This window comes from Metopolophium dirhodum, chromosome 4 (genome assembly GCF_019925205.1).
Source record: "Metopolophium dirhodum isolate CAU chromosome 4, ASM1992520v1, whole genome shotgun sequence".
NCBI lineage: Eukaryota > Metazoa > Arthropoda > Insecta > Hemiptera > Aphididae > Metopolophium > Metopolophium dirhodum.
Window position 1 is genome coordinate 890,720 of NC_083563.1, and position 66,945 is coordinate 957,664.

Genomic DNA, 66,945 nt, shown 5'->3' on the forward strand with positions numbered 1-66,945 from the left:
ACAATAATAATTTATTCTGTTTGTCATTTTTACAATTGAAACAAATACGTTAATGAAATAATTGGTTGAACAAAAGTAATAATATGTCACCATGGGGTTCACCTATCCATGACCAAGGCATTACAAAAAGTTTTCTTATAGCGGAAAATTTGCCATTCTCTAATTTGCACAATCTCTAGAAAAATAAATACCTACCTTGCATCATTGAGCATCAAATACATTAGGTATTAAAAGAAATACTTTAAGAAAATATTTAAAATTGTCTTATCTCATTGATATATAATGGATTTACTCTTCAATCTTCTCTAAATTGAGAGCCTGTACAGAAATATCAATTATATACAACTTCCATGTCTTATTAATTATTATATAATAAATTATTATGTGTTCAAAAATAATTAATTAATGTTTATTCTTTAACAAAATATGTATGCTGCTCGAGCATAAAAATTGTTGAGGATGGCTGGTATAGACTTATTGCTTAACGTCTAGTATTATTTCTAATGAAAAACCTAAATTTATATACCTTACAAATGACTTAGATTAACCATTTTTTATTCATTTATTTAAAATGAAAATAATAAGAATACAATTTGGCATCAATTAAAAAGTCTAAAATATTAAACTAAATTATTATTGAAATAAAATATAAAGTTTACCAGCTAGAAAAGATTATTTTGGTTAAGGTTTATTCGTACCTTGCACTCATAGACATCAAATACGAAATGTGCTCTGAAACTCAATCACACTGAAATTATAAATTTTTAATTTTAAAACATTTTATATTCATGCACAGAATAAATATGTATAAAATATTATATTATTGAAGTATAGAAAAATATGCACCACTATGCATATAAATTACCTAATATTAATGTTCATAATATCAAAAATACTGAAGTTCCCCAAAATACTTTTATCTCGTAAGTTATAATAATGTAAAAAGTTAAATTGTAAGTGTCAATGTCTGTTTTCTCCCACCATGATGCCGTTCCCACTATTTGACAACGTGCTGATGCGCAGCGACAGATGCGTTTTTACGTATGGACTCTCGTGGGCCGGAGTATAGTTTAAATAATTTGGTTTTGAGTGCCTAGTTAATTATATTTTTCTCTTGGGCATCTATTGATAAACTTGACTGATTTTAATGATATTAAATTGGTACTACTGTTCTGTTGAATGATTGCATTCTATAAGAAATTGTTTTACTAATAACTAATAAGACGATACGTCCTATGGTATAGGAGAATTTTTCTGTATGTAACAGAAAGTCTTCATTCTTAAGCAACCAAAGGAATCAATGAAATAGCCAAGTAAGTGTTTTAGCGTTGAAATTACCCTCATCCATACTTACGCAAAAAATAAATTTACTAAGTGCTTCAGATATAAAAATATGGTTCATATTTGATAAAATTATTATGAAGAATGATGACTACAACGGAAAGCGTGTGAACCTCCACAAGTCATATTTAAATTTAAAACAACCCTCCTAAAAACAATCCTGGCTATTGATGGGTATTCTCTTAACCTCAGAATAGTTTTTTTGCATCAAATTTTCTTAACAAGTTATGGTTAACATACGACTGATGGTTTTTTTTTGTTCTATAACAATTATTTATTTATTAAAAATTTGAAAATTATGAAAACAATTACTATAGGAATTTTTTCATAATTTCAAATAAAGTATGTTATATTTGAAATTATATTATCAGTCGTTGATTACAAAATAATGTTTATGTAATAATCATTCCACTTGATATTGTATTTACATCAGTTTTAAAATAAAAAATATGAATACATTTGTAACTTAAAACAATTTTTGTTGAGAAATCATAACATTCACTTATCTTTAACAAACATTCCACTCTATGATAAAGGTTAAAATTACTAATCTAAACTGTTACTCGTTAAAAAAAAAAAATATATTAGGAATTGGAAAACTGATTAGAAATAACTCAAAGAATATAAAATATGATTCATTCTTGAGTTTGTACAATAAGCATAATGCTCCCCTGCGAGTTATCACATTCCACTTGATGATTGTTCCAGTCTTTACTTTGACAAAACGTAGAGCAATATGGCGTACGTCGACACAATGAACATTCTGCAAATGCATCTCTATTGCAATTAGCACACTATAGAAAGAAAAAAAAATGTATTGCAAAGAATAATATTCAACCAAGTATGTGTGTTTTACCTTTTTAACATCTGGTATATCATCATTACTTGGCTGTAATCCTGCTGCCACACTTGAAATTGTCTCCACGTCAAAATCATTCCTTTGAGAAATAAAATAACACTAGTTTATAAAATCAACGTGACAAACATTATAAATTAGTAATTACCTATTTTCTATAGAATTCTCTTTGGCCCTCTTAAGTTCTGCTAACAACTCCTGTTTTTCCGTACTCCATTTGTACTTAGCAACACGCATAGAGTTACGAAAATGGTGAACCATTTTAATCATTCTCGATGACATCTTAATTACAAACGAAATATTAATATTAATGATACTAATTAATAATTTTATTATACATTAGTACATAAATGATTTAGAAAGGAACAGATTTTTATTAGGAAAGATTAAATGTTTTACTAATTCAAAAAAGCACTAAAAAAATATACATGTATACACATAAAACCATAATTTTCATAGGGTAAACAATTTTAAAACTTTAATTGATATTATTTAACAGATATTTTCTCTTAATTTATTGCCCAGAAGAGAAAAAACATGATGAAGCTTGACCTCTATAGTAAGAATGAATGAACGAAAATTATAACATTTACATACACATTTTCTTTACATTTGTATTTGTATTTTTAGTTTTTAGTAATTTTTAATTTTTAACTAATAAAATGAATCCAAAAAATTATATGTATGATAACACAATAATAACTGAAACTATTTTAATAGCCCCACAGGATTATGTTTTTTGTATGAATTTTAAAGAAATATTTTTTTTTTTTACTCTATAAGAATATTTATTTAAATAATAATCTGTTCCCCTAATCATGAGTTAATTGAAATATAATTGTAAAAAACTTACATTTTCTAACTTTTTAAACATATCTTCTATTGAATCATTTGATTGAACAATTTCAGCTTGAGAAATATCACCCGTCTGTAGAAGTATTGGTTCTTCATCTTTTATATCGATATCAACATTGTCTAATGATATACCAACACTGCTATCACAACTATCTTCGTCATTACTAAGAGTTGTACCATCTTCAATCTTTTTCTTTTTTGAATGACTAGACGAATGTTTTTTGGTGCGTATTCGTTTGTATGGAGTAAACAGTCGTACAGGGCCAGTCTAAAACAACATATATTAACATCATAAACATCTCACAAAAAATACCAATGACCAAGAATAATATTGTACTTACAGCAGATTCGTCATCACAACAGGCTGCACATGTACAACTCATAGCATGTGGTAATAAAACTCCATCGTATATTAATGTTTGCAAACTACGACCACCAAATCGTATACTTCTTTTCCAGTCCTTACTAGAAGCCCTCCCACAAAGGGCTTCAAACTCACTAGGTGTGTACCATTGGTTTCCAAACTTAATACACTTGCCTCGACAGCCAGAACCAAATTTTTTTTTATGCAGCTCTGCGTTGGTAGTCTACAGACGTTGGACATGATGAAAAATTATGACAATAACTCTAGTATTCATTTAAGGTACATTAAAATATATCCTTACTTTGCATCGGACTGGTAATACTGGCAACCTGGCAGCTTCGGTATATGAATAACAAGGTGCTGTATTTGGGGATGATACACCTTGATCAGTCTCTTCTTCGTGAACATTATTAGAGGTCGAGTTATCTGGTCTAAGTACAATATGAGCAGTTTTGAAAGTGCCATCCTTAATAGATTAAATTTTATTAGTAAATGTTTAGTTGAAATACCAAGGAGTTTTAAAATTTAAATTACTTCGGCTCGAACTACAGTTCGCCAGGTATCACCATCAACTTGAGTGCGTGTATCACAATTTAAACAACTGTTATCCACGCACAATAGAGGTTTGAAATCATTTGATTCCGAAAGCTGAAATCAAAAATACAAGTTTAATAACTTAAGTCATGATTAATACAATTTTACTACAACAATCACTATAATAGAGACAATATTTAAAAGAAGTTTAACATAATATTTATAAGTTTAAACACGTACATGTATATTATTATGATAAATTGCCTAAATTGAGACAAGTTCCTGAGTTCAGATAGAACCAGCAAGTTTCAGAGTTTACGCCACTGGGCCGGACTATATTTTGGTAAATCTTATATACAACTTACTTGTTCTAACCAATTTTAATAGGTTTTGGACTAGTAAAAGTTCTAAGACTTAGTGACTTGATAATTAGCCTATCCAAACTTTAAAGGTAATAATCCCCTATAAAGGTTATTTAGAATAATGTGATCATAAAAAAAGTAATTTTATCACGGATTATATTCATATAACAATCTGTGATTTTATAGTAATTAATTTTTTTATAATAAGTATGTTTATTTTATCAATTAGTCGATGGGGGAAAACTGTAGGGTTACCATACGTCCCGGTTTTTCCTGGGACAGTACTGGTTTTCAGTATGACATCCCAGTGTCCCAATAATGTATTTCAGGACAGCCAATTGTCCCGGAATGAGACTTCAATATTTTATGTTTGTCTTTTATTAAATACGTTTGGTTGAAATAGTTCGGCTAAGTACCAAACAACTCAGACTAATCTGCCGATCATCGGACACAGATTAATAATTTCATATTTAAAAAAAATGTTTTTCCCAGCATTGTCAAATAAAATATGTTAACCCTCAAAAAAGGTTCAAAAATTATTGTGTCTCGACTGTATTGCTAGCTACCACAACAGTACAGAGTATTACAAAATATTCTCAAAACTTATGAAAGTTGAATACTCTTAATGCAATTGAAACCTGTGCAATAATATATGCCTAAAAACAGTTTAGTGATAGATTTGGGTCCAAATGAAACATTATTATCAGTGACACAACGCATAGTTAAGTTCTGTGAGTCCAAAGACTTGTAGTTTTTTTTATAATAGGTGGGTAAGTTGTGGATGACCTACGTTAAAGAGAAAGAGGTACTTGAAGTAGATTTTATTGTTTTAAATGTGTTAGCAAAAGAAGTTGGGTACATCAGATTTCATATATTTAATAATAAAAATCTAATCTACCTATTATAAGAAAGAGGGGTATTTTATATCAATAAATGGTGGGTGGGTCAAACAATTGTTTGTTGTCTCGCAGTCCGCGGATAATGTATGTTGACGCTGCCGCTGAATATCATAATACGTAATCGGGATGGGTGACCAAACCAAAGAGCATCCGAGGGATAAAATTCCACTCGCGGCAATATTAAAATCCAATGGTCAAATATTTATGTATTATAATGACCAAATTGGCCACCCCCCCCCCACGGGCGCCCTTGAACTGAACCTTTTAACGATAAATAATGATTACCTACATAGCGGGAAAAAAATGGAGAAAATATTATATACAACGATCGCGTCACGTCGTGACGGTACAAAAGTTATACGAAATCCAAAACGTTGACGGCGGTACGTCAGAGTCCGCCCCCGTCAACGTTGTCGATCACATACCTGCAACGAGTCGGCGGTAATAACGTTAAACGTGCCAGCGCCCGACACGTTAATGAGCTGCCCGACGGGTATGGAGGACACTTGTACTTGAGACGACGCTACGTGTTCGGCTGCGGCCGTGGCGTACGTGGCGGCCGACACGGAGACGTCCGACGACGACGACGACGACGGCGGCGGTCCGTTGCGGTTTTCTTTCACCGCGTCGGCGGCGGTGACGACTACGACGTCGGTGGCCCTCGTACCGGTCTCGGCCATGTCCGTCTGTTCGGCGACATTTTCCGAATGACGCTGCCGGCCACCACCGCCGCCACGTTCGTCCACCGTCGCCGCTTGCAGTCGTTGTTGTTGTTGTTGTTGTTGTTGCTGCTGCTGGTGGTGGTGTTGGTGCCGACGGTGCTGTTGCTGCTGATGCTGTTGTTGTCGATGCTGCTGCTGCTGCTGTTGGAGTTGTTGCTGATGTTGTTGGTCGTCCGCGTAACCGCCGCCGTCGATCACTGACATAGTATTATAATAAAATATATTTCCCGATCTGTGACAACGCCAGATGAAAGTCGCGTGATATCTATCGTTTAACTGCCAATCCGGTAACGAATGGTCGTTCGTTTTTTCGCGTCCGGTTCGTAGAACACGTACTACGTACTACGGAGCTTCCGGTCCGATCGCAGCGCGTGCAAAACCGGACGCTGAGGTCGATGAGAAACACCCGCGACGACGACGAGGATTCCGCTCGACGCCCCGTGTTCACGTTATCGATGTGACCGCGTATCCGTCGCACTATCTACATAATATTATTGTACCGAAATACCGATTACGGTAGTCCTTGAGCGTGGAGATACAGCCGCGACTTTTTGGGCAGGGCGAGGACGCTGCAAATCATGTAATTGATAGCGTTGGCAGTTTTTTTTTTTTTATTTTAGTTATTGTTTACTCACTGAATAATTAAAAAATGGCGTTTTGTTATTATTTCATATTTTTTATTGATAAGGGTATCGGGAATAATGCGCATTGATAGTTGATACGACTACGTGGGAATGCGGGATACGCTTGCGCTAATGGTTTTTCCATAAAAATCATAATATCAAATGTATTTAATTAATCAATTAATGGTTAATCACATCTGTGTATTCAATTGTGATAATTCCAAATTCTTACCATAGAAGTGACGCATACAAAGTTGTATAATATTATTGACTAACTAATCAACCACATATACTAATGCTATAATATTATGGGAATTATCACATCCCATCCGCATAATAATATTATTAATATGTTTTCTCCTTCTTACAAACGTTGAAAGTTTGAAACGTACAACATACCAAATAAACTTTGTGTAGTACCTACCTACTTAATTTTAAATGTTTAATAATTATTGAGTAATTACTCAATATAACTATATTTGAATTGACCTATTATCAAACTTGAGGTGAGGTAATTTTCTGTGCTTTCACCCTAAGTTTGACACCATCCAGATTCTAGGAGTTAGAACGCAGAAGTTTAGAAATTCATCATGGGGCCCAACGTTACATCTTTAATGAGGGGGGCCTTGCACCCTCCCAAAATTCCTCAACCACATACTGAAATACCTAGGAGTTCGATTTAATACAATGCATAATAGATAACTGTTTTGAATGTTTCGATGTTCATATTAATTTATTTTTAGTAGACCGGTATCATAATAATTATTTATCAAAATTTAATACGGTTATTATAGCTGTCCGCCTTTCACGCCCACCGTTGCCCGTGCCAAAATTTGTTTTTTTGTTATAATAAAATATATATCAGTACCTAAATGCCGCATATTTCCAGTCATATTAAGTAGGTATTCAAATACTTTCAAAATACTTTTTCTTTGTATTTATTCCAGAATACTAAACACTTTTTTCGTTTTACCATCCGTATTTCAACGATCTCAAATTTCATTAACACAAAACCTAAAATTCATGTCTACCTTGGTGAATTTTAACTAGACATTATAATAGCTATGTATAACCTACCTATATATGACATCTGAAATTATTGAACCAATTAAATAATGTATTTATTAATAAAATATAATTATACATTTATGATAAACGTATAAACATTTTAACATGCTACAAAAAAAGTACTTGTAAAGTATTTTGAATACTTTTAAAATGTATTTGTATTAATATCCAAGTACAAATGACACCAAGTATTCAAATATGTATTCTGAATACATTTGAACGTATACATAACAAGACCGCATATTATTTTTAATAATATTATAATAGTAATATAATATGTAACCAACGTCAACGGTTTAAAAAAATAATTGAAGAGACTGATCGTTTTCCAGCGTGCGTCTCGCTCCTTAGATGTCTTAGCAGAACTCCTGTCTGGCAGAGGCAACTTGCTAGTTAATAATATCCAGTACTAAAGTGTTTGTTCAGTTTGTTGACAGATAAGGTGTCCAAAGATAGTTAAGTTGTGTGTAAGTGTGTGACATTCGATGTGTCTGCAGTGATCACCTTTTGGAGAAGTAAAAATGCTTCGATTTTCTACATCAACATCTTTTCTGATAGGGAACTAGCAAGTAGCGAAATTAATATAGTTGATACTTTGGGGGAGCCAAAAATAAAAACAATAGTTTTCAAATGCGTCTAGAAAAAAAAATTAAGGAATAACGGAGAATGTCCGTAAACAGCTCAAAAACAGTCAAATTATTTTCAAAATTATATAATGTATAAAAAATGAAAATATAAACATTCAGTAAAATTTTCATGTATCTACAGTTATTCGTTTTTGAATAACAACAAAATAGCAAAATCGTTACATGAGAAATCGAGTGAATATCAAATGTAAAAATATGAATTTCAAACGTTCATAAAAATTTAAATTGACATTTTTTTTTTTTGATAAAGGTAGACAAACTTATGCATAATCTTGTATTACATTTTCAAATCTTAGATTTAAAAAGAAAAATTTTTATGAATTCTCAACACATAATAATTTGCAAATTTTCGTCATTTTTACGTATTTTGTCAAATTTGAACTTAAATGCTTAAAAACTGTGACTAAGGATTTTAATTTTTTTCATCTGCCATTGAAACAACAACCTAGGAGCCTTCTATTAAATTTTCAAGCTTTTTTAACAAACAAATAAAATTTTATTTATATTTATAGAAAAAAAAACTAAAAAAAATGGAAACCTAAAATGTCCGTAAATAGCTCAAAATAAGACAAAATATATGGAAAATGTTATCGTGTATAGAAAATGCTAATATAAACATTCAGTAAAAATTTCATGTACCTACGGTCATTTGTTTAAGAGTTACACCAAAAACCAAAATCGATTTTCTTTAAAACAGATTTTGCGTAAAAATTCCCGTTTTTCTTAATTTTTCTTTTGTTTTTCACGTCACTTTTAAAAACTACTGGGAAATGTTTGCTTTTGACTGGATTTCTACTGGAAGAAATGCTTCGATTTCAACATAGAGTACCTTATCTTTTAGCAAATTGGATCAAGATGGTACTTTGGAGAGGTCATTTTTCGATTTTATCAATAGTTATCAGTGTTATCACCGTATAGCAACGAATAAAAAAATAATAATATTATAATATTAATTCAACTTAAAGGCTATAATAAATATTATAACAAAAGAAAAATTAAGGAAAAACGGTAATTTTTACTCAAAATCTGTTTTTGAGAAAATCTTGGTTTTTGGTGCAACTTAAAGGGTCTGTATACAATATAGTTAAACTAAGGTTAAACCGTGGAATTCGGCCGGTAAAATGAGTAGGTTAAGCGTAACCGAGGTTTAAACTATAATTGTAAAACAGGCCCTAAAACAACTGACCATAGGTACATGCAATTTTGACTGAAAGTTTATATTAACATTTTCTATACACCCTTTGGAAAATGTTATATTTTCCAAATAATTTGAATTATTTTGAGCTGTTTACGTACATTTTCAGTTTCCATTTTTTTTATAAATATCAATAAAATTGTATTTGTTGGTTAAAAAAGCTTGAAAATTTAATAGAAGGATCCTAATATGTTGTTTCATAGGCATATGAAAAAAATTAAATTCCATAGTCACAATTTTTTTTTATAAGCACACAAAATTCAAATATTGATAAAATACGTAAAAATGACGAAAATTTGTAAATTATTTTAAGTTAGAAATTCATAAAAAAATTTCCTTTTAAATCTAAGATTTGAAAATGTAATACAAGATTCCTCATAAGTTTGTCTACCTTTATCAAAAAAAAAATGTCAACAACTTACAAGAAAGTCAAATTAAATTTTTATAAGCGTTTGAAATTCATATTTTAGATTCTGAGCGAAGCGATGAATGTATTGATTTTACAATGATGTGTGTTTTTAATTTTTTTTAATTATTTTTATTTTTGTGTCCGTCATAACCTTTTAGGACAGTAAAAGTGCTTGGATTTTCTTCAGTAACTTGTCTGATAGGAAAGTGAATCTAATTGGTACTGATTGGGAGGTCAAAAGTAAAAATTTCCCAGTAGTTTTCACAAGCGACGTGAAAAACAAAAGAAAAATTAAGGAAAAACGGGAATTTTTACGCAAAATCTGTTTTCGAGAAAATCGATTTTGGTTTTTGGTGTAACTCTAAAACAAATGACCGTAGGGACATGACATTTTGACTGAATGTTTATAATTGCATTTCCTATACACCATAACATTTTCCAAATATTTTAACTTATTTTGAGCTGTTTACGGACATTGTCAATTTCCATTTTTTATTTTTTTTTTCTATAAATATCAATACAATTTTACCTGTTTAGTAAAAAAACTTGAAAATTTAATAGAAGGCTCCTAGGTTATTGTTTCAAACGCAGATGAAAAAAATTAAAAATCCTTATTCACAGTTTTTATCTATAAGCATTTAAAGTTCAAATTTTGACAAAATACGGAAAAATCACGAAAATTAGCAAATTATTTTGAGTTGAGAATTCATAAAAATTTTTCTTTTTAAATCTAAGATTTGAAAATGTATTATAAGATTACTCATAAGTTTGTCTACCTTTATCAAAAAAAAAAATGTCTACAAGAAACTTAAATTAAATTTTTATGAGCGTCTGAAATTTATATTTTTACAACATATTTGATATTCACTCGATTTCTCATGTAACAATTTTCTTATTTTATTGTAATTAAAAAACGAATGACTGTAGATACTTGAAAATTTCACTGAATGTTTATATTAGCATTTTCTATACACAATAAAATTTTGAAAATATTTTGACTCTTTTTGAGCTGTTTGCGGACATTGTCAGTTAAATTTTTTTAGTTTTTTTTTCTTTAAATATCAATTAAATTTTATTTGTTGGGTAAAAAAGCGTGAAAATTTAAAATAAGGCTCCTGATATATCTATCTAATAGCAGTTGAAAAATATTAAAAATACATAGGTATGCACAATTTTTTTTTTATAAGCATTTAAAGTTCAAATTTTGACAACATTTATCAAATTTATAATTTATTAATTATTTTGTAGTTAAAAATGTATAAAATGTTCAACTTTTATGGCTAACTGGCTAAGGATTGAAAATTTAAAACAAGGCTCCACGTAAATAGGTTATATATAAATTACTTTATTCACAATAATATCATCAAATATACTTGGTAATATCATAGGCTGACTGACCGTTTTCGCTCAGAATCGTTTTTCTTATACAATGATATTATATTATTGAATTTAAATTTAACACCATCAATTACAGTGACCCACTTGTAACCTACTGTACAGCAGAGTGACATTCACCTTTTTATGATAGAAGTTCAAAATTTTAAATATACATATTATGAACGTTTGTTTTTTAAGCATTTAATGTTCAAATGTTTGCAAAAATTTGCAAATTATTTTTTAATTAAAATATTTTTTTTTTCATGAAGATATGGTTATTGGTTAATTACTTATATATTATCGTTTTTGTATTTAATTTTTTAGACTTTTTTAATTTTTCTCTCCGTAAGAACCATTCTCGTACTTCAAGGAATATTATAAAAAAAGAATCAGCGAAGAAATCGGTGCAGGCGTGCAGCTGCTCTCGAGATTTGCGCTTATAGCAATACATTCAACGATTCATTTTTATATTATAGATATTATTATTTGCATTGTACTTAGATTAAACTTATATAGGTAATAATATAATATAATATACATTTCACTGTAATACATACTACCTAATATTATACTATATTAAGCTGCTGTATTAATTGGTAACGATCGCGCCGATCACCATCACGTAATAGATTGCACCTGTTAGTTGGTACACGAAATACGAATGCCATAAAAGCGTAAAACCAATAGGTTACCTCAGGGGCGGACTTACCATTTTTCTGCCCCTAGGCATTACAACACCAGCGCCCAATTGGCTTGTTCCCATGTTTAATCTTTAATATTATAATTGATGTTTTCTTATAGGTAGCCACTAGCCAGGTAGGTACTGATTTAAGTGGTGAGCACTCTCGTCTCTATAATCGTAATAGATTGGCAGATTTCCGAGCAGTATATGCACTATGCAAGTGACGGGCCGCAGTGCCAGTGTCGCACGTCGTCGCAATGTTTAATGTTTATTGTTATTAATTACTTTATCAAGACATCTGATTTCCAGAATTAATTCCAGTATTCTAAGAACAGACTATTCTGATTTCTGGTGGTGGCCGCGTGCCCGCGCAGCACATTTATTGTGGTGCCGGCTGCGGGGTGAGGCGGGTCATTCCAGTTAATATCAAATAATTTACTTGCCAAGCACTGTGCGAGCTGTCCCCCACTTAGCTAGTAGAGCGGCTATAAACAATGTACCCGGCGGCCCGAGGCAGTATATTTGACTGCCTTGGCTGGCGTTTTGCGCATGCGCCATTCACAATATTGTATGTGTTTACGTCGCACACCCGTTTACCACCTCCCATGCATTAACATAGGCAACGCCGGCAGCTGCCTCGTCGAGTGTCGATGTCGAACCTTTAGCGGTGGCAGCTCGGCACAGCGCGCGCTGGTCGTAGGATTAAACTCAAACGGCAAGGTTATTATAGCTTATAAATTAAAACGTTACTGAGACGTGACTACGTCAGACATTCTCCAGTTTCATGCAAGTTGTATACAAAATAAAATTAATATAAAATATTAATTTAGGTAAATATAATTATGAAATTATGAAAAAGTAAAAATTAACTAAAAAATTGCGCCCTAGGCACGTGTCTTGGTGGCCTATGGGTAAATTCACCCCTGGGTTACCTACTTTAATACAGTACACATTCATCACTCCGCTCTGCAGAATCTGAAAACTAATTTTTTAAATATAATATATAATAGGTACCTATGGCTATATCATATTATGATCTTTTTACTATGAATGTGAGGTATTTTTAAAATAATAAGTTGCCTCCTGCCTATAAAAGGAGGTTCTTCAATCTTCAGTTCTTCTCCTACCTAACCACAAATATAAGCATCTATGATTATCATTATACCTAAGGATAAAAATTCAGGAACATTTGGGAAAAAAATAGTTTTTTTCCCAGAGCCTTGGAAAACTTGGAAAATATTAAAATAAAACTTTACCGAAAAAATTTTAAAAAAAATCCGAATTTTAGGAAAATTAAAAAATTGTAAAAATTAAAATAATTAATGTGAAAAAAACCATTTTAAAAAAGGTGGATAAGTGGATGTCGCTCTGCTGTACGGTAGGTTACAAGTGGGTCACTGTAATGGATGGTGTTAAATTTGAATTCAATGATATAATATCATTGTATAAGAAAAACGATTCTGAGCGAAAACGGTCAGTCAGCCTATGATTTTACCAAGTATATTTGATGATATTATTGTGAATAAAGTAATTTATATATAACCTATTTACGTGGAGCCTTGTTTTAAATTTTCAATCCTTAGCCATAAAAGTAATTAATACAAAATAATTAATAAATTATAAATTTGATAAATGTTGTCAAAATTTGAACTTTAAATGCTTATAAAAAAAAATTGTTCCTATGTATTTTTAATATTTTTCAACTGCTATTAGAACGATATATCAGGAGCCTTATATTAAATTTTCACGCTTTTTTACCCAACAAATAAAAATTTATTGATATTTATAGAAAAAAAACTAAAAAAATTGAAAACTGACAATGTCCGTAAACAGCTCAAGAAGAGTCAAAATATTTTCAACATTTTATGGTGTATAGAAAATGCTAATATAAACATTCAGTGAAATTTTCAATTTAATTTAAGTTTCTTCTAGACATTTTTTTTTTGATAAAGGTAGACAAACTTATGAGTAATCTTATATTACATTTTCAAATCTTAGATTTAAAAAGAAAAATTTTTATGAATTCTCATCAAAATAATTTGCTATTTTTCGTGATTTTTCCGTATTTTGTCAAAATTTGAACTTTAAATGCTTATAATTAAAAACTGTGACTAAGGATTTTTAATTTTTTTCATCTGCCTTTGAAACAATAACCTGGGAGCCTTCTATTAAATTTTCAAGCTTTTTTACTCAACAGATAACATTTAATTGATATTTATAGAAAAAAAAACTAAATAAATTGAAAACTGACAATGGCCGTAAACAGCTCAAAAAGAGTCAAAATATTTTGTAAATTTTATGGTGTATAGAAAATGCTAATATAAACATTCAGTCAAAATTTCATGTCCCTACGGTCATTTGTTTTAGAATTACACCAAAAACCAAAATCGATTTTCTCGAAAACAGATTTTGCGTAAAAATTCCCGTTTTTCCTTAATTTTTCTTTTGTTTTTCACGTCGCTTGTGAAAACTACTTGGAAATTTTTACTTTTGACCCCCCAAAGTACCAACTAGATTAACTTTCCTATCAGAAAAGTTACTATTGAAGAAAATCCAAGCACTTTTACTGTCCTAAAAGGTGATGACAGACACAAAAATAAAAAAAAAATAAAAAAAAAAACACACATCATTGTAGAATCAATACATTCATCGCTTCGCTCAGAATCTAAAATAAATAAGGAAACCTGTTATTGTCATTTCATATTTGCCAATACGGTTATCAATGTATAATGTATTATTGTATTAAAATTTAAAATTATACTATTAAAAATATTAATACGGATATTTCAATATTTGTTCTAAAAACAACATATCAAATTGGTATTTATGTGGGAGAGTGTGTTTCCCCGAAAATAAATCACCTGTATTTTTAAATGTTATATAATTAATATTACTTGTAAGTTGTAGATAAATATAGACAGCGCTCGATTGACAAATAAGTAATGACAATATTAATTAATAATTATTAGGAAAATACGTAACAACAAAACATCATTGGCGGGAATGCGGGATACATTAATATATTTTTGTATTATTATAAATTATTGGTTTCCACTAAGCATTACTTTTTCAGTTATTTAGAAAAAAAAAACCATTTTGTCATGAAATATTTTCAATTTTTCATGAAAAAAACAGTTTATTTTATCAAAACCATTTTTCCGGGAATTTTAAATGAAACCAAATTTTTCGAAATAAACGGAAATAACCTAACCTTTTTTTTTCGGAAATTTTGATCCCTAATTATACCTATCTATACAAATATAATATAATAGGGGCCTGGTGCCTGTTGTGGCTCAGTAGTTGACCTCAGTCGACAGTCACTAATGTATTCTGAGGTCAAGCATCCGAGCATCGGCTGACGTCGCTAGTTCCCGGATGGGTGGCCACCCGGGGTTTTAGTGACAAATCCTCGCCCCTCATACATACATGAATACTAATATCTCAGATCCAGGAAATCTATTTAAAATTAAGTTTTTTTTTTTATAAAACTATAAAACTTAAACCTTTATATAAAATACAATTAAAAATAGTCTAATATGCAAAATATGAAACTAAAAATTTTGAATATCAACTCGTATTACCATGAAACTTTTTTTATTTTACTTAGCTATGTTTTCAATGATTATTAAAAAATATGCAAACTAACCTAGAAGTCCCTAGCCCTAATAATAACAAATAAATAAATATAATATAATACATCGCGCCCTATTATGAAACTATTATGTGCTGTCGGGCTGGTGATAAATGCAGTGTTATAGTTTTACAACTATATTACTACTAAATAAATTGTATAACTACCTACCAATATTATAATGTTAAATACTTAAATGTGAGTATATTAAACCTAAGTAAGTATTTTATCAACTTTTATCAGCTAATACCTATATTATTATGCAAGGCTGGGCAAGTTAACGATTTTTTTTAACTCGTTAAGTTAAGTTAATACAAAAAAAAGTAAGTTAAGTTAAGTTAAAAGTTAACTAATGTTTTTTTCATAACTTCGTTAAGTTAAAAATTCATGGATAAAAAAAATTAACTAAGTTAAAATTAACTTAATTAAAAATTTAATTATTTTCAAATAATTTCACAATAATTTCGTTTTTGGTAGGCAAAGGACACATTTGAACACAAAATTTCCACTGACATCCGAAATATCCGCAGGTAGCTGTTTAAAATAATTATTTAAATGCGGCCATTTTGACTCTAGGTCTCTTGACTCGGTCATCATTAATTAATATTATATACAAATAATAACAAAAAACACCACAGTGGAATTAAAACAAATAAATGACTCGAAATCGACGAAATGTCAATCGAACTGCAGTACCGCTCTGCGCACGTCAATGGTCAATGAAGCAATAAGCAGCAAAATAACAATACCGTAATTAAAACTATAAATCGTGGAGTATAAATATTTTCAATATTGAATCAGATATTCAAAAATAATTTTTCCCCATGAGGCATGAGTTATTTTAATAATTTCAAGTAATAATGTATTTCTCGGAATCAGACAGGATGTGTGGTGTATGCGCTAAAATGTCACTATACTAGGTAATGAGTTATGGTTTACAAGAAAACTAATTAAGTACATGAACGTCGAGACCCGTATACAATTATATGAGTACATATAAATATAAATTTATATTAATATTTAATATATAATTTAAATATATAATAATAGTTCAATGTTCTTTTTCATTATATAATATTATGACAATGATAAACATAATATATGATCAAATATTTATATCCAATATGGCTCGTATTCACTATTCGTAATATGTATAATGTATAAAGTATATAGTTATAGTATATACTGTATGTATATTGTATATTTGTATATACATCAATAGACAATAATCACAAATTTATAAATATTAATTATTAGTTATTATTACATGCGGGTGGGCATTACTAGTATTACACTGGATACAGGCTAATAGGCTATTTACAAAATTGAAAATACCTATATTATGTCTATTGTGTATATATCAAACTCAATCGGTAATAATTATTATTTATTAACCATAGGTACGTCATTTTCCCATTTATTTTCTATGATATCTAATAATTCTCAAGCCAACAAAATTATAAATCAATGGGTCAAATTTAAAATGTAACTTAATTTTAAGAAATCTGTATAAAATTAACTTGAAGTTAACACGTTAAATATGATAAAAAATTAACTTATTAAGTTAAAATTAAGTTTCCAAAAAAAAGTAACGAGTTACTTAATTTAGTTAATATTAACTTAACGTTTTAACTTAATTTTAATTTTTAACTCGTTAATGCCCAGCCTTGTTATTATGCTGTTTACACCATTGAAAATAAATTTATGCGAATAATGATGAATATTTAGCTAGGTACCTAAATAATACGATTTACCTACACTACGGCAATTGGTAGGACAGGTACGTACAATAGCCATATAAAGCTTATTAGTTATTAGTTATTACCTATCTTCCATATGGTACATCATTCAATCATTGTATTTAATTTAATAGGTAGGTATACCTAACTAAATGTCGGTAATAGTTATATGAACGAGTTATTTCTTATTAGAATAACTGTGGATGAGTTATAAATAAAAAAAATCCCAACTTAACCTAAGTATTCGGCAAGTATCTATATCAGGTATTCAGGTCTATACGTGTAGTAGCCAGTAGGTAACTACTGTGCCCATATGTAGGTAGGTAGGTACCTTAGACTTCTGATGTATTTTGTTGCTTATTAGTTTATAACGTAATAACTTATTAGTACCGTCTGTACTTGTACCTATAATTAGGTATTTGGTATTCACTAAATAGGTACCTGTATATTTGTACCCATTCAAGCGTTATTTTAAAGATAGTTTAACGTTTTGTAATATAATTGCATGGTCATAGTAGAACCTACCTGTAGGTATATGCTAATTTTACAATGTAAGTACACCACTGATAGCAAAGTTACATAATAATAATTTTAAGTAGGTAGGTAATACCTACTATAATATACAACAGTAAAGATAATATTATATTTGAACTGAAATTACTGAAGAAGGCTGAAGAGTGAAGGGCATTCAAAACAGATATTCTTGAAGGTAAATTTAAATTCTACTCAATTACTCTCATTTCTCTCTACTTATTTAACAATCCAAATTAGAACGTTTGGAGTTCATAAGTTTCGTGGTTTTCTCCTAAAGCAGTTCTTATGTTTTTAAAATTAAATTTATAATCATCTTGAGAATAAATATGATGTGGCGTTTAACATTATGTTTGGTAAGAGTACCTAATAACCAATAATTTTCTATTTTAGGTTTTATCATGCTTATTATGAAGTTTAGAACCAAATTGAATTTTAACTAGATTATAAAATCAATGATTCTATATAGGTTATGCTAAGCGTATCTGCATGCAAGTACAATGTCAAACAAGCTATGGAAAAAAAATTAATCGTACCGGATGTCATTCGTATTGCTCCAAAGGAAATGTTACAAGTAAATATAAAACATATCAAATATTCAAATACCGAATTTAAACCCTAAGACCTGGTAATATAAAAATATTATAGGTATATTATCCAAGTGGCTTGAAAGCAGAACTCGGTAATGAACTAACACCCACTCAGGTGAAAGACCAGCCATCAGTTAGATGGAATGCCGAACCTTACTCATTTTACACATTATGCTTAACTGGTGTGTATATTGCCAAGCTAATAGCTATACATAAAAGTGTTGATAATTTTTTTTATTATCTACTCAGATCCGGATGCTGGAAAATTAAAGGAATTTCACCATTGGTCGGTAGGAAACATACCAGGTGCAGATGTGAGTATGGGGGAGACCCTAACTGCGTATGTTGGTTCTGCAACTCCACCAAAAACAGGTAACTACTTAATAAATATTTTATACAATAGGGATATTTATTAAAATTTAAAGGTTTACCTATACAAATCACATCTCAATATTTTTAGGACTTCATCGTTACGTGTTTTTAGTATACAAGCAACCATCAAAATTGGTATTTGATGAGCAGCATATAAGCAATAAGTAATATATATGTTTACCACACCTTTACCATCACTAATTGTGTTACTGCAATATACTATTTTTTACGCTTACAAACTTTAACATCAAACATAATATATATTTTTAGAACTGCTGAAAACCGTTTTAAGTTTTCAATTCATAACTTTTCAAAGAAGTACAAATTAGGAACACCTGTTGCTGGTAATTTCTATCTGGCACAATATGATGATTATGTTCCAATTTTACTTCATCAACTCGGAGTTCAGTAATTGATTATTAATATTGAAACCTAATTTTAAGTTACTTGAGTATTTACGAGTATGTCTACACTAACATGTAACATTTTTTTTTTATATACAATCAAGGTTTTTACCCTTATTACAACTTTTCAAAAATATTATTGTATTAATTATGATTTTTAAAATTTTTTTTATTTTAATATGCTTGTTAAGCTAAAAAAAATACTGTCTCATAATCATAAGTTGTTATAAAAGTTACACCACAACTCTCTCAAACATTTTTTTGTTCTATTCAGCATAAGATTAATATATAAATGCGTTTGAATGTAAAAATATTGCTATTATACCAGCCAAACTATTTAATTGAGGAATGTGGATTTGTTAAATATAGTCGAGTTAAATAATGTAATACTTTTTTTAACTTTTATTTTTGATCAGTATAATAAATAAGTTATGATTTAGAAATGTTGTCTTTAAGATGACCATCTGCTATTGGTGATGATGTTGGATAGAACTGTAGACTGCGAGGGCTATCTGTATCAATTGGACTTGGAGTATTTATATAAGAACTAGTACCTATAATAATAACATGAAATCAATATTTAACATTTACACAAGGTAATAATCATTTAATTATGACATACTACTGTTACAACCAGATGGCGTTATTTCTTGATATGGCGAGTAAGAATGAACTGAAGAACCATACAATGTACTTGGTGACTGTCCATAAGAAGTATCAGAACCCAATGGATATTCTAAATCTTCATCAGTTACTCTGGCAAAAGGATACCCAGAAGCTGGATCCCAAGCGTGGGTGGGTGTTTTTGAACCATCGTGTGAAGGAGTAGTACTTCCAAAGTTTGGTGTACGGTTACCAATTTCATAGTTAGGTGTTATTGAACCTTGCACAGGAGGCAAACTTCCCTCACGATAACCAGGAGTTGTTAAAGCGTTAACTGGTGTTCTTGAGTACGATGATGTTAATCTTCCATCCTTAGATTTTTGTAGAACAATTGTTATATTTCTTCGATCCACCGATATTGTTTGACAAGAAGAATGAAGTTCAACTCTGGCTGTACATTCTGTTGCATCTTTTACAATGCCAACATCACCTTTGTAAGGGCCGACAATAATTCTAATTGTCTGACCAATTAACCCTACATCTCTTTGAACACCACCAAATCTACCTCCAGTTCCTACAAAAGTTTCTTTTCCTATACCTACACCTTCTTTAACACCCAGTTGACCAAAAGTACTACGCCATGGAGACATCGATTGTGGAGATGAAAATCCATTTTGTGTTAAAATCTTAGTTTGCTAAATTGTTAAAAACCAATGATATTAAAATTAATTTACAAATAAATATTCTAATATACGCTATATTACTCGGTTCTTTGAATTTCCAGCAATGGCAATATGTCTTAAACGACAAACAAAAATTCCACCATTATCTGTCATTAAACGGGAATACAAAAAAGCAAAGTGTCGATATAAATGTTTGATTACACCATGCAGACCCTAGATTATAGAAATATATTAGCCGAATACTATAGTAATAATAGTAGATAGTAACTATAATTGCAGATTTAAAATATACATTCTACAATAAATATTAGAGAAAAGTACCGTGTGTGGGCCATCAATAACTTTCACAATTTCATTTCTTTGTACTGAACTTCCCAAACCATCAACTCCAACTGTATTTCTATGCTGTTTTTTTTTATTTAAAGATTGTGGTTTAGCTTCAACCAATTTTCCTGCCATATTTAAAATTTGCATTTTTTCACGCTCTATTCTCACTATTACTCCAACATTTTGTGGGCTATCAAAAAAAAAATAAATATAAATTGTGTCAAATCAGTATTACAAATTACAATACTTACTCTATTTGAACAAGGTCTCCCCATTGGAATTGTCCAAGAGAATCAACTCCAGAAGCCGTATCTGTACACAATTGTAAATCACGAGGCAAAACTTCAAGTTCGTGCATGGTGACATCAGAAAATAACACAACTCGATTTTGTTCTACTCGAACAATGAGTCCTGTATCACCCTCATAACGTCCTCCTACTACTTTTACATGGTCACCTTGTTTAAAATACTTGCGCAATTCGTTAAACATGAATTCTAATGGCATCTAAAATAATAAATTATAATTATATTTACACAACTATAAAAATTTGAACATGCTACAGTATGGTCATTTTAGATTCTAAGCGGAGTATGAATGTATTGGGTTTACAATGGTCAATGTTGTGTTTTTCTTAAATTTTTTTTTTGTGTCTTTAGTCATTACCTTTTGGAGCAGTAAAAATGGTTCAAATTTTCTCTTCAGTATCTTGTTTGATGGGAAAGTGAATCTAGTCGGTGCATAGAACGGGTAGGAGGGGGCGGTCAAAATTTAAAACTCCCAGTAGTTTTCAAAAGCGCCGTGAAAAAAAAATATTTTATTTTATTGCTAAGGATTGAAAATTTAAAAATTTAGCATTTTGAGTTACTATGTGTGTTTATTTTTGTTTATTATAAACAAAATCACTTTAATTAACAAATAAAATAAATAAATAAATTTCCATAGCATCAAATAACTACCGGGTTGTAATGTTATGACATATAATAATGTTATATGTTATAATATATTGTTGTCTCCGTCTTACAATAAGTGTGTAACATATCAAATTGTATGCTGAGCAGATCACGTTTAACTCGGTTAGTTTAAAAATTAGAGTAAATTTACCTATAATAAAATTTAAACATAAGATTATTATATAATACATCTCATAGGCTATTTGTTATATTTCAATTTTAAAGCGAGATATGAGTATTTTAAGATATACAAACTATTTACAATTTTAAAATACTCAGATATCGCTTTAAAATTAAAATATAACAAAAAGCGTATGAGATACCCTAGATAACAATCTTACCTTTAAATTTTATAAGAGGTAAATTCACTCTGATTTTTAGACTAACAGAGTTAAATGTGATCTGCGAATTGCAAAATTTTCACCCTTAATACCTAATACAATAATATATTCCAACTGTTACTCACATTAAGATTTTCATGTTTTGGCATAATCAAAACTGTGTCACCATCAGTAGATAATACTTTTCCCTGTAAATTAATTAACTCTCCAGCACATACTTCTACATTATCACCAGAACATAAGATCTGACTGTTTGCTAAATTGTCTTTATTCGATAATGTTAATTCTATGTTCAAGCCTTCAGGAACATCTTCAAATTTTTCAAGTTCTAACAGTGTAGGTTTGACTCCTTCGGTCATTATTGCATTCATGTAAAAGTTTTTGTATAAAAATCCTTTATGGCTGTATCGATTTCCTTCAAATATTAAAAAATCACCATCACTGGTAACTTCACCGCCAATAGCTTTAATAGCTTCTAGATCAAACGGTTTAGCTGATACACGCCTCTTTTTCTTTCTTTTCAAAGCTTCTGGATCCTAGTAATTATATATTAAATAATAACAATTATAAGAATTATAAACTGCTTACCATCGATACTCTGAGAGCGCCACGTAGTCTAGTATAATCAATCCTTGGTAATAATTTCAAATGTACTTGATTTTGTGCCAAGTCCACATAATCTATTTGAGCAATATCATCTTTGTATAAACCTTCAAAAATACAGTTTTAGATATTTTCAAATTATTTAAAATACAATAATAGGTATTGAAAAAATTAACCTTTTTTTAATCGAACCCATTGTTTAGATTTCAAACCTGTTTGTACTTTAACGACTTTTAAAACATCAGTCATTTCTTTGATAGGAACCATTTGTTGTTTCCAAAATCCATATTTAAGACTGCTTACATTTTCAATGGCTGATTTCACATGAGTTTGTTTATACGATTCAACGTATATATACCCCTTAACACCTTCAGGAGAAATAATAGATTTGATTTTCAATGGATCGTCGGTAAACTGGTATGCAATAAATTTTCGCATTAAAAGTATAGCAGTATTTTTTTCATCACCAATACGACATTTGACCATCCATAAATTTGGGTCCCTTTAATCAGAAGTTGGAAAAATATGTTAAATTCTAAGCTCAATGCATCAATGTAATGATTTTTTTCGCTATGTCCCAGCCATCACAGACATTTAATGAATGTCGTACAGCATATTTATTGTAATTTCAAAAAAAGTCGCTCAATCATTATTTGGAAGTTATGGCCAAAAAACTTCAAAATGCTTGATTTTTATAAAAATTGTGTTTTTGAGTTTAGTATTTTTATGCTAAATATTTTGGTGAAATCAGAATTTATCTATCGTAATTACTTTTTATGTTATGAATAATAAATCACCTAAAACTTAAGAGGACGTCACACTCACATGTGTTGTCTCTGTCTTACAAAATGTACTACATAGCAAAAACTGTTTTGCATTGGACAACTTTTCTCGCATCATATTTTCACCTAACATCTGCATATTAAAGTAACCCAAAATTGACCTTTTGGCCTTATTTTTATCATTTGGTGTGTAATAACATTAATAAGTTTTTGGTAAAAACAGAACTAACTAATATTGGAACAATTCTAGAAATATTATAGTTCCCAAGCAAAAATTTCAAAAATTTATTTTTCCACAACATGTGTTTTAACATCTTTTTTTTGCGTTTTTAATGCCACATTATGGATAGTTAAAACTTTAAAAGTTTAACTACGTAATTTATAAAATAATAACAATTATAAATCTGTATACCCATTTGGAAAAAAAAAAATATTTATTTAAAATAAAATAAATTAATTATTAGTTAAACTATTGTCATAAACATAAAATATATGGTGGTAATCTTATTAAAGCAAAAGATATTAGTCTTGGAATAGCAAATAACCCTCTTAGTACGACCCAACTGAATATCCAATGAAAAACTTACGTACTTATTTGTTATAACTTAAAACAATGGTTATTGCTTTATGATATCCATGTAAAATCAAAATAGAAATAGTATGGTACTGTAGAAAAAAAATCTCAATATTTTGAGTGTAACTAGAATATATTTTTAGGGATATATTTGGATGATTTGGAGTCATCAATTTCATTAACCACGACCCCTCATAAATATAACATATTAAGTAATGCCGGCCATGAGTATAGTATAAATCTTACTTTACACCAGGTAAAAGAGTTTGTTGCATAATTTCATCTGATAGTTCATCTCCAGCATCTCCAAATTGTTTTATTGTAGTTGAAGAATCTGCATATCTATTACGCAAGTATTCTTCAATTTCCTCTTCATCTTGAGTGCTAAAAAATATATAAGAATGATTAGATATTTATGATGTGCACAGTGGTCCTTGAATAAACCTATTCTAATCAAAAAATATTCATAATTATTATGTACTAAGTCTTACTCCCAAAGGTTAGTTCCACGTCTGCGTCCTTCAATTTCTCTTGCAGTTGGTCCTAATTCATCAATCTCATTAGCAACAATGCCATATTCGCCCGCTCCATCTTCCCAATCATCATCTTCTTCTATTTCATCATCCACATCAGCTTCATCAATGATAAAACCACCAAAGCGTTCATTTTTCTTTTTTTTTTTGGACGGACGGTCATCTTCTTCATCATACTCCTTACAAACAACAGTAATAATCACACCAAACCATTACATCAGAGTTAAGAACTTACATCATCAGAATTTCCATTCTCGCCTTCTGGTTCTTGTTCATCAGCAACTTCTTCCCTGTAACATTAATCAACATTTGCATTTAATATTGACTGTGCTTTCCGCAACATTTTCGTTATTACTGATTATTTTCTTCAGCCTCAGATCCACATGGCGAATGGCTTCTACTTGAACTGTGACTTCTATCACGATATCGTCGATTTCCCTAAAAGCAAACGCCACAAGACAGTAGCAATAGGATATTCAGTATTTACTAACGTATTTTTTTCAAGCATCTATTAGTATTATTACTTCGTGATCACTCCCCGAATCGCTTTCTGACATTTCTGAAGTAGGCGATCGCTCTCACAAATAACACGATTATAAATTATAAACTTATAGCAGTAAGCGCTAAGCACAACAAAATATAACGATAGACTCGAAACAGCGAAACAACAACAAACTAACAAAATATACCTATAGGTTAATAATAACGATTTGTATTTTTCAGAAATACTCAAATGCGTTGTATAGCATCAGCCTGGTTGGGCATATTGAAATAGATGTCACGTGATCACTGCCCACGGGTACCCGTTTATTTTGTCATTTTGACAGGTGTGTTGGTTAGCGGTTATTTCGCCAAAGCCGGCAGCAGTCGGACTCGGTGGCCGGACGTGCTATACAACAATATTGTGCTACTGCGGTTGTGTCTTGTGGAGTGTGAGTGTGTGACGCGGTACGTCCATAATGATCATCGTAAATCGTCATCATTCTTCGGAAACTCATCGACATATTAATTATTGTCCGAATAGCATTTATAATACATTAATATGTAATATTATGTATACAAACTTTTAAGTGTCCCGCACAGTACAATCAAATAATCGATGGGATTTGTGACAGGACTTTAGGTTTGCCGGATATAACGTATTGTCGAATGGGTACACACTGGGAAATGGGAATACATAGAAAGTCTATTTTAGTGTGAAAAGAATAAAGATTAGAGAACCGCGGCTTTCCATTATGAATTTATTGTAATAAAATATTATCCATCAGTCGTAGTGATTAAAGTGGTTATCGTCATAGGTTGTGATATTATTATATCCTGTGGTTATATAGGTATAAAACATGAGTATTGACTTAGTAATGACTAGGAAGTTTCCGTTATTCGTCTAATCTGTATTCCGTGCGTCGATCCGCGATCGGACGAAAACTAAAATGTCCAATTCTCTAATACTCTGTACATTTGTCTAATACTTCCACCAGAAGATTGAAGATCAATTGTTTATAGATATTTTTATAATGTATGAACAACATGACGTCTTACATCAATATCTTTATTGGTTTTTCAGAGCGCCAACGAATGTAAAGTAGGTACCTATGTAGATTACATTTATCCATTATGATGACAAGATATATTGTCATGGATCATTAAATCATTTATTAATTAATTAATTTACAAATTGACAAATTATTAACTAACCTACCTATATAGTTCAAATTCAATTTTAAAATTGTAATTGTTGCCCATAGCTATAATATATATAATTACGTAAGTTAGGTATTACTTATTATATGTATCTGTGATGGTGCCTACCTCATATTATGATTATAATCGATTTGAATTGATAAAATATAATGTGATATACCTATAATATTATAATTGATTCCATAAACTTCAATGAATATTGAAATTTATAATTGGCCATATTTTGTTTTATAATAAAATTTAAAATAATATTGTTGAATTCTATAAAAAAAGTCCAAATCAATTATTTGGAGAAAAAAAGTTCAGAAAAAGTTCAATCTATCTAGTTAGGCACCAATGCTGAAAAAAGTCTATTAATGGAAGACTTGTAATATTATAATATTACGTTGGTTCTAAATTAAAATCTTATATAGGTATTATAGGTAGGTTACTTGGAGTAATAATTTATTTTAATTACATCTCAAAATATTTTTGTTCTTGAAACTTATTAAAAACTTCAACTTAGATACCAGTACCTATTTTATTTATTTTTGATAGGAGAATTTTATAAAATTATAATTTTGAATTGTTGCAGGACATTAATAATATAATACAGTATTATACACAACCTCCCACTGACGTATTCATCGAACAAGAAAATGGCTGCTGGGCTACCACATGATTTAGATGGTTTTATTCCTCTATTATCGACTTCTGATATTCGAATGAAGGTAACTGTTGGTTGTAAATTATTTACTTATTTAGAAGAACCTAGTAATTCAATTGAATGCTCAGATATTGGAATGTTTATTGATGGTATTATTCAATGGTTACTAAATAGCAATCCCAAAGTTACTTTGTATGGGATTGAAATAATCACATTATTGATAAACAGAATGAAATTAGATTTTAGACCTTATATTTCTACCATACTACCCCTAGCTGTTGATCGAATTGGTGATAGTAAAGAACCAATTAAAGTTAAAACACTTTTTCTTATAATGAAATTAATGGAATGTAATACTATAAGCCCTCAGGCATTATTTGACAAAATATCGGTAAATGCTTTTTATCACAAAAATAGTAATGTTAAAGAAGGATCTATGAAATTATTATTGTTAACTATTGAAGAATTTGGTGCAAATTGTATTTCAGTATCAAAAATTATACCTATGATTATAAAACTTTTAAGTGATCCTAATGTTCAAGTGAGACAAAAAGCATTTGAAACCCTAGTTGATTTGTATAAACATGTCGGGGAAAAGTTACGTGTTGATATTCAAAAAAAATATGTAATTCCTCAAAGCAAAATGACAGACTTAATGAATAAATTTGATGAAGCTAAAGCAACGGGAAGTTTATTACCAACTGCTTTTGTTGGGCTTAGCTTAACTAACGACGATGAGACAGATCGTGCTTGCACATTTGCACCAAAATATGTCATTGGTAGTATTAAAAGACCAAGTTTATTTTTACCTACAAAATCAAATTTTACAACACCATTACAACAGGTTGATTCTGTACGAAAACCTACATCTTCATCAACAATATCTGCTTCACAAGCCGGTGGAGTTGATGAAGATACTTTTATTCGGGCGTTTGAAGACGTTCCTACATTACAAATTTATAGTGTACGAGATTTAGATGATACTATGAAAAAAATACATGGGTCTATTCAAGATAGTAATGAACAATGGAATAAACGTGTGGAGTCATTAAAGAAGATTAGATCACTTGTATTAATTGGAGCAACAAAATATGAAGAGTTTTATAATAATTTGAGGTACTTAGAACATTCTTTTCAAATATCTATCAAAGATTTGCGATCCCAGGTTATTAGAGAAACGTGTATCACTATAGCATTTTTAGCCCAACGTTTGGGAATGAAATTTAATCACTTTTCAGAGTCTATTTTTGGAAATTTAATTGATCTTATACAAAATTCAGCAAAAGTCACTGCTTCATCTGGATTAGTTGCTATAAGATTTATTCTAGAATATACACATGCTCCTCGTATTATACCTATTCTTTCAAATAGTTTGGGATCAAAGTCAAAAGATATTCGTCGTGCATGTTGTGAATTTTTTGATCAAATTCTGCGTACATGGCCAACTCAAGCAATAGAAAGACACTTAACAATACTACAGGATTGCATTAAAAAGGGTATTGCAGATGCTGATTCAAATGCTCGGGCGTTGTCTCGAAAAGCTTATTGGGGGTTTTGTGAAATTTTTCCTGAACATGGAGAAATATTATTAAATAAGTTAGAGCCAGCATATCGTAAAATATTGCTTACTAATTCTGGATCCAACTTGTGTTTATCAAAATCTGTAATAGCTGAAAGCACGAAGTTGTCTTCTCATCGTCTTGTCTCTTCACACAGTAATATTTCTGTAAGATCAAGAAGTGCCATAGACTTGCAAGCTGCTAAAAGGTCAAATGCTCGTACTGAATATGCTTCACTTTCTAGACAAAAGTTCAACCCTATTCAATCTGTTACCAAGAAGACTAAAGAAGATATACACCAAACAGACACAGATAGAAGATCAAGAGTTCGAGTATCATTATCTCAACCGGCTAGTCGTTCTGGATCACCATCTTCAAAATTAAATTTTGCCCAAACAAAATCTAATAGAGCTGCTTCTGGTATACCCAGATCTCGAGATACTAGTAGAGAAGTTAGTCCTAATAGGCTTAATATTAATGGAATGCATATTATGAATAGTAAAGAATCACCTACTTTGTTTACACCTAGACCAATAAGGACACAAACAATATCAACACAGAGTCAAGAATCTAAGTCTGCTATTATTGATGCTTTGAGTAACAAAAATTATTATAAGTCTCCGAGAAAAGTATTGGGAGGATTATTTAATGATTATAGTGATGAAAGCGAGACATCTATTGTTGATTCTCACAAACGATTTTCAGATTCATTTTACTTAAATGGTTCAGTATGTGGCCTACATAAAGAAATTTGGAAAAACTCAAGTTTAAAATGTTTGAATATTGAAGATATAATATCAAACTGTGAAAGTTCATACTGGAATAATCGCAAGGAAGGCTTGATAAGCTTACTAAAATATTTTCAACAAGGAAATATTTTGGATGAATTATTACTAATGAAGGTAACAGAGTTATTTACTAAAATATTTATGGATTCTCAAACAAAAGTCATAACTCTCTTTTTGGATGTACTTAATGAGTTAATTGTTACCCATAGTCAATATTTAGAATATTGGCTATATACACTTTTAGTAAAGTTATTCATTAAAGGTGGCTCTGATATACTTGGTTCTGTACACTCAAAAATAATGAAAACATTGGAAATTATAAGATTATCTTTTCCTTTTGATCTTCAGCTAACTGCTGTGTTTAAATTTCTCACAGACCCTACACAGACACCTAATGTTAAAATTAAAATATTTGCCATGAGTTACATTTCACAATTAGCTGTTAGTGCAGACTCAGGGTCAATCTTTATTTCTGTTGTAAATGGTAAAAAAGATTATGCTACTTTAGCATTGATAAAAATGATTGGGTGGACTATGTGTAATAATAATATAAAACAAGGCGCTGAATTAAGACGTGCATCTCAGGAAGCTATACTAGCTTTGTATAGTTTAAATGCATCTCAAATCACATTGCGGTTATCCCAGTTACCAGAAGAGTATCAAGAAGTATTTTCTAGACTCTTGAAAATTAGAGTAAGAAGAAGTAGTGTTGATCAATTAATGTCTCTTAATTATCACAACAGTCGGGTACCAACAAATCTTGCTTCGCCACCTTTACAACCTGACACCATTGATACTTTTAATTTGGCAAAAATACATAAGTCATTTGAACAATCTTCTGATAAAGTTCAAAAGTGTCGTTTAAGATGTCATTATCCTGAGGAGATAAATGCTGCTTCTAGTGAATCTAGAACAAATCAATTATCTATACATACTGAAACTAATAGTCAAAATTTAAATGGTTTCGATAATGGTCATACCACAGTAGATGGGATTATACAATTACTTGACGATCTTGATAAAGATACTCTGCAAATTGGTCATAAACAACCAATTTTGATTCACTTAAAAGAACTAATAAAAGATGTTTGTTCTGTTGATGAACTTAAAAAAAATTTCGAAAAAATGATAAATGTTATTTTAAAGTTATTAATGGACATTGAACCAATAGTACGAGAACATACAATAACTTTGATTATATATTTAGTTAAAAAGTCAGAATTAGCAAGCTATTTTCACAACTACACTGAATTGATTATATTAAAAGTAATAAATATGTGTTGTGATTCATATAAACCTATTGTTAAAGTTGCAGAAGAATGTTTAATTGCCTTGAGTGTATCTTTACACCATGAAACAGTTGTGCAAATAATAACACCATTGATATTAGCAAAAGAATTTCCAGTCAATTTGATTGCAATTAGAATGATGACAAAACTTATTGATATTTGTGGTAGTCCACCTGTAACTGATCAAATAAAAGAAATTATGTCTGGTCTATTGCAAAGCTATGATAATCCTGATAGTGCAGTCCGAAAGTCAGCTGTGTATTGCATGGTCTCATTATATAAAGCATTTGGTTCTCAAGAATTTACACCTCATATATCAAGTCTAAATGGTGCAAAGCTCAAATTGTTAAATTTATATATTGAGCGTGCACAACAGTCCATCAAGATTAATTAATTTTATTGTTAATATTTTATTCTTTTTTTTAACAAGAAAGTAAGTCCAATAAAATTTAAATATTTGTATGTGATATTTAAGTCACTTGATTTTTTAATTTTAACCTTTTGACGTGATCTAAACTCAAAATTGTAGTAGTGTAGTCATATTTAACTTTTTAAAATGAAGCCATATTTTTATATTGTAGTTATGTAGTTATTTATTTAGTTAAAAATGAGTTATAATATCTACTTTGTTGCAATAATTAACTTTTACTGACCAATGAATAATGGGAATAACCAAAAGAATATAATTATTTTAGTTGATTGTAAATTCAGATTTTGTAACTATTAGTTATTATTATTTATTATTTTTGATATAAGCACAGATTATTTTCATAGATAATATATTATATTATCTTATATTATCTATGATTATTTTCATTTAGTCTGTGATGTAAGTATTGACTTTTTAAGATACTGTTAGAAACATTTTTTTTTTTTTTAAATAACAAGTGTTAATTATTTATCTTAGATTGTTTAGAATATTTTATTTTAAGTAAAAATATTATTTTTTTTACATTAGTTAGTATTTGATTTATTATTAACTAGCATTTTGTAATACGTGAATATTGAGTTATAACTAAGTATATAAGTGTTGTATTATTATTAAATTATGTATTATACTATAAATAAACGTTATTCAGTTTTATATGTTGTATAAATTAAATGTTATGGGTTTATGACTAATGGATGTGCAAAATGAATTAATTATGTTAAGACATTTATTTATTGTATAAAGTTTATTTAATTTATATATTTATTGACTGAAAAGAATAAATTCTTATTTACAAAAACAATTATGGAACATTTTTTTCACTTTTTTATGCAGTGGCACAACTACCTAACCTTAGTACATATCAATATCGAACACCTAAAAAAAAATTTAATTAGTACTTAAGTAATTTTAGATTTTTTGGTTACAGTATCAAATATGAGAATCCTTATTTGAAAAATGTTCAAACCTTCGCTATAAAATTAAACATTTATAATTTTTTAACTACAAATATTTTTAAAATGTTCGATATTTTGATAAAATTTGAACTTTAAGAACTTATAAAAAAAAAAATTGTGACTATGGATCTTTAATATTTATCAACTGCTATTATAACAACTTACAAGGAATCTTGTATTACATTAAAAAGCTTTTTGACTCAACAAATAAACTTTTATTGACATTTATAGAATTAAAAACTGATAAATTTCAAATGTTTATAAATAACTCAAAACGTATAAAATCACTTTGAAAATTACAAAATAAACATTTTATGAAAATTTCAATTACCTATGGTTAATAGTTTTTAAATAACGTTCAAAATAAGAAAACCGTTGTATGAGAATTTGTTAATTTACGAGTAAATATCATATGTCTAATTTAAAATGCTAGTAAAAATTAAATTTTCAAAACAGATATTAATAGAAATTTTTTTATGAAATTCTAAATTGAAATAATTTTGCAATTTTTGTAATTTTTGATCTCTAAGTTTTAGAAAAATAAATTAGCATTATCTATTGTTAGTAAAAACAACGGGGCCAGCGTTACAAATTGTGGGGCCCTTACATTACCGCTGGTCCTGACAAAAAATAATAATTATTAAAAAGACAAAGATGAAAAAAAACCATCCCAGGGCCAGTAGCACGCTTCTCAATATTATTTCTCTTCAAGGAAAATCTATGTTTAGTTAATATGTTTTTGTTAATGAGTTAAACAGTTAATAAGTATGGCAATGAAAACCTTCCAAAATAAAAAAATAGTTACCCTAGATGTTTACGTACCTACTGGTATATACTATATTATAATTTCTATTTCATTAATTAATTACCTATATGAAATTTTGAACTTTTATCATTAAATTGCTCATCTACACAACGAACACTTGCATTTGAAATAACACTTTGGCTAATTGGTTTTGTAAAACTTCCAAAGATATCACCATACATGCCCCTATTTTATACATTTAGGGGTTGAATTTTAAAAATCTGTTCTTAGCGTTTTTACATCTCCTACTCTCCTATCAATTACTTACCTACCAAATTAAGGCTTCATAGGTCAAGTAGTTTTTGAGATTTTGTATTTAATGTTAATCTGGCCTCGTAGAAAAAATATTAGTATCCACATCAAAAACATATTAATGTTAAATAAATGATTAATATCATTGATTTAATAAACTAAATATTTAATATGTTAAATATTAACATATTTCATGTTTTGTCAACTTTTACAAGTTGTGAAAGTGCATGATAAATGGAATCGGTTTATCCAGATGGATATAAGTCCGCCCCAATATTATGGAAAAATGTAGTTAATTTAATAATAAGTCATTCGATTGTTATAAATAATGTGAGTGATGTAATTAATACCTAAGAAATCAATAGGCCTATACCATGGCTAAATATATATATTTAGTCATGGCCTATTCTACACAAATGTTTATTTGAATATAAGTTTATAACTATAATAAATAAATATATGTTTTACCATTAGAAATTTAAGTAATAAATAATGATAAATATCTATATATTAATACGCAAGAACTTTTTTTTCGTACCTAAGCTCTGCCTATATATAGTAAGAGAAAAATCTAAAATATTAAATTCCTGTTTTCTTCCACTTATAAAGCTCATGCAAATATAATGAGAAGAAGCACAAACTCTGATACCGAACTGTATGTGCGATAAGAAATGCAATATTTTATAATGTATTGATTTTACAATTAAAATAGTTTTTATCATCCAGTTTCAAACAATGGATGATACTAGTTTAAAAAGTACTATACAAGTAATAGTAAATAATAATGTCCATAAGAACTAATATTACTATAAAAAAATTATGTATAATAAAAATGGGCCTAAACAGGTAAAAGCAACTAGTAAATATCAGTTAATTTTTAACTTTTCAATTATTACATTTGGAAAATTAATCTCTCAAAAATACTGTAATGTATGATGTCATAAAAATAATATTTCTGAACATTGTGGAAATCGATATAATAATTTAGGTATGCTTAGGAGGCAGTTCGAGTGAATAAACATCACTTACCTATATTTGCGAGGTAATTAGTGTGCTCTCATACTACCTGTAGTTAGTAAAAGCAGACTACCTATATGTCAATATTTAATATAATTTTATTCTAATATCTTCATATAGTCCATGCTAAAACTTCGATCATAGGAACTAACTTTTTTTTTGATAACCATCTTTCAGTTAATACCCCATATTATAATTAAAACAAGGGATATGAGCATTTAAACAATTTAATCGAGTTTAGAACCACTAAAATGTTGGTAATATAATTATACTAAGATGGTGGGATTTATACATTTTTTGAACAACAATAGTTGGAGTAGGTACCTTTTAAATATTTTATTTTATCGAATTGAGTTCTAATAAATTAAAAACAATTAGGTTTAGATCTCTTGGCCGAAAGTCTGCTTTAGGTTATTTATCAGCTCTAACTCTAGAGCAGAAAATTATAAAATGTCTCCAGTTTAAGAAAAATAAAATCTTATTTAACTAAATCCAAATTAACTTTTATCAGATTAGTCTTTGCTTCTAATTTGAAGATATCTTTTTTTTTTTTAGATAATACAATTTTGTACTAATTTTATCTATTTTTTTAGTAAACAATTAAATTGTCTTACCTTGATCAAGAGTGCTGTAACTAATTAATTTTTTTTATAATTAATTTTAGTATTGAATTGTAACATGTGGATTGAATGATAATTATTTCTTACAAAGAATTTCTGGAATGTTAGGACATATAGGTAATAGAGGGAGAGAGCGGGAGAATAATCATATTATGATTTAGTGATTTATGTTGTACGAAACGATTGTCTTTGGACTGCTGTTAGTTATAAGTGGTATTTATACTCAAGTTGCTAAAAGGAGAATGCATGATGGGTTTTATTATAATTAGGGTTCGGATTTGAAGGCAAATGCCTTTTTTTTTGATAACAATAGAAAAATAATTTTCAAATTAAAATGTGTTTCATTTAATTTTCTAAGACCATTTTTTTTTTTTTTGCTAGTTCTTAATTTTAAGTGTTTAAATATTAATTTACCTAATAGTTTTCTATACATATTAACAAAACTAATCGATAAAAGCTTGTGAAGATGACACATTGTTGATGTTATGTTTAAAATTAGTTTTAATGGGATTTATTATCGACAATATCGATTAAGTATTTGTCACAGCAAGTTAACTTATCGTTTTTGTACATGGTAGTTAATTATTTTTTTATACAAACTAGTTAAATTAACTGGAATCTATTTATTTTGTTTTGTAGGTAATTATCTTTTTTATATAAATAAAATACTTTTTTTTTGCCTTTTATCACATTTTAAATGCCTTTTTTTTATTAATTAAATTGCCTTCAAATCCTAACCATAATTTTATTATAATACATTGTGCAAATAGAAACTATTAAAATTTAAAACTGGTGAATAATAACTATACCATATTAAATGTATAAATTAATATATATTTAGATAAAATTGTTTTTATTATTATTTCAATACATATAGTTTATAAAGTAAATATGAGTTGTATAGGTACTACAATAATAATTATCAAAATTAATATGGTTCAATAATATCAATAGTTAAAAATTTAAAAATTTAAATGGGTACATTCAATAGGTAGCCTTTTTTTAAAGTAAAATAATTCACAACTTATTGTTATAAGTACTCAAAATTCTGATTTAAGTATTCTAATATAGTACTAAAAGCCACACATAACTTATAAAAAAAAAATATATATATGTTACCAATCTTTAATAAACTAATTTGCTCTGCACAAATGCAACAGCGGTATAAGTATAGGGTTTTTTTCATCTGGCATTACTACAACACCTTCACTACCTTCAATTGCCATCATATTTCCTGTTCTGTCTCTGTATGAACCACATAAAACTTTTACATAATCACTGGGTTTTGGCATAATAGGTTCCAAATTATCATTTTCTATAGTGACAACACGTTCTTCTTCGGGCAAATAAACACTGCATGTGGCTTCACTAACATCTCTTATAATACCAGTTTGTCCTGCCAAATCTGAATCGGCAATACGAACAAAAATATCTGTAGTCTGCCATCCTGGTGGTAAACCTGTTATTTAACATTTTATTTTTATTTTTAAGTCACGCTAATAAGAAAATTATTTATAATTGAAATATTATTACTAATAACATATTTACAAAGTATACAATAAATAACTTATTACCAAACGACGTCAAAGAAGGAGCAGCTAATCCTGGAGACGATACTGATGATGGAGTCATTAAACTTGCATAAGAACCTGATGGAGATGGGGCTGGGTGATATATACTACGAGGGCTGGAAGTATTGATTGGACTTGGAGTGTTTGCATAAGAATTACTACCTGTTATTATGTAAAAATACAAATATTGTAAAAATATGTAATAATAAGAATTATATTTTGATAACTTACTGTTATATCCACCACCCCCTGATGGCGATATTGCTTGATATGGTGAGTAAGAATGATCTGAAGAACCATATAATGTATTTGGAGTTTGTGCATAGGGAGTACCAGGGTCCATTGGATATTCTAAATCACTGTCAGTTGCTCGGGCAGGAGTATATCCAGCAGCAGGATCCCAAGCTTGAGTAGGTGTTTTAGAACCATCATGTGATGGAGTCATGCTTCCAAAGTGCGGTGTACGGTTACCAACTTCATAGTTGGGTGTCATTGAACCTTGTATAGGAGTCTTGCCTCCTTCCCGATATCCAGGAGTCATCATCACATTAGCTGGTGTTCTAGAGTATGATGATGTTAATCTTCCATCCTTAGATGGTTGTCCAACAATTGTTATATTTCTTCGATCCACCGATATTGTTTGACAAGAAGAATGAAGTTCAACTCTAGCCGTACACTCTGTCGCGTCTTTTACCATGCCAACAGCACCTTTGTAAGGGCCACCCGTAATTCTAATTGTCTGACCAATTAAATCTCTGTCTCTTCGAACGCCTCCAAATCTACCTCCAGATCCTCCTCCGCCACTGCCACGGCCACCACCACCACCTCCCCCACTGCCACCTCCACCAGCACCAAACGGACTACCCGGTGTATGACGAGGAGATGTAATTTGAGGAGATGCAAAACCATTTTGAGGCGCAGTTAAGGCTTGCTAAAATGTGAAAAATCAATGAGTACTTAATTAAAAAATATTGGCTTCTATATTACTTTATTAGTGGAATTTCCAGCTAGAGCAATGTGCCGTAATCGACATACAAAAATTCCTCCATTATCTGTCATTAAACGGGAATATAAAAAGGCATGATGACGATACAGATGTTTTATTTCACCATGCATCCCCTAGATCGTATAAATAAATTATTAACATAATTGCAATCAATGATTATTCAATATTGATTTAAATTACCGTATGTGGACCATCAATAACTTTAACGATATCTTTTCTTTGTATTGAACTTCCTAAAGCATCCACTCCAATGGTATTTCTATGCTCTTTTTTTTTATTTAAAGATTGTGGTTTAGCTTCAACTAACTTTCCTGCCATATTTAAAATATGCATTTTTTCACGCTCAATTCTCACTATGACTCCAACATTTTGTGGACTACCAAAAAAAAATATAATTATAAATTGTGTCAAATTTAGTTTAAAGATTACAGTACATACTCTAATTGTACAAGGTCTCCCCATTGGAATTGTCCAAGTGAATCAACTCCAGAAGCCATGTCCGAACACAATTGTAAATCACGTGGTAAAACTTCAAGTTCGTGCATGGTGACGTCAGAAAATAACACAATTCGATTTTGTTCTACTCGAACAATGAGTCCAGTATCACCCTCATAACGTCCTCCTACTACTCTTACATGGTCACCTTGTTTAAAAAATTTCCGCAATTCATTTGCCATAAATTCCAATGGCATCTAAAAGAATCAATGATATATTTAATCTGTATTTACATTATAAAGTATCAACTTACTTTGAGATCATCATGTTTAGGCATAATAGTGACCATATCTCCATCAATAGATAACACTTTTCCTTGTAAATTTATCAATTCTCCCGTACACACTTCTACATTATCACCAGAACTTAAGGACTGACTGTTTGCCGAATTATCTTTATTTGAAACTGGTAATTCTATGTCTATGCCTTCGGGAGCTTCTTCAAATTTTTCAAGTTCTGACAGTGTAGGTTTGACTCCATCAGCTGTTATAGCATTCATGTAAAAGTTTTTGTATAGAAACCCTTTACGGCTGTAGCGATTTCCTTCGAATATTAAAAAGTCTCCATCGCTGGTAACTTCACCACCAATAGCTCTGATGGCTTCCGGATCAAATGGTTTAGCTGCAGGACGCCTTTTTTTCTTTCTCTTTAAAGCCTCTGCATCCTAGTAATAAATATTAAATAGTACAAATTTTAAATTTTAAAAATTTTAAAACTGGTTACCATTGATGCCCTGAGAGCGCCACGTGGTCTTGTATAGTCAATCCTTGGTAATAGTTTCAAATGTACGTGGTTTTGTGCCAAGTCTACGTAATCTACCTGAGCAATGTCATCTTTGTACAGACCTGCAAAAATACAGTTATAGAATATGGATAAGTTAGTAAGAATTATTAAAGATATAGTAAAGTTATTGTATATAACTATAGGTAATAAGCTCACCTCTTTTTAATCTAACCCATTGTTTAGATCTTAAGCCTGTTTGTACTTTAACAACTTTTAAAACATCAGTCATTTCTTTAATAGGAACCATTTGTTGTTTCCAAAATCCCATTTTAAGACTGCTAACGTTTTCAATGGCTGATTTGACGTGGGTTTGTTTGTATGATTCGATGTATATGTATCCCTTTACCCCTTCAGGTGAAACTATTGATTTGATTTTCAACGGATCTTCAGTAAACTGGTATGCAATATACTTCCTCATCAACAATAAAGCGGTATTTTTTTCATCACCAATACGACATTTGATCATCCATAAATTTGGGTCCCTTTTACCAGTTGTTTACATTTAATACATTTCTAATACAAAGTATATTATTGTATAATATAAAGCTTACTTAACACCAGGTAGAAGAGTTTGTTGTGTAATTTCATCAGCTAGTTCTTCTCCTGCATCTCCAAAATGTTTTATTGTAGCTGAAGCATCTGCATACTTTTTACGCAAATATTCTTCAATTTCGTCTTCATTTTGAGTGCTAAAAAAGTATTAGAATGATAATTTATTTTTAACCATATTTTGCATATTGTGTCAATTCAAGGCTAGCACCCGGCGCACTCATTGAAATGACGAATCTGTTCATATATACTAAAGTGATTTTTTAACTCCATCGAGTGGCCATAAACTGTTATTAAAATTTTTTATTCAAAAACAAAGGAAGCAACGGGGAAGTAATGTTAACACAGATCCTTCATTGGTTGGTTCAAAATAGAGAAAAAATTGTGCATGGACATATTCTAAACATAAAGTATATACAATTCTATAGTCTTACTCCCAAAGATTAGTTCCACGTCTGCGTCCTTCAATTTCTCTTGCAGTTGGTCCTAATTCATCAACTTCATTAGCAACAATACCATATTCACCAGCTCCATCTTCCCAATCATCATCTTCTTCTACTTCATCGTCTACATCAGCTTCGTCAATAATAAAACCGCCAAAACGTTCATTTTTCTTTTTCTTTTTGCCCGGACGGTCATCTTCTTCATCTTCTTCCTCATCATATTCCTAACAAACAAAAATAATGTTTGCGTTATTTTAAATAACAAACAAGTACATCAAAACTTACATCTTCTGAATTTAAATCCTCGCCTTCTGGTTCTTGTTCATCAGCAACTTCTTCTTCACTGTAACAATAATCAAATTTGCATTTACTATTGACTGTGCTTATCACAAAACTATAGTTATTACTGGTTATTTTCTTCTGCTTCAGATCCACTTGGAGAACGGCTTCTACTTGCACTACGACTTGAAGCCTGTTTACGATATCGTGGATTTGAATCTTCCTAAAAATACAATGTTGGATTTGTGTATTCTACTTCTGACTAATGTTAATAATTGTTACCTCAGGTTCACTACCGCTGCCACCGCGATCACTCCCTTGATCGCTGTCGTAATCCGACATTTTTATTGTTATTACTAATTAACTGTTAACCAAAACCTTAAACATATAAATTATTTTTAAACAAAAAAAATACAACAGTGCTTTAATTTTACTTTATGTAAATGTAACTAATAAATAAGTAGGTACTGTAAGTCATTAAGGTTGTTGCACAAACATATTTTGTATCTTTGTAGTTTACTAGTTTGTATCAACAATCAATTTATTTTTTATCAAAATATCAAAGACGTTGTACAAATTAACCTCGTGACGTATGTACATTTTTTATAGGAAAACCACGTAAAACACTTGGTCGGTTAATCATGGTTAAAAAAACACAAGACGATGACCGCGACTTTTAAAATTATCATCATTTTTTAGGTTTGGAATAACTTTGAATTACCTATATTAAATTTGTTGTTATTTGTTTCGGATAATATACGTGGAACAATTTGAATTCGTGTGATAACGTCTTCAGTCAAAATTCTGATATTCTGAACGTTTTTAATAATATAATAACAACATTTTTTTATGAATGAAAAAAAACGTGTGTATGTGGAAGGCATCGGCATGCGCGTATGAAGTTAAACTTCTTTTATAGTTTTTAGTGAATCTGTGCTTTTCTAAAAATAAACAATCTTGCAGCAACGACTTACATAAACTGTTCGGCATTATAATAAAGTTTTAACCATAGTACAACCCGCAATCTCTACGATATATTTATAATTATTAAATATCTAATTAGATAATAATATTAATAATACATGCAATCTTACAGTGTATAGCGTATTAATATATTAACAATTAACGAAGATCCACGTCACTATTCCAATACAATAATTATTAAATAATAAAAAATAATAATAATTATTAGTATGAGCTAATTTCGTTACAATTTTACGGCGTTGTACCACGTCTTGTACCTACAGTACAAGGTAACCGACCGTAAAGAAGTTTTACTTCAAAAATAAACAACAATTTATAAATATATTATATTTACGTCAAGTCATAATAATATGTATACAATATATAATAATATAATATTATGCTGTATAAAATAGTGTATTAAAAAAATTTAAAATATTACACCTGCAGGCTGCTTTCATTAATAAATTAGCTAATTTAGATACCACAGTAATCACAAGTTTGTGACCAATGTCTAACTAGCAACGGAAAAAAAACCAAAATGATAATATAATCAATATTTTTGCGATATATCTTTTTCCTTATTCTATTACTGTTACTTATTAAATAATATTTAAAACAAAAATATAATATATAATTTTAGTATGATAATTATTGTACTTAGATAGGTTCTATTATGCTAATCACAGAATATAATATCATAAAATGTATGATAATATTATATTTGTTTAATATAATAATTTAGGTACCTACCTATATTTTTTTCTGAAACACGTTTATGATAATTATATAATATAATAAATAATTATTATTTCCATCATATTATAAAACCTATAGTACCTATGTAAATTGGAAATAAATAAATGGCTTTGTAATAAATTGGACAAAGCTGGGCACTAACTACCTAGTTAGTTTGAATTCAAATTAATTTTGTAACTTAACTATAGTAGAATTTAATGTGTAAAATAATCTAATCTAACTCGTTAAAAATAATAAGTAACTAGTTATTTTTGCAGTTTAATTTTTAATTTATCACCAATAATTCAAGTTAGCTACCTACCCACCAACTTAATAATTAATTTGAATAATTATTATGATGCATTACATTTGAAAAACTAGTTTTTTAAATTTATATTTTAAACTAAAAAAAACTGACTTCTATTCTAACTAAGTTAGAAATTTGGTAAATTTCGTAAACTAATTTATGTTCTAACTTAGATACTTTTTATAATAAAGTAACTTAACTTTAACTAGTTGAAAAAAGTGACTTGTCCAGCTTTGTAATTGGATAAAATAAATATATAACTAATTGTATAATATTTGAATGTATAATTAATTTATATACAATTTTTATAATATTGATAACAGAGCAAATAGATTATATACATTAAACTATATAATAACTATATATTATTACCACAGATTATATGAAAATAAAAATCTGTGTTATTACATAGTTCAATGATTGTATTTTATACTTTGTGATTATGCTAATTATCTGATTATATTATCACTTTGGTTTTTTTCAGTTGTTTTTTTTTGACCAGGATTCACAAATATATTTATTAAATTATTAACAATATACATAATAATTAATAATCACGGAATAAGTCTTAGTTACTAGGATATAATAAGTCTGTGTATTTAATTAACAGGGTAATTCTGATTAATTCACCAATCATCCTCACACCCATTTTTTCTTTTAATTATGAATTTATTTAAATTTTGATTTAGGAACAAGTAATAATAATAATAATAATTATAAAAATGAATTATACACATAATATAATAATATATTATAACGCTTTTATACCTTTGGTTATAAATTTATAATGCTAGGTATATGCATATTAAATGGACAGTAAGTGGCATCATTTAAGGTTTTAATAGACAGAGGTTAACTTTTTACTTTATAGGTAGGTCTAGGTTCTTCATCTAACTGGTGAAGTAGCGACTGTTGACCATCGTTATTCAGTATTTTTCAACAATTTTTATTCATACATAATATAATATTTAAAACTTAAATAATTATATTAAAAATGTTATATTCTTTTGGGAGAGCACAGTTGAACCGCCAAATTCCAAAGACCACAATTTAAATGAATTAATTTAATTTTTAACCCGTCGTTGGTATCGCTATGCAGAGTCCCGTCATTGGTATTGAGTGAGCGCTGCGCTCACCTCGTTGTTTTTTCATTATTATTTATTATACAATGAACATAAAATATTGAAACCAACAACCAATTATTTAAATTTTAATCTTTTACAAACAATTTTCTTACAATTTTTCTCAATTATAAATTGTTCACCACTAAAAATTAATTTATAATTGTTTATACATTCAACCTGGCCCTAGTTGTCTGGAATATTTTGCTGATTATTATACAGTATACGCAAATGAATATTGTGTGCTCCTTAAAAATAGGTCTAACGTTCCGAGTTTACGAAATAGCATTAGGTCGATCTATTGAGTGAGTGCAATGCTCAATTTATGGATATTAACAACATTGCATGTCGATATCTAATCGAGAATTATCTATAAAATTATTATATTTGCAAAAGTATATTTAAACATGTTTCGATTGAAGGTATAAATAATATCAGATGAATCAAGTAATAAATAAATAAGTGGCTCTCAAAATAATAACGAGGTGAGCGCCGAGCTCACATCGCGACCACTGGTGGGTTAAAGATGAAAGTTATGTACTTATACTAGTCATGGCTCAAACCCTCATTTTTTTAATTGAGCCAAACTGAACCAAGAATCATTTTAAGTCGAACTCGAACGCAGAACATTTTTTAATATGTACAAATTAAATCATAATTACAATTATATTTTGAGTTTTCGTATTACCTATTATAGAATTATAGAATGTAAATTGTAAACATGTTTTACATTTTTTATCAACTACACAACCGTGGTATTGGAATATTACCATGAGTTTATCCAAAATAGTTTATTCCTGTTACAATAAATGTTATAAAAACAAAAATATCAATTAATGTAGGTACACAGTCTCTAATAGTCTAACTATTTCTAAATAGTAAATAACCATTATACAAGTTTTTTAAAATAACTTTTGAAGAATTTTACAAATATTTGGTATTTGAACTATAGAGGCCAGAAAGTCTAGTTCGAAAAATATTTGGAGTTTGAATTTCGAACAGTAAAAGATACTTGATACTTCGGTTCAAATTTTTTTCATACAGAGTTCAAATTTTGAGTCGAACCGAACATCAAGGGTTTGGTTTGATTCAGTTCAACCCATCACTAACTTATACCCATAATTTTATTTATGCACCTACCTATATATATTCTGTATTATTTAATAAAAACAACTATATTTATTCTATAGCTTTATTCAAGAAAAAAAAAATTTAAATCACTAAAAAGTTTTAATGAATTTATACATTTTTGAAGTTGGTTTATTTTAATTTTGGTATGTTCATTTAATATATAACTATATAAGTATACAAAAATTAACTTTACGTGTAACATGTAAACTATGATTTATATATTTATAAAATACTATATTTACATATTTTATACATAAGATCAAAAATATAAGAACCCTGTACTTATATAATTATTTGAATTTTTATAATGAATGATATTTTACAAGTAAATTGAAGTAATATGTATAAAATATAAATGGTTATTGCGTCTAAATTTATCTAAAAGTAGTCATTATTAAAAAAAAAATCCTGTCAAAACCTTAACTCATAACAGGTATAATTTAAAAAAGTTAATAGATAAGCTATTTTTACTTGATAATTAACAATTCATTAATTAGTATTAAAATTAAATTTAAAATCCAATGGAAGTAGTTCAGACACACTTGTCTTAACTACATTACTACCCTCCGGTTGGTATAAATAAACAATCATGTCATTATTGGGATTATTAAATTCACTTAATACTTGTCTACAAGCACCACAAGGAGGAACAAATTGATTATTGTTCAATCCTGCAATAGCAATTGTAGTGAATTTGGTTTTTCCTTCACTTACAGCTTTCACAATAGCTGTACGTTCTGCGCATATTGCGAGCCCATACGAGGCATTTTCTACATTACAGCCTGAGAATATGGTACCATCATCACATCGTAACGCTGCACCGACTTTGAAGTTGCTGTATGGAACATATGCTCTCTCCCTAGCCAGTGTACACATGGATATTAAAAGTTGATCTTCATTACCTATGACATGAAGTTGCTAAATATCAAAACTATTCAAAACAAATATGAAAGTTTTTCACATAATGATAAATTAATATAGTTTTGAAACAATGGTATAATAGTTTGAATAATTTTTAATCAACCTTAAAGATATTTAAAAAAATGATTAACAAATCAATTTAAAAAAAAAAAAAACTATTAGGTAATTTAGAGTTAAAATAATAATTATTATATTTACTTAAATCATTGAGTGGCTTAAGTCGATTTGTATTTTCAGCAGAAGCAGAATCCATTTAATACTAAAAATAAAAACAAAAATAATAATAGGTGTTAATTCATAAACAAATTTAAAAACCTAATTCTACTGGTATATAATCTATAGTACCTATAAAAATTAATAAATCACAACAGAGCGGATTGGTGTTCAACAGTAAATGTAACTATTAAGCATTTATAAGAAATATCACTAATGCCAATATACTAACTTAAAGTGTTCTAATATATACTAAAGGCTATTTGATATACATATTGTACATTTATGTGTATAATAAAATATATATATAATATTATATAGGTTATTTAAGTATCTTCAGCGAACAATTAACAATTACAAGACTTTGATAGTTCAAAAGTCGATATTTTGATAAAAATGTATCTGAATAGTTAATAGGTTAGTCTGAACACTAATTATTATACATAGATTACAATGCTTTTAATTCGTTCTAATTTATGCAATGATGAAAAATATCAGCGTAGTTAGTAAATTACTAATATCAATAATGACCTCTGTATCAAAGCAGATCATGTAAGTATATTATTATGAATGTCTGTGTACTACTATGCACGGTACTATGGTGTTTATAAACACAGTAGCACTAAACATACTACCAAGGTGGATTTATATAAAATTATAATTATTATATTTATTTATACGTCCACCTTGCATACGCATACTACATACAACACACCGCGACTTAAAATTTAGTATCATTGATTATAATTTATAAATACCACGGTCAATAATAAAATATCTACTATAGATCGCTCACTGGCCCGTATTTACGCGGCGCAAAAAATTGCCGAAAAATGGATGGTGGCCGTTACGATCATAGATAATAGATAATATAAGATATACCTTATATTATTATCTATGGTTATGATGCGCTGTCGTCGCCCATTAGCCACTTACAGTGTATGGTAAGTATATTAGAAGTCTGTGCGTGCAACACACTGACTAGTCATGATAAAAATAAAAAAAACGCAGTCGCTATTTACATATTACACACTTACTCACGTCCCAATGTTCCATAGTATAAAGCACGGTCGTGTATACCTATATAAGACGGTGGTATAAGGAATTCTGAAGTATGCTCTCATTATGAAAAAAAAGGTTTTATGTATTGCTTTTGTTTTCATTGCTCAATCCTCAATGATAAGAGTGCTCATATTTTTTAAGGGGCTGTATAGGCGACCAACAATGATCTACCTTAGCTCACGACGTGTATATATTTCATCTAAACACGACTTCACAATGCATTCTGCACAAAAACAAAAGACGATGCATATGCGCAAAAACAGGGGTAGCATTGCACGTCCGGCGCAGTAAAATAATTTAGCCATTTGAGGGGGGGGAGGAGGGATGTGGCTGATATTTTTACATACACTGTTTGATCATTAAAATTTAAAAATATATTGTATTTACGTATAGTTACGACCGTTTAATACCTTTGTGTAAGGTATTAATTATTATAAATATTGAAAAAAAATCATAGGCGGATCAATAATTTCGCTCATCCTCCCCCCCCCCGCCATTTGACTGCCATCTGTGTGGCGTGAAACTATACCCCGTGTTCACGGTATTCTATCTTCAGATACTATCATAACAAATTATTGTAGATTCGCGGTCTACTTTTTTTTACACTAATAACGTTACTTTAAAATAAAAAAAATGGTTATGGTCATAACAATAAGTAGTAGGTACATTGTTAATAACGTCTTAATGTTATGCATGCACAAAAAGTATAAGTATTAATTCCTGGGAACTTTAATAATATTGTCGATTATTATTTATTATAAAAACTTTCGGGATCGTAAATAAATTATATTGATTTTTGATTTTTCTCAAACATCCTAGCTTCTTGTTTTTGTCATACATTCTACATTCATAACTTTACTTGCCTATTTTAATAATATGGAAAATAACATTATTATTAAAGAGCTATAATGTAATATTGTTGTCCTGTCAGTTCTAGTACATAACTGACTTGTGATGAATCATAAACTTAGAAGATTAGACTACGATCGGTACCTATATAAAACTAATAAATTATTGAATTTCAACATTTTTTTTTTAATAGATAGGTAGTTTAGGTATAAATAAAAATAGGTACCTAATAATATAAAATAACTCAAATATTTAATGGATATATTAATAGATTTTTACTATTAACATTAATTTTATATTGTTTTTTTTTTCAATTTATTTACGATAAAATGTTTATTTTTAAGAAATAAGCTTAAGTAAATTTCTAATTTTTTTGGGTCATTGAATTTTAATGAAAATCAATAGGGTTAGGATAGTTTCAATTTTATACATTTTAATTTTATTCAAGTGTTATCATCTTTACAATTTTAACTATTATGAGAATATTCTTTAGCTGACATTTAGACTTTGTGTCTTACCCACCAAATAATAGGCTAAAAAACATTTTATATTGGTGTACTTTTTTGAGTATAAATTAATATAAATAATGAATAATTAAAATATGTTTATATGATATATTTTAATATATACTTCTACTCTAGTATAACATATTATTTTCATATTGAATGTCGTTTACTAAATAAACGCGACGTATTGATAAATAAAATCATTTTAAGGTCCGACATATTAGAAAAAGTTTTTCTTATTTTTTAAAAATTGTTTAACTCATACTTTTTTATTTGGTAAATTAAATTAAATTTTTCTAATGATATTTTTTATTTTTAAAAACGGCATTTTTAAATTGTGGTAATTTAGATTAATCAGATTTTATTATTAAATTGAGAATTAGTTCTTATACCATTTATTTTATCAAATTCAATCAATATATGTGGTTGTACCTACATTACTAATGTAACATTAGTTTCTAGTAGAAGAGGTGTATGGAGGGTATACGCGGCGTATTCCCTAGCACTAGTTTACTGATTTAGCGTATATCCTATACAATTACTAGAGATACGCAAGTCAACGCGAGTATACGCACGTATAACTTCAAAATAATGAATCAAAGACAAAAGTAAAATAAAATATTAAATAGTTTCAAAAAAATATCTTTATCTTTGGCCAATTAGTTTGGTTGTTTGGTGGAAAATTATAATTGTCTAAGCCAGTGTTTCCCAACCTCTTTTTACTCAACGCCCCTTTTAGATTTTGAAAATCTCCCCTCCCTCCAGTCAATTTTTTTCAAAAGATTAACTTTTTAAATATTTTTAATATTATTATTTAAAGAAAATAATATAATGTACCTTTTTAACGCTACAATATAGTTAATTTTAAATTTAAATACCTACTTATAATATGAATTATATAATTTGATTTCGAATTTGCTAATATAAAATAATAACACAAAAAATATTTATGTGACTAATGACTGCCTTGAGGTTGATGGTTTCCTGCTAACGAAATGATATCTGGCTCAATAGATCTCAGCATTAGTCTTAAATCTCTTCTTTTACATAATTCTAATTTGTTTCTTGATTTTGTAAAAAGTTGTTAAACCGCACTAAAGACCAGGTATATCGACGGAAAAGTCATAATAAATAATTCCACTTCTTTCCAAAGTTGAGGGTACGTAGTTTTTTGTTTGAGCCAAAACAACTTGTATCCATTATGTTTAAAATCGATTTCAGCTTCTTCATTGTGCTTCACTTCGAGTAGTTCACTTCTTGAATTTATGGTTGGAGATTTTGTATATCTGCTAAACATTGACACCCATTCTGGTATAATCAGGTTGTTGATATCATTAAATCTAGTACTCATATTATCTTTAAGGGATTCAAGGTGTGCACAATATATTTCTAAGTCAGAATCTAAAATTTTTTTTGAGCTTGATACGTTAGAAAAATTATTAAATTCATGTCGCCTAATTTTTTTTTAAAAAGATTTAATTTTGAAATAAGTGCACTAATAATGGACTTAGATTTGATAAAATTAATTTTATTACCTTTCAAATTTTTATTGACTTTATTAAGTTTTTCAAAAATATATGCTACGTATACGATATTCGTTTCTATTTTATATAATTCATCGTAAAGTTGTTTATCAAGTGCGGTTTTCCACACTTTGCAACTATAAGATACACTTTTTAGGATGCAAGGGGACCTTTATCGTTATTTAGATGTGTTTTATTAAAAAGTCCACTACTCCACTATATATATATATATACTGTTTTTCGTTTTTCAAATTTATTCTTTAGGTCACTAAAGTAGAAAATATTTTTGTTACTTTTATCTGAATGTTTTTTCATAAAAATGCTCTTTCATTCTTGAAGGTTTCATAGCTTCATTACAGAATGTTTTTTCTCAAATTAGACACAGGGGTAATTTTTAATTTGTCGGAGATGCAATAAAACCAAATTTCAAATATTCAATGGAATACTTTCTACATTTTTCTAAGCGACCTGGTGCCGGATAAGGTGTATAATATCGAGAAAAAAATTACTATTCAAAGGAATAGTTCTCAGGCCTTGTAGAATTGTCGGATTTTGATATCTATTTTTTTATCTGAAGTAAGAAGACTTCCTACAGGCCACATTTAACTCTTTAACACATTTTTCACATTTAACACATTTAACTTTTTTTATTTTATTACAAACAATGGTACCTATAATATAGTTTGTAAAAAAATGATTAAAATTGTATAATTTTTGAAGACATACTCGTATTATAAAGTTTGACATTGAAATATTGAAAAACGAAGTTCATAATAGTAGATTATTATCATTTATAAGTTGTAAAAAAAAATTACCAAATTTGTTTTATTTTACATAACAGAATCGTTATTCCCGTAGAGCGTATTTTATGAACAAAATTATAATGGCACCGAGTGCCAATGGTAATTAACCATCATATTACTGTTCTGGACTTATAATGAAAACCGGTCTTATTGTAGTAATGCTATAAATATAATAATGTATCATCTACACGCAGGCAGTGTCTAAATCTAAAATGATTGTAAACGTATTTACATATTAGATCATGTAATAAAAAGAGAAGGGGGGGATGGAGTGGCCGAGTGGTCTAAGGCGTCGGTTGCGACGCAGCCGATGCCGGATCGATTCCTTGATCACGGGCGGCATTTTTCTTCGGGTAAGTCACGGTGTCCGAAGAACAAGTGCCGCCATCCCCCACCCGGGCATGGCAGATACCTACGGGTGCCAAATCAAAAACTCTGCCAAACCCAACACACACGTGTTAAAACGTACACAACCTATACAGCTAATGGCTATAGATGCCGCTAAAGATGGCTTAAGATCAAAAAAAAAGGGCTCGATTTTTTTGTCTTGGTGGTACGGGTAATGGCATCCGAACCACGAGTGCATTGTGATATTTCATCATCGTATGAACAAAAATTTAGTTTATTATGTGGGCTGATCCCGGAAGTACTGCAACTCCGGGCCAACCCGCGGTGGAGCAGGAGCAAGCTCCTAATCTCCACCAATATTAAAAAAATTGTTTAACATTTGAATCACTTAATAAGTGATTTATCAGATGTTAAGCTGATAAGAACAGATACTACACTTTTGATCTTAGCCATTAGGCCGAGAAGCGATGTCTAAGAATTGCCAAACGGAAAACTAAATAGAAGCCCTTGCACGTGTGACGTGTGGAGCCGCATACCAAACGATGAGTCATTCGCGCGTGATTAAAGTTACTTTGGATACGAAAAGCATTGTTAAGTACGTCTCTATTATAATTAGAACGTAATTTTGATTTTAATAATGACGTTGCAATGTCGTTTGCATTTCGTAAGTGGAAATCGCTATCGTCGCTGTACGTACGAATCTGATAGGTTTGTACGCGCCATCTACGGGTCGTTACACGCAACAAACTTCTACGTACAAGGCGCCACACACGCTTTTTAAAAGGTCTTCAACATGCAATGGTTTTGAAATCTTAGAATCTTCAGTAAACTAGTATACTATACATCATATGGAAGACAAGAAAATTTTGATTCTGAGCTGAGAGAAGAGTGTATCGATTTAACAATGGTGTGTGTTTTTTACATTGTACGATATAGGTATTAGGCACGACGTAGATAATATTAAATATTTAATTATTTTGTGATATTATTGCTATTAAAGTAGGTAATTTATTTACTATTATTAATACAGTGACTCTAGGTTAAATTAATTTTACGAGCTAATTTTGTTAGAAAATAAAATGTTATTTTATAATTCAAATAATTGAATTATTTTACATTTTAACCAATATTTTATTTTATATTATTTGAGTATAATGGGTAATGAAATTTTAAAATGTTTGTGTTTATTTAAAAATATGGGTTTTTACATTTTCAAATTTGGATATTTTGACCGATTACAATACTAAGCATACATACTCTAGATAAGAAATTATTATATTATACCTACTTATTAATTATTCTGGTTGAAGGAGCGTCGCAAGGTTCCACTCTAAACTCTAAACTAGAACAAATCCTAGACAAAAATTACGAATATATCACTGGTTTCTACAATATTCAATGCATCAAAATTATTTTCACATTGCGTTGATTATATGCAAAATATGCTTAATCATTTTAGATTCTGAGCGGAGCGATGAATGTGTTGATTTTACAATGATGTGTTTTATTTTGTATCTGTTAGTGATACACGTACCACACGTATAATACGTATTAAGAGTGGATATACGGCGGTTACCTGTGACCAACTTGAAGATAGTGTTGTATAGCAAGTCAAGGGATATTTTCTATTTTTTTTTTACTGTGAACTAGACAATGGAAAATATCGTCACGGATTCGATACGTTCGTCGTTATATAAACTGTTGTTTTTTATAAAAACATTAAAAACACTTTATTCGCAAAAATGTCGTTTAATGGCAAAGTACTCGGAGAATTGATTAAAGCCAAAAAAAATATACTCATTATAAGTATACTGCATTATAACACGTAAAATCTGATATTCATTCGATAGTAACAGAAACATTAAATCCAATTATCAAACCATTAAACGTGGCTCACAATTCGACATCACAACTATAGGCGGTCCCAGAATTTTACTTCAGGTGCAGCACATTTAATTACACATTTAATACAAAATACACGACATACATTCGAGCATTCCTATACATATACAGCACTCACATACACACACATATATAATATATTCTATACATTTCATTTAATTTTCCTACTTGAAATTTTAATTTAATTTTTATAAACAGCTAGTTTATTAAATTGTTATAATTATTAGTTATAATAGTTAACATAGAGGCATACTTGTTTTTATAGAAGTTACAGCTTGAGCCCAAACAAGCTCTTCTAGTAGTAGAAAATGATATCAATGTTGTAAATGTATGACCAAATGATCATGATGCAATTATATGGGACATATGTGCTCAAAATATTGAAAAAAATAATACAAAAGATTCTAGAGTATTTAAATTAAACGAGTTTTTGGATTATTACAGCATAGACAAAATGTATGGTCCTAATCCTAAATTACAATTAAACGGAGCTGCATTTGGGTAAAAAAGAAATTAAACTTACCAGAAATACATTAACTATTTAAGATACAACGTACCCGTTAACACAAGGACTTCTTAGTTTAATAATTTCAAAAACTTCGAAAATCTACACCATAGACGATTTAAACGCATATAAACTTATATTCATTCAAACATTAGCACATTAAATAACAGACGGGAAAAAAAATTTAAAAAGGTGGAAATAAATTTACTGATTTAATCAAACCATTAAAAATCCGGTCGTGGGTTATCCACGAAATTACAAAATAAAAGTTAAATGTCCAACGAAATACTTTCAATTTACGAAGCAATTTCATGAAGCTGGTTTAATAATATGAATTCCAAATGTCTAAACGTGACATACCTATCGCTTTCAAACTCCAGAATCAAGCAAGAAAAAAAACTACAAGACAAATAATAAATGTGTATGGTTTGGTGGAAATGATACAATTTTCGAAAAAAAATAAAGGCTACAAATATATTCAAAGTGTCGTTGACTGTTTTACAAAATTAAAATGGGCAAAAGTATTAAAGTCTGAAACTGCTAAAGAAGTTTCAAGTGAAATGTCAAAAATACTACTCAAACGCTCACCAAAATTAATTCGATGCGTTCATGGAGAAGCATAATATTCACAAATATTCGATGTATAGCGTACAACGTTTCGTAGAACGTTTCAACAGAACTCTTAAAAAAAAAAATATTAGGAGTTCACTGCACGAGGATCACATGAATGGGTTTTTATTTTACAATCACTGACTAACGAATATAATGATTAAAAACATAGAACAATAGGTATGACGCCTATACAAGCTGATACAAATCCTTCTTCAGTGTAAATAAGTCAATGTTAAATTATTAATGGAAAAATTAAATTTAACATATGTGATGACCGATAACGTTCTTATGAGTAAATAATATAAAGGAGTATTTACAAAAGGTTATTTACCGAGCTGGTATACAGAAATATTTAAAATTATCAAAATAAATAAAACATCTCCCACTACTTATCAGCTACGAGATTATACGGGAAAACCGATTGACCGATTGCAGGTTGTTTCTATTTTGAGGAAATTCAAAAGACCAATCTTCCAAACGAGTATTTAGTCAGAAAAATTATTCGTAGGAAGAGAAAGTAATTGTTTGTAAAATACTAAAATTCGATAATACACACAATGTTGAATAAATACGACGGAATTCAAAAATAGTGTCAGTCGAACTATAGACACGAACGTGTTTGAAAGTTCACAGGCTAGTGGAAAAAATAAATTTATGACAAATTTCGAACAAACCATCAAATCATATTCGTATAAACTAGATAAATTTGAGCATTTACTCGAAGAAAATCATAATTCCGTTAAATCGGAAGAAGAACAAACTGCTACAATTCAATCAATATTAATAGAGTACATGAAAATTGATTCATCGTTACAACATATTAAAGAAGATACAGACAAGTTGAAAACAATTTCTGAAGTACTAACGCCTCTCAAACCATAATGTCTTCAGCCATCGTCGATATTCAGTGCGTTCTTGTAATGGACAATAAATGCATGATTAAAGAAATGTCTATTACCGACACAGAAACATGGGAAACCCAACATTGAATTTATAAAAATTCAAAATCTATGCAGGACAACAAGAGTAGAAGAACTGTGGCTGGAACGTAACTATCATAATATATCCATAGAATATGCTAATGTTGAGTATGAACAACTAAGTAGAATATTGAATTCATTAAAGTTCAGATACATTTTCGTCAAAGGTAAACAGAAAAAATAACTTCTCATAGAATTTATACCGCACGTCGCGGACATTAACATTGAGGACATGGGATGCCCTCGAATAGATCAAATTTGCGATGAAAAAACTTTACCATGCTGTATTTTTCATATAGAGTTCAATCCTAAGCAATGTACATTTTATAAAGTATTTAACCTAAGAAAATGGTTTGTGAATAATTCTTAAAATGTTTTTTTTTAAATAAAAATTATATTTATTTTTTAGCAGAGTTTTTCTTTATACCATCCTTCCTATTCTAACTTAATATCTATTTACAATATCTACAGGGGTATTTTACAAAATAAAAATAAAAAAATGATATCCACAGAGATATTTACAAAATAAAATAAAAATATCTATAGAGATATTTTACAATTCAAAAACAATCCAATATCTATTTTAGAATAAAAACTATCTTTTTAGCTCGGCTTCCAGAAGTTGCATTAATTCGGATTCTGCTGGCTCTGGTGTCTCGGTTTCCCTATGAAATTCAAAAACATAATAAGTAAAATAATTTTAAATATATATAACTATTTTTAACTCACTCTATAGAGTAGAGACTGTGATCCAGGGTATGTACTTTATCCATCAATCAATTGATGTTTGAACGAACGGATAGACATTCACCGTTATCGCATCGAAGGTTGTATCTCCAAACAGATAGCGATAATGATCTTGGAAGTTCTTTTAGTTTTTGACCACATGTCCTTTCGCCCTGATCTTCTCCTTGCCATTAATCTTATATGTATAAGACTTTGCATAGAATGCACAAAAATGTGTCATAACTTCCCCATTTGTCTCGTCAGAAAATAACCCTTGGATTTTCTTTCGTTTGGCAATGTAGCATGGATGGTCTTGTGGTAAGTCTGATGAGTCCATTTGATCAAGTAAATTGGAATTATTCTCCAGGTGGATGTAGTATACCAGTGAATCTAAAATAACATTATAAATTAATATATAAAAATATGTTTAGTTTGAAATCATTAACCTGTATCTATATAAATGAGCTCAATTGTATTTCCATAATGGGCTTGTATAACGTTACAGTGATAATTGTACATAATGGTCTTTGGAATTTCCAACACTGCAAAACCTGTTGAAAATCAAAAAATATTTAAATAATAAAATATAGTTGCTAAAAGAAATTTAAGTATATTTTTACCTACATAAATTAGACTTGCAAAAATCAATGATTTTATTTTCCAATGATACTGCATTTAGAATTTTATAGTATGTAAAACAGTGTTGTGAATGTTGTATGGTTTATAAGTTTTTTGCAAACGTTTTACACTACACACCAGCTCCATTTTAATTCATTGTCACCGTGACTCGACCGAAGAAAAATGCCGACCGCGGCCGAGGTTTTTTACCGGCATCGGTGCGTGTCGTAACCGACGCCTTAGTCCGCTCAGCCATCCCCCCCCCCAAAAAAAAAAATTAAGAATTATTTATCTATTATGTCTGGTTTTCTGTGAGCGGATGAGTCGTGAAAAATTAGAGTTGTAGATGACAGTAGTTTTGAGTATTGCTGATATTTGTTAAGTAATACCAGATGGTCTGGATGATGAGGAGATTTCCATAAACCCAGGGGACTGCACGAGATTCAAGCGCAATTTTTTTGCCCTAATAGCTGAAGTAATGTTGACACTGGAAACACGTTTTCCATTATCGACCGTAGTGTATGAATCTTTAAAAAAAACCTAATTAGCCTATAACCAGTCTATAAAAAAAATTGTAATTACTAACCTTGCATATCATGGAGTCCAAGATTTTCGATGATGTTTACATCTTCCATGCACTCGTTACAAACCACATAGCATGAAAATGTATGTATGGCGTTATCTCGTACTGTTGATGAGCAATTATTTTGGGTGGGCGGTCCCGCTGGGCAGTCTATCGCGGTATGTCGTACGGTTGATGAGTGATCATTTTGGGTTGGTAGCACTGTTGGTAAGTCCGTCATGGTTTCTCGTAAGAATGACGGTCTAGTTGGTATGTCGGAAACGATAATGTGTGGCGCGAACTGTATATATTTTCCTTGCTGAAGCGGAGCTTGTACAAATGTACAAACCTAGTAAAAATATTATATAAATAAATATTTAAAGTGGAAAACAAAAATACATACCATGAACATTTTTCAAATATTTTTTGGTGCTAGTTTTGGAACTGAATGTAATGGAACACCTATTTATATTTCCCACGGGAAACGCACGCTCACATGCGTTTTTCGGTGAGCGATCAAATCACGTTCCGCCGTGAATTCTAAAGTACATTGTTCGCATTTAAACATTTTGAAATGTGTTTTTCGGTGAGCGACCAAATTAGTTAAATGGTTGAATTTCAAAGGACATTGCTCGCATTTAAACATTTTTAAATACACGGACGAGGAAAAATTAATACGTTATATAAACGCGGAGCGATCGTAGAACATGTACGTTTAAATACGACAGTGAAAAACATACTAACTGGCCAATCCCAATAGAGTATTGCCGTCCGGACGCATCATTCCCCGCCACCGCTCTCCCCATCATCGTATGTCACGTTGGAGTGGGAGAGATACTAAGCATCTGTTGCTTAGATTCTACGAATTCGTGGTGCAGCGTATAACAAAAGCGACCTCTTTTTCTAGATGTATAAATCTATAAACTAGAATATTTAAAATATTTATAACATTTACAAACTAAAATATAACATGAGTATAGGTTCAAGGGCCGGTGTGATTGTCCCTGCAACGTGATTTTGGGAACAAAAATATATACATATACGTAATAAAATTAGAAAAATTGATTGTGACAATCAATATTTATTTTAATATTCAGGGGCTAAAATACTGTGTCTCCTGACACATTTTGTGTCCCTTGAAAATCAAAGCGTGTCCCCTGAATGCAGTGCCGCTCTAACCACCAATAACGTCCTTATATTTGACGCCCCTCTCCCCCCCCCCCACAAGAAAATATTGACTTCACATTTTTAGCTTATAATCAACCACGTACTTTAAATATGTTTCATACTTATTAATTAAAGGTTTCTACCTATTTTTTTATTATTATTATTGGAATCATTTATTTTGTTTCTATGATTTTAAATCGAAGTTAACGCCGATTTCAGTATTCTGGGTACATTACAGAAAGAAATATACAACTATTTTCACAAATTAGTAGATTTTATTATAAATCATACGTTTTGCGTTTCTGTGTGTGGCCTGTATAACAGTCAACATTGTAAATTGTATACAAGTGAATATATTATATAAGTGAATATAATTTACAGAATTCAGTCAAACTACTCTAACGTCTCTAACTCGATTTATTTTAAGAAGTGGGTAAAATTGATAATGAGTTGGTTATAAGTAATAACCATAGACCTTATACTTATAAGGTTTATGATTATAACATAATATACATATTATATCTTTGGGTATCCAACGCGACGGTAGTAGCGCTAAGCTAAGTAAAAAAAAAATAGAGGAGTAGCCACATCGTATAACAGGGGCTAGAGTTTTACCATTGAAAACCCGTCCTAATTTATGTCAATCCTTTGTCAACCTCTACAGGGCAAACGGCTGAACATATAAAGTCGTATTAGGTATCAATCGATCAGAAATATTGTGCAGATAGGAACAGAGGAACTCGCTAGCAGGTTGGTTAGATAGTTTATATGTTATAAGCAAAAATGTTCAAGTACTTTTAAGACCGATTCTGCGTACGGAACGAAAATATCGTAAATGTCCCCCGACCCACTGCTTATCCATCCCCATTACTCATCGCGACGGCGCGCGGCGGCCGCGACGACGTACTACCACGACGTACGACGATTGACGACGTACGACGACTGACGACGTACGACGACTGACGACGTACGACGATTGACGATTGCGACGGCGCGGTCTCTCGGATACCGATCGCCGGCAACCATTTCGTCAACTATTGCTGACGACTCAACGACCGTGATTGTTTGGTGAATTCGTGATCCAGCGCGACGGTATTATAATATTATTATGCTGGAAACTTGGAACAATTTTAATAATAAAATAAACAAGCTGGTGATTAATTCATTACCCGTGGCAACAATTAAGGTCGACGGCAAATCATATGCTCTTAATTCTGTGATTTGCCATCATGGTCCATTTATGACTCAAGTCTCAAGCCCATTACACATAAATTATTAAACATAATAATAAAATATGGGTTATAGATGTAACGATATGTCTATAACTATGGAACGCTGGCCTTGTGGTGGAAAAGATGTTTAAATTATAGTTTAAGGAAAAAAGATATAACAACAGGAGGCCAACGATGTTATAAGGATGCTATAGGGATTATTATTATTATTATTATTATTATATGTATACAGTCAAATAAAATTGCGACTTATTTCATAAAAAAATAGCTAATATCACACCAAAATCAATTCGTTATAACTCCGTATAAAAAAATCTAAGTTAAAAAAATAAATAAATTTAGTAATGATTAAATCTTTAAAAGACATTATATAATATGGAAATTAAGTAAAAATGTAAAATGCCATTTTATAATATTACAAATACCTATGATGACAAATAGGATCAATTGTAATGTTCAGTGGCGCCGAACACGGTATAAAGGTGTGACAGCGGTAACACCTTTTTAAGGGGTGGGTCGTGGGTGGGTAGGCGTAGGTACCATACTACTGTTAGGTGTCACTTATGCAATACAAAAATAGTAATACCTAATAGTATATTAACATTGTATATAGTAATAGCCACAAATTAAGATATCTCGTGTACAGTTAGTATGTTTGTATTCTATTAGTAATACAATAAGCGGATAAGGTATATAAATAACATGCAGGACGGTCTCGGTGACCTGTGCATTCGCCGTTGTATCTTTCTATTTTGTCATAATAGTTTCATTTAATTTACTATTGATAACAACCGACTATCAGCACCCAGCGATAACTGGAAAAGTTTATGTCCATGATAAAACAGTTTTTTTATTATACGTTTATTTGATAAATTTTATCAAAATATTCTTTTATTTTACTCCTATTACTACTACTTGAATAATATTTATAGTGCTTACTTTATTTGTTAAAGTTGAGTTGAATCTACTATTCTAATCCTATACCTTAATATATGTGTTTCAAATTGCTGCATTTGATTCAAGAAATAAAACTTTGTTTCTTAGAAGTCATGTAATGAATTAATTTGATTCAGTAATAATATTCACTATTTCACTGTATCTTTTGTGAAAGTTAAATTATAAAATGTATTAGTAGGCACTAGCCACTAGGTAGGTACGAGGTACCTAAATAATATTTAATTATAAATGTAATAAACAATTAATTTAGTATTTGCCTGTACCCTAATTTTAAATAAATAAATAAATGTATAATATAAAGTAACTATTAATTATATAAGTAAAATATAACATAACTGCAATTTAAAATTAATTTAAATTCAACAGTTATGAGTAATTTGAGTTTTGAAGTTGTGAGATTGCAATTTTTAACCTTTGCGGCCTATACTGCAGCTTTGATTTTTTGCGGGCTAGCAATTTTTTTTTTTTTTGGGGGGGGGGGGTCTTTAACACTCACGAAAATATACCTTTGGGTAGGTGGGTGTGTGTCATAATGAAATGTTGTCACACCTTTATTTTGGCGATCCGGCGCCACTGGTAATGTTAAATACTTAATCAACATATTGTTTAACTATTTGGCAGGACGTAGAAGTATACTTAAATAAATACAATTAAGTAACCACTATAGTATTTTTCTTAGTTAATAATGTATAAACAATATGCTGACTAAGTATTTAACATTACAATTGATCCTATTTGTCATCATAGGTTAGGTTAGGTTAGGTAATATTATAAAATAGCATTTTACATTTTTACTTAGTTTCCATATAATATCATGTCTTTTAAAGATTTAATCATTACTAAATTTATTTATTTTTTTAACTTAGTTTTTCTTACACGGAGTTATAACGAAGTGTTTTTGGTGTGAAAATAATTACAGTAGCACAACTACCTGGGGGTGGGCGTTGTTGATCACTGAGGCCCTCAGAATGCAGGGGTCCCAGGACTCGGCCCAACTAATAATTTACTATTTTCGTATTTGATAACAAATACCAAAATCACATTATTTTAATGTATTTATGTATGAATCAAATTTCACTGTCAGTATAGATATTTGATGTGTTATTGAAATATTATTCTATATTTCTATAAATATAAAATAATGATGACATTTTTCCATATTTTACCAGGCAAATTAAAGAAGGATAATTAAACACAACTATTAAGGACCTCACTTTGTTCATAATTAAAAATGGTTTCTGTAATCCATACTGCGATGTTATAACTGCATGTATAATTTGTACTCCATGTGACAGTAGCAACGGCGGAAAGGCCATTTTCAAAATTGAAATTAATCAAACACTGTTTGAGGAATAGTATGGGTCAGGATCGCCTTTCTAATATAGGTATTTTAAAAAGGTATAGAAAAAGGTATAGCTAATAAACTAGACTTGGAAATAAAGATTTCTTCATTAAATTTTCTAATTTCAAAACCAGAAAAAAATCTTTAATACTACCAAAGATACGAATTAGTTTAGTTTATAAGTATGATATTACTTAATTATTTTAATGATGTGTATATATATTATTTAAAATATATCGCATGTAAATAAATTACTATATTGTAGTCTTATAATTGGAGCCCGGAAGTTCATGCATTTGCATGTTTTTTTTGAACCATTAGATTTATTGCTAAGTGAGCTAGAAATGCATTCCAAGACACTACGAAAAACATATCAAAAGTTTATAGTGCATATTTTCGCATATTTAGTGGTTTTAAATTTTAGAGCATACCTATTTCTTAATTTTACAATTTTTTTAGAGCATATTTTATAATTCACGAAGATATAGTATGAAAATTCGTAAATAAAAAGTGGGTAAGTGGATGTCGCTCTGCTGTATAGTTGGTTATAAGTGAGTCAATGTAATGGATGGTGTTAAATTTGAATTCAATGATAGAAAATTATTGTATCAGAAAAACGATTCTGAGCGAAGACTGTCTGTCAGTCTATAATATAACTAAGTACTAAGTAAGTATATTTTATGATATTATTGCGATTAAAGTAATTAATTTTAGTATTAAGCATTAGTAAAGAAAGGAAGGAAGGGGTTAAATTCATTTTTGCCAAAAAAATCCTATTTGAAAATGTCATTGTGTGTATAAAATATACTCTAAAAGTTTCATATGCCCACGAATAGTATTTTTAAATTACAACAAAATAATTATAATCGTTATTCTTGGTGATTAATACCTATGTATAATTTCGGCCAAATCTGAGTGGCCAAAAATGACTGTAAAAAATAACTGAGTGCTTATATATTTTTTAGATTTTGTTGTTACAATATGAACTGTTTATGGGAATATTTTTTCTAAGTTTTCAATCCTTGTCTATAAAAATTGAACATTTATAATATATTAGCATTTTCTATACACCATTACATTTTAAAAAATATTATTTGATTCGTTTTGAGCTGGTTACTGACATTTTAAATTTGTTTAGCTTATCTGATAATACATTTCAAACGATTTTGTAAATTTAACTGTCATTGCTTGTGACAAGATTCAATGCAGATTGTAAAAATAATACTGAAAACTAGACATATCTAGTTATAACTAGATTAATTAGTATAATATTAATAATGTAGTATTATTTTTAATGTAATTTTAGTTTTAATTATATTATGTATTTATAAAATTAAACTAGGCTCAAACTGTTATGAATGCATAAATATTGCACTAAACATAAATACATAAATAATGATATAAGTTATAATGTGTATATTGTTTACACATATTTTAACGTTTACGTATAATTCTGGACGCTGGTGGAAATTTAAGTATTTAACCTTTACTTTGAAATACAAATAAACTACGATGCACTATATATTATACACACGCGTATACAATTGATATTATTAAAATACTATGTTGGCTATAGTGAATATATATAAGTGTAATACCGTGCTGGCTAAAAATGAGACTATATTGTTTTGTATACGTAAATGTTTAATCGAATAGAATTTATTTGTTTATTTACAACGTAATATTTTCAACAGTGAATTGTTTTAAATGTGTTCAGTTAGTTTTATTATTTTGATTTTTTTTTAATTTTAGATTTAATATTGAGTGTTTAAATTTAAAAGTGAAGTTATTAATAAATTTAATTGTTTTTCCTCTACTTAAAACGATCAACATTCAACACTGCAGGCTGCACGAAAGTTGTCGAAGTAATTCGAAAGAAGTTTCAGCAACGTCGTCGATACCGAAAAAAGAAAAGGTCGAACGGAAGTCCTTATCTCTCTCCCATCTCGCTGGTTATGATTAGAAAATGCATGAGTGAGGATTTTAATTTTTTAATTTTTTACGCATTAGTAGTAGTTCTCAAAGGGAATGAAATTAATACTTATGCACTAATGATTTAAAAATATTTCATAATAATATATATAAATGAAAATAGTTGGTGACGAGAATAGTATTTTAAATGTTATAATTAGGGCTCGGAAGTTGTAGGACTGTAGGAGTTGTATATTATTCAATATTATGCTCTCGATTTATAGAACACTAAGCTAAAAAATCCAAGTTATACGATGGTCAGTTTAAAAATTGAATATTGAAAATGCATACTTCGCATAATATTTCGTCAATTTTAGGGGAAAAGTGCATATTTATTGATATTTATATGTATTTTAATATATTTAAAAAAATAATTAATTGATCTTTTTCTTTTTTAAGCCATGTATTTTAATATATAACTTCATATTAATGTACGTAGGTGTTTATTGTTATCACCGCAATCTACTATTCATTCAAGTTTTAACTAAAACTGTGCGATAAGGATTTAATCTCTATCGCGCCTATATTCCGATGTACTATCTATTCAGATATTTTTTAACTATTTTTTTCAGTTCAATTAAATGTCAAAATGCCAGACAGTTATCGACATATTTTAAATATTAGGTATATAAATTTATTTTTTCAAATTTTACATTTATTTTACTACAACTTAATAACAAAGGAAAATGGCGTTTTTGGAGTTTAAAATTTTTATCAAACTATTTTGCATATTTGACATTTTTTTCATGCATATTTTACAATTTTTTGTGCATATGCATATTCTTCCTTTTTCAGCTCCTAAACTTTCGAGCACTATAGTTATAACTTATAACTTATAATATAAATATGTTTATACAGGTAAGTCTGGTAAGTAATTTACAAGATTTTAAGTGCAAATGAAGTGTCAATTTAATTTATTAAAAATTACTTGAATGGTTTATATATTAATTATTGCCACTATTCTAACGTTGGTTTATTGTTATTGTTACATTTTTCACCAATATCCATATGGGAGTATTAAAAAAAGTAAAGTTCCTAATAATATGAACCCGTGTAAAGTATAAATTTATGAGTATTGGCAGAAAAAATTAACAGTTCCTTGTACCTATTGAATTATATTATTTTGAAAAATAATTCACCAGTGCGTGCGTTTAATAATTTAAGCAATTAAAGTCTTTTAATATTTCCTATTGATTTAAAATTAAATCCACAAATTCGCCATATAAAAAAAAAACTCAAGCTGCATCATCGAATTCCATAATGTTCAATCCAATCATGGACAGACTTTTGTAAATGTTACCATTAATACATTATTATTTTTTTAATTATTGTCAACCGTGACGGTCCTTCGTCAAAACACATACCTATCATACCTACCTATTCAATAATTCTTATATAGATATATTAAAATCAAAACCGTATCCACCATTGATCATTAACAATAAATTACTTCATGGTGAAAGTGTGGATAAAATTGACACTTTATTTGTACATGTGGATTAGGCCTTAACGGGGATACCACAATAAAAAAAACGCGCCATGTATAATACCTCATGCATTTAAACGGACTTCATTATTCCAATGTTGTCGTTTTTCGCAAAGGCGGTGTGGAAATTTATACACAACTACCTGTTGAATAAAGAAATTACTAGGACAATAAGGACAATACTGGAGTCTATAAACTCCCCTTAAAATGACCGTCACCCTAAGTGCCAAATTAATATGCACATAGTTATAAATTTATAGCGAACTAACTACCTTTATTCATCATTCAACATTCAATTTTAGATTCTGATGAGCGGAGCTATTATAGACACTAAAAAATCTTTGAAATCGGTACCTAAATGCGCTCGTACAGGCAGGGTGGTCAGGGTATGTCGTCGTTACCACGTTTATACTTATGTTGAGACAATATTATTCACTCGTATAGTTCAATACAGTGGCGTATATAGAAATAATTTTTGGGGTGGGCTATAGTAGATAGAAACTAGCAAGTGATCTATTACTTAGAGGCTACTGCAGTCTACTATATATTCAACAGTTTCTATAAATATATTCGTATTTGTTATTTTTCAACAGGCTATGAAATATGATAACCTATAATAGTACCTAATAAAATATATTGTTGTTCTATTTAAAAAGACTGTAATTTCGCAGGGGGGGGCTGCAGCCCACTAGGCCCACCCCCGGCTATATACGCCACTGGTTCAATATGATATAATATATTGGCTCTTTCCAGACCTAAACGCCGTACCTTGAGTGGTTTATGGGGAAGGTGGAGCTGAAAACTTTTGGTTTCGATTGTCCCGAATCAAATGTACCTATGTGTATGATTATAACAATAATTTTTACATTTTCAAGGCATAATGGACGACGCCATACGTCCATACTTCTATATAGTCAAAATACAGCAGGAACCTAGAACATACACCATTCAGTATGTACATTTATTATAGTAGAAAATTCAAATTTGCAGCATTCATAAATTAGAATTTTATATTTTTATGTATGATTTAGAGTTTTATTTTTCAATAGTATACCCAGGTACCTAAAATAATTATATACTATAAACTATTAATCTGCCAAAAATTAATGAATTTTAAAGTTTTTAATTTTACAGTAAACAATTATTGAGTTGAGCTATCGAAAAAACAAAACCGCTATTATAGGTACGAAAATTTGAATATTCTACTAGTAATTTATTTATGAATGGTGTCTGTTCGCAAAAATCCTTTTACTTGTCTATATAACAATAACCACTTTGGAATAACCGTGTCACCGTGATAATAACCTAAAGAAGGGTTTACTCGATTATTATACTACAACTACGTCTTGGTCTGGATTCCCGTCTTCCAACTATTTTTGTTCACATACGGAAAGCTAGAATCGAGCACCGCTGGTAGTTGGAAGTCAAAACCAACTAAGTCGTGTTTACTGGCATGCATTTCCATGTTTCATTCAAAAATAAAGTTGGATTTTAGTATTTTATCATTCTGTTATTATGTTATTTGTAAAATATTATAAAATAGGCATGTTTTTGCGCTAATAAAATATAATAATGGTAAAACGGCAACAACTGGGCCCCGGTCCGTCGGGCCGCTTTTATAATCAGACAGGGGCAAATGCTCACCTTGCCCCCCTCCCCCAAATGACGCCACCGAGTGTGGTTCATTGAAAAAATAAATAAATAAAGAACAATCCAGAACAAAACGGTTTCAGGCACCACCGCGGTACAATACTCATTAATGAAAATGCAATCTGAGATTGAAAATACCGGTTGATACCGAGTTGCGGTCGAGATTAAAACAGGTAAAAAAAAAATCCGAGTTGCGGTCGGGATCAAAACAGGTTAAATTTCAAAATAGGTAAAAATCCTAGTTGCGGTAAAAAAATATGATTAATAATTATTATGTTTTAAATATTGACACAGTTACATATTATTATGCTAAATACAAAAATGAAACGGTCAAAATACAAATTTATAGTTAGTTTATAGTTACACTTACACATTCAATTATAATATAGTCACATTTTAAAATACAAAACACACATTCAACGAATAAAATTAATACATTTATAATATTAAACCGGTTCATATTTCAATATTTGTATGATACACATTTCACAAATGTCAGCGAGTCAATTTGTTTTTTTCAAATACTGTTGTATTTTATTTTTAATAAATTTCTGATTTATGCTCTCGAGCAATTGATTTTTGAATATGTCGATAAAGCTCGCGTCTCGTATCATAATAATTGGTGTAATAATACGTAAAAATAATAAATTACAAAATTTTGGCAACATTACATATTATCGAAAATTGGATAAGAGCTCATCGGATAATCGATAACCGCATACTAACCGCAATTAAGACGTTAATTTTACCTTCAATATTATTAAGACCGCAATTCGTCTATTGCGACCGCAACTCGGAGAATACCAAAATACCATACAGAATAATCAAACTTTGAGAATAGTATGTCTTGATATAGCTAAGGCATACGATACTGTCTGGCATCCGCACATTATCACGAACCTCAAAAAAATATTATCCAAGGGAAACATGTTTAGTTTCATTAAAATTTAAAAATGTCCTGTC

The 66,945-nt window shown here is 29.6% G+C and overlaps 7 protein-coding genes and 1 non-coding gene across 18 annotated transcripts; 2 read left to right on the forward strand and 6 right to left on the reverse strand.

The window, feature by feature from the left end:
• Positions 1 to 1,741: 1,741 nt before the first annotated feature.
• On the reverse strand, positions 1,742 to 6,291 carry LOC132943498 (deformed epidermal autoregulatory factor 1 homolog). The gene is made up of 8 exons (XM_061012520.1): positions 5,637 to 6,291; positions 3,951 to 4,064; positions 3,718 to 3,882; positions 3,394 to 3,639; positions 3,051 to 3,320; positions 2,346 to 2,479; positions 2,198 to 2,279; positions 1,742 to 2,135 (listed from the first exon to the last, which is right to left on the reverse strand). Exons 1-8 carry the CDS (start codon positions 6,135 to 6,137, stop codon positions 1,977 to 1,979), a joined length of 1,671 nt encoding a protein of 556 aa, XP_060868503.1. The 5' UTR covers positions 6,138 to 6,291; the 3' UTR covers positions 1,742 to 1,976.
• An 84-nt stretch (positions 6,292 to 6,375) lies between these two features.
• On the forward strand, positions 6,376 to 19,588 carry LOC132943499 (protein D3-like). 3 transcript variants are annotated; one of them, XM_061012522.1, is made up of 6 exons: positions 6,376 to 6,513; positions 18,305 to 18,409; positions 18,484 to 18,607; positions 18,675 to 18,797; positions 18,886 to 18,961; positions 19,068 to 19,588. In XM_061012522.1, the coding sequence occupies exons 2-6, from the start codon at positions 18,308 to 18,310 to the stop codon at positions 19,207 to 19,209; spliced, it is 567 nt and encodes a 188-aa protein (XP_060868505.1). In that variant the 5' UTR covers positions 6,376 to 6,513; positions 18,305 to 18,307; the 3' UTR covers positions 19,210 to 19,588. The 3 variants fall into 3 exon arrangements, with proteins under 3 accessions (XP_060868505.1, XP_060868506.1, XP_060868504.1); XM_061012523.1 differs by lacking the exon at positions 6,376 to 6,513 and adding an exon at positions 16,209 to 18,013; XM_061012521.1 differs by lacking the exon at positions 6,376 to 6,513 and adding an exon at positions 18,020 to 18,191.
• Positions 19,589 to 19,605: 17 nt separating this feature from the next.
• Positions 19,606 to 25,513, reverse strand: LOC132943495 (transcription elongation factor SPT5-like). Its single transcript, XM_061012512.1, has 13 exons — positions 25,123 to 25,513; positions 24,954 to 25,036; positions 24,834 to 24,888; positions 24,557 to 24,777; positions 24,312 to 24,449; positions 22,886 to 23,211; positions 22,695 to 22,816; positions 22,232 to 22,642; positions 21,066 to 21,319; positions 20,809 to 21,004; positions 20,569 to 20,700; positions 19,824 to 20,499; positions 19,606 to 19,755 (listed from the first exon to the last, which is right to left on the reverse strand). Exons 1-13 carry the CDS (start codon positions 25,153 to 25,155, stop codon positions 19,631 to 19,633), a joined length of 2,772 nt encoding a protein of 923 aa, XP_060868495.1. The 5' UTR covers positions 25,156 to 25,513; the 3' UTR covers positions 19,606 to 19,630.
• On the forward strand, positions 25,472 to 30,983 carry LOC132943494 (CLIP-associating protein 1-like). 2 transcript variants are annotated; one of them, XM_061012511.1, is made up of 2 exons: positions 25,472 to 25,546; positions 26,874 to 30,983. In XM_061012511.1, exon 2 carries the CDS (start codon positions 26,938 to 26,940, stop codon positions 30,973 to 30,975), a length of 4,038 nt encoding a protein of 1,345 aa, XP_060868494.1. In that variant the 5' UTR covers positions 25,472 to 25,546; positions 26,874 to 26,937; the 3' UTR covers positions 30,976 to 30,983. The 2 variants fall into 2 exon arrangements, with proteins under 2 accessions (XP_060868494.1, XP_060868493.1); XM_061012510.1 differs by lacking the exon at positions 25,472 to 25,546 and adding an exon at positions 25,864 to 26,180.
• A 4,491-nt stretch (positions 30,984 to 35,474) lies between these two features.
• LOC132943242 (transcription elongation factor SPT5-like) lies at positions 35,475 to 40,312 on the reverse strand. Its single transcript, XM_061012134.1, has 14 exons — positions 40,070 to 40,312; positions 39,916 to 40,010; positions 39,794 to 39,851; positions 39,500 to 39,732; positions 39,068 to 39,205; positions 38,673 to 38,998; positions 38,457 to 38,578; positions 37,987 to 38,397; positions 37,677 to 37,930; positions 37,419 to 37,614; positions 37,220 to 37,351; positions 36,464 to 37,163; positions 36,236 to 36,394; positions 35,475 to 36,120 (listed from the first exon to the last, which is right to left on the reverse strand). The coding sequence occupies exons 1-14, from the start codon at positions 40,127 to 40,129 to the stop codon at positions 35,795 to 35,797; spliced, it is 3,210 nt and encodes a 1,069-aa protein (XP_060868117.1). The 5' UTR covers positions 40,130 to 40,312; the 3' UTR covers positions 35,475 to 35,794.
• A 2,863-nt stretch (positions 40,313 to 43,175) lies between these two features.
• On the reverse strand, positions 43,176 to 46,481 carry LOC132942856 (cytidine deaminase-like). Of its 6 annotated transcripts, none has more exons than XM_061011523.1 (3): positions 46,223 to 46,481; positions 45,167 to 45,227; positions 43,176 to 44,949 (listed from the first exon to the last, which is right to left on the reverse strand). In XM_061011523.1, exons 2-3 carry the CDS (start codon positions 45,219 to 45,221, stop codon positions 44,537 to 44,539), a joined length of 468 nt encoding a protein of 155 aa, XP_060867506.1. In that variant the 5' UTR covers positions 45,222 to 45,227; positions 46,223 to 46,481; the 3' UTR covers positions 43,176 to 44,536. The 6 variants fall into 6 exon arrangements, with proteins under 6 accessions (XP_060867506.1, XP_060867508.1, XP_060867507.1 ...); XM_061011525.1 differs by lacking the exon at positions 46,223 to 46,481 and adding an exon at positions 46,064 to 46,139; XM_061011524.1 differs by lacking the exon at positions 46,223 to 46,481 and adding an exon at positions 45,713 to 45,925.
• Positions 46,482 to 50,548: 4,067 nt separating this feature from the next.
• LOC132944025 (U2 spliceosomal RNA) lies at positions 50,549 to 50,741 on the reverse strand. Its single transcript, XR_009664405.1, has one exon. It is a non-coding gene; the product is annotated as a U2 spliceosomal RNA (small nuclear RNA).
• Positions 50,742 to 54,645: 3,904 nt separating this feature from the next.
• LOC132943800 (uncharacterized) lies at positions 54,646 to 56,928 on the reverse strand. 3 transcript variants are annotated; one of them, XR_009664373.1, is made up of 6 exons: positions 56,581 to 56,928; positions 56,202 to 56,526; positions 55,618 to 56,142; positions 55,444 to 55,548; positions 55,001 to 55,387; positions 54,646 to 54,936 (listed from the first exon to the last, which is right to left on the reverse strand). XR_009664373.1 is itself a non-coding variant. In XM_061012905.1 (5 exons), the coding sequence occupies exons 1-4, from the start codon at positions 56,587 to 56,589 to the stop codon at positions 55,143 to 55,145; spliced, it is 684 nt and encodes a 227-aa protein (XP_060868888.1). In that variant the 5' UTR covers positions 56,590 to 56,926; the 3' UTR covers positions 54,646 to 54,936; positions 55,001 to 55,142. The 3 variants fall into 3 exon arrangements, 1 of the variants encoding a protein (XP_060868888.1); XR_009664372.1 differs by having other exon boundaries at positions 55,622 to 56,142; positions 56,581 to 56,927; XM_061012905.1 differs by lacking the exon at positions 55,618 to 56,142 and having other exon boundaries at positions 56,581 to 56,926.
• Positions 56,929 to 66,945: the final 10,017 nt, after the last annotated feature.

Bases quoted from the DNA above. Each gene is read 5' to 3' on its own strand.
- LOC132943498 (XM_061012520.1), bottom strand. From the start codon at position 6,137: ATGTCAGTGATCGACGGCGGCGGTTACGCGGACGACCAACAACATCAG. The intron at 3,883-3,950 runs GTAATTTAAATT...TAATCTATTAAG, and splicing joins GAACTGTAGTTCGAGCCGAA to GATGGCACTTTCAAAACTGC. The intron at 2,136-2,197 runs GTAAAACACACA...TTCTTTCTATAG, and splicing joins ATATACCAGATGTTAAAAAG to TGTGCTAATTGCAATAGAGA.
- LOC132943499 (XM_061012521.1), top strand. From the start codon at position 18,165: ATGATGTGGCGTTTAACATTATGTTTG. The intron at 18,192-18,304 runs GTAAGAGTACCT...GATTCTATATAG, and splicing joins GGCGTTTAACATTATGTTTG to GTTATGCTAAGCGTATCTGC. The intron at 18,798-18,885 runs GTAACTACTTAA...CAATATTTTTAG, and splicing joins TGCAACTCCACCAAAAACAG to GACTTCATCGTTACGTGTTT.
- LOC132943495 (XM_061012512.1), bottom strand. From the start codon at position 25,155: ATGTCAGAAAGCGATTCGGGGAGTGATCACGAA. The intron at 20,701-20,808 runs GTACTTTTCTCT...TCTATAATCTAG, and splicing joins TTATTGATGGCCCACACACG to GGTCTGCATGGTGTAATCAA. The intron at 20,500-20,568 runs GTAATATAGCGT...TTAACAATTTAG, and splicing joins CTGGAAATTCAAAGAACCGA to CAAACTAAGATTTTAACACA.
- LOC132943494 (XM_061012511.1), top strand. From the start codon at position 26,938: ATGGCTGCTGGGCTACCACATGATTTAGATGGTTTTATTCCTCTATTA.
- LOC132943242 (XM_061012134.1), bottom strand. From the start codon at position 40,129: ATGTCGGATTACGACAGCGATCAAGGGAGTGATCGCGGTGGCAGCGGT. The intron at 38,999-39,067 runs GTAAGCTTTATA...AACTGGTAAAAG, and splicing joins ACTCTTCTACCTGGTGTTAA to GGACCCAAATTTATGGATGA. The intron at 37,164-37,219 runs GTAATATAGAAG...TTCACATTTTAG, and splicing joins CTGGAAATTCCACTAATAAA to CAAGCCTTAACTGCGCCTCA.
- LOC132942856 (XM_061011523.1), bottom strand. From the start codon at position 45,221: ATGGATTCTGCTTCTGCTGAAAATACAAATCGACTTAAGCCACTCAAT. The intron at 44,950-45,166 runs GTAAATATAATA...TTCATGTCATAG, and splicing joins TAAGCCACTCAATGATTTAA to GTAATGAAGATCAACTTTTA.
- LOC132943800 (XM_061012905.1), bottom strand. The intron at 55,549-56,201 runs GTTAGTAATTAC...GATTTTCAACAG, and splicing joins TGGACTCCATGATATGCAAG to GTTTTGCAGTGTTGGAAATT. The intron at 55,388-55,443 runs GTTAATGATTTC...ATGTTATTTTAG, and splicing joins GCTCATTTATATAGATACAG to ATTCACTGGTATACTACATC.